We start from the raw sequence: 69,415 nt of genomic DNA, 5'->3' as shown, positions 1-69,415 counted from the left end.
TCTGCATTCTAGCCTCTAGTCTCGAACTTCCCCCATTCTTGATGTTTTGACCAGAATGGAAACCTTTCTCCTGAAAGCCCCCATACGGTTTGTGCTTCTTAAATTGATTTTGGACTTGATTACTCGCATTCGTATCATTCTGAAACACGGGTTCTTTTCTCTTTTCTCCGCTATGGCCCAACTTCTCTTTTTCCTTCCTGATAACATTCCCAATCTGCGCAGCTCTCTTATATAGCTGGTCTAACGTATCATATCTATCAGTCTCAATGTGTTTTTGGATCTCATACGATAGACCTAACTCAAAACGCTGTATTTTCTTTCCCTCAGTTGGGACATCGTCAGGGCAAAACTTCAAGTATTCCATAAATTTCTGATAATATTCATCTACCGTTAGGTTTCCCATTTCGAATCTAGCAAACTCATTTGATTTGTCCTTCCTAACATGAGGCGGATAAAATTGGTCTCTTAACGCCCCCTTAAATCCTTCCCAGCTTAAGTCACCGTTGTTTTCTGATATCAACCTCATCTTACTATGTGTCCACCAATAGTCAGCGTCTTCCACTAGGAAAAACGCGGCTTGGTCAACCATGAGCTCAGCAGGACATCTCACCACACTAAAAAGCTTGTCAAATTCTCTCAGCCAGTTTTCCAACATAGAAGGTTCACCTTTTCCACTATAAGTCGAGGGTTTACTCTGGGCTATTCTCTTACTAATTGACGAAGCCTTTTCTTCCAAGGATTTCGGTCTCGGATTCCTTGCACCAGCTAGGGCCTTGACTAGGTTTCGAAGCACGCGATCAGAGTTTCCTCTTGGCACGGACCTTTTCAAAAAGGGTGGCATGATGGCAGGTATACTGCATCAGGTTCAAACAAGGTGTGTAATTACATTTCTATAGCGTTTGAGGTTTAAGGAAAAACTCATTCTGTTATTACTCTAAAATATACAAGGTAGTAGCCCTAAAGGTAAAAAGGTTGAACAATAAGTCTATAATCGGATTTATTCTTTATTTTATTTTATTTTTATTTATTTATTTATTTATTTTTTTATTTTTTTTTTTTCATAAACACCACACTGAATCGATTCTACTTTCAAATGTTTATCTTATAAAATCTCGGAATAAAACAGGATTCAAATTCAAAACAAATAAACCATATACTTCCAATCTAGAAAGAATACTTGGGTATAAATTCCCACATAGTCATTGTTCAAAACTACAAAAGTTCGTGATAAACAACCAAATCATCCAATCAACAAAATTGTTCGCAATTTATTCTACTAATGAACTAGACATACGAACTCAATCACATGCATAATCAAATAAAGTAAAATCAATCAGGCAAATAAAGGTGACGCATCCATGCGGTCCCGATCCTCCATGTATTGATCAGGGTCAAAATCAGCATCATCAGAGTCATCGCTAGACGCGCTATCGGAATCAGAAGGGGTTCCCACAGATAAGGAATCACTCATAGAAAGTCGCTCTTCAGAATCAGAAAGCTCTACTATTATTGGTTCGGGTGGTTCCTCTTCCCACATCATGATTTCACTCTCCTCCTCGCTCATAAGATCCTCTCGCCTCACCGGCCAACCCCCTAAAATAATATGCTCACTATCATCATCACTCATCATTCCATCTCTATAAGCTAATTCCCCCTCATCAGGATCTTCTACCACTCCTAAAGGATCTTCCTCCATAAATTCTTCCTGCTCCGCATCAAAATTTCCTTCGAATTCCTCCTCAAATTCCTCTTCTGGGTCCTCATCGGGGTCCTCCTCCTCCGGGTCCTCTTCTGGATCCTCTTCTGGATCCTCCTCTGGATCCCTCTCAAAATCCAACCCCTCGAAGATTATAAACGGCATTGAGTCTGGGTCTACTATGTGAACATCCTCTTCATTATTATCTCTCCTTGCCCCACTAGACTCTGGAACGTCAACTCCGTCCCGACCCTCAGTTTGCACTGCTCTTACCCTCCTGTCAAGCTCTAGGTGAAACTCGTCTATCATCCCCATCAATGTATTCGTTTCCTTTTCCATTATCCCTTCATACACCTGTTTGGACTTTTTGAAGATCATTTCCATGCGTCGGGCGTAATCCAAATCACTTTCTCCCTCTTTTCTATCCCAAATTCCCTGAGCCTCTATTTCTGCCCAAGCTGGGGCATTAACTAAAGCTCTCCAGGGTTCATCTCGGGTATTAATTCCCTCATCGGCCGGTCTTTTTCCTTTATCCATGAGAGAAAAAAAAAATAATAATCGAACTTCCTGACTCACAGGGAAAGAAAGCAAAACAATCAATTTCTAAGATATGACAGAGATAGATAATTCAAAACATCAGAGATATAGACACAGAAATGCTATCATACACACATCAAGTTATCCATGACATCATGCTTAAAGACACAAAGCATAACACATCATATCCCCTTATTGTCTACCCCTTTTACTCTCGTTAATCAAATAAATTTTTTTTTTTTTTTTTTTTTTTTTTTTTTTTTTTTTTTAACGTTAGTCTATCGATATAGATAAATAACACTAAATAAAACTCCCGCTCTGATACCAGTTGTAACATCTCGGAATAACTCGGGTCGTACGAGAAGAGAAAATGATCTTTTAAAAACGGAACAAACTGTAATCCGAGTCAAACCGGGATGTTAGAAACAGTTTAAAACGGTTTTGAAGTTAAGGAAAAACGTGCGGATCGAGTTCTATTAGCGTTATTAAGAACTACTGGATGATAAGAAAAACTTAGCAGCGGATAAGAAACGAAAAGTTGAATCTACTTATTACAACTTGAGAGCGAGAGTCGCCTCACAAAACCAAATGCTTTTTAAACTAAATTTTGAAGTCCTTATTAAGACTCTCTACCCTAATAATTTATTTCTTCAAGGGACAATCCTCACTCCCCAGACCTGCAACTTGACTTACTGCTAGTCATTGCCCAGATAGGACACAACATCATCGCAGGGTCGTTAAGACCAAAAGCACACGTCAGCGAACGTCGCATACCAATAAATAATAACATACGAGAAAGTTTAATCAATTAGTTAACAAATCACAGAACCGTACGCTTGATCATGCTTATTAAGTATATTTATTTTCTTGTAAAAGTTAGTCAGCCATACTGCTGTACTATCCGGCCATACTGCCAGTACTATCCAGCCATACTGCCGGTACACTCCAAACTCCATAAGTGAGACAATACATTAGGGGGAGCTAACCCCTAAGCAAGCCTCTACCATAGACACTCGCCTTACTTCGGTGTCTATAGTTAAGTATGCATACCCCCGCGGTGGCCCATAAAGCCCTCATATGCCGCGAGTAATTCTCTTCCACCAATTGACGACATACTACGTCCACTTTTAAGTTAGTGAGGTCATACTACCTCTACTTATCAAAACAATATATAAAGATTGACGTCATACTACGTCCACTTTTAAGTTAGTGAGGACATACTACCTCTACTTATCATATAAATGAATAAAATTATTGATTCGAACGATAACATTATTCGTTATGTATACCCATGCCTTACTTTTGGGTATCATTAATACATAATACATCGGACTAATGCGAACCACGCTGCGTGTACATACCTTAAGCAAGATAACCAACTCGCAAGCGTCTTAATCAATTCCCGGTCACGAATCGACTTCCTACAAGGTTCAATCGTATTCGGGAAATAAGCACACATACACATTTTCCTCAAATCGCACATAACACACATATACAATCACATCCATACCTAGAATGCTACACACAACATGAACATCCATCACATACTATAACATGGTATAAACACAAAACTGGACAGCCTATACAATCTGTCCAGAAACTCATCTTAAGACTGTCAAACTGAAAATCCGACTTCACCGTTGCGTCCGGAAGGCGTCAAAACCCCCGGGTACCAAATTTCATAACTTATAACATAGTATAAGTATTTTTAACTTAATTTCAAAGCCAAAAATGCTCCAAAAACACAATTTTTTCCACTATTTCAAAACCTACGGGATTCCATTTTTTTTTATCACAAAAATATAAAATTTCAATGCTTTATTCCCTAATACATCTAAACAATAAAATTTACATAATTTCCATGATCACATCCAAAAATAAATTTTAATTAATTATTTATATTTTTCTCAAAAAAAAAAATAATTCTTTTTACTCCAATGTACACACACAAACACATCACATATATATATACATGCATTTTTCTTCTACCAACATTATACTTCTCTTTTATTAATCAATAAAAATAAATTTCCATCACCACATAGACACACATTTTTTTTATATGAACAACCATTTTTTTTTGTATATATATATTTATATATATAATTCAATCATTCATCAAACAATTCTTCACACACATGTGCACAAATCTAAAACCCTAAAACCATACATTAAATTTAAATAGAAAAACATCATACATCTAAAACCCTAAAACCATATATTAAATTTAAATAGAAAAACATCATACATCTACACATAAATTTTTAATTCATGAACAAAATCATAAACTATAAAATCACACACATAAAAAAAAACATAGAAATTTAAATTAAAACTTAAAAATAAAACTAGGTTAAGAATTACTTACAATTGCTCAAGAACACACCAAAATTTTAAGAACCAAATTGATGAATCAAGAAGGCTTAGGCATGAGAATATGAGGGATTTTGAGAGTATTTTTCTTTACTTGCAAAGGAATTTGAAAATGAAAAGGAGTAAGGAAAAGGAATAAGGAAAAAGAATAAAGAAAGAATAAATTAAGGAATTTATGAGATTTTATTGATGATTATTGCCATAATCATTCATTAACCCAAAAATGGAAGTTACAATCTTCCAAAATACTTCCCATGGCCGGCCACCATTCATATTCCCTTATTTTTATATATATTTTTTTTTTTTTTGAAATCAAAGATAGATTAGGAAAAGATTTGGACTTAAAATGATTTTAATTGCCTTAAAAGTTGAAGTCTCATGATTTAACCTACTAACAAAATAAATAATAAAAAGAAATATATTTTTTTCTAAAAAGAATAATAATAATAAAAATAATAATATTACTAGCAAATCATTTAATATATCGGGAAAATATCGGGGTGTTACAGATGGCTTGAATGGCCCAGCATGCGAGGTCCCCGCAACATCAACAGGGTATGAAAGGTCCATCTCCTCCAAATGATAGTCATAAGCAGGAGATGAAACGTGCGCATCGGCGGTAGCCGGTGATAAGTCCGCAGCGACTTCCGGTATGAAGTGCTAGAACTGCGTGTCGATGAGCATGCCTTGAGAAATCTCCCTCACCGGCTCCTCGTGGTTGTACCGCATAACGGTTGTCATACCTTGTGCCTGCAATTAATATGTAGTTAATGTAATATTATATTATGTAATCGGAAATTTAATCATTTAAATGCAAATGAAGACTTACAAATTGAGTCATCGTAGGCGCAACAGGAGCATAATGTGATGCTGCGATGATACCACGTGGTGTCATCCATTGGCGAGTGATGGAGAGGAACCATGGCATGTAGTCGGGTATAGTAGGTGAGCCAGGATCATCGATCGGCGCACCTTGGGCCAACAGCTCAAGTCTATGATCCCAATGAGTGATGTGGCGCCAGTTGATCGTCGTCCAGTTAGCCGTACCCTGATTCTTACGCGAAATCAGGTGCAACTCGGGTTCAGAGTCGCAAGGCGGTGGAATGCCCTGTACCAACTCATATTGGCGCAGTACGCGCTCCGGTAGATGTACTTCGACAATGTCGAACCATACGAGTGGCAAAGAAGCCCTCCACGCACCTAACGGAATCCGCGAGTGCTCAGGAACAGTTACGTAGGCTTCGGCAGGGTACGGGTCCTACAAAAACTATAATATATGTTATGAAAATGTAAATGATGTGTTAATTAAATTGCAGTAATGTTAATGATTACTGAAATATGTACCTGATTGGGTCGCACAGTGTCACTACCCAAAACACAAGAGTCATGCTTACCCTTATACGTAACAATATGCCATGAAGATAAATATGAATTGAGCGTAGCCCTCTAAGTCTCCACGAACAGCCCCGCTTACACTTCAAGGTAAGTACAGTTTGGTTTGAGGTCTCCGTTCTAAACTCCACATTTCTACGAATATGATACACTCTGATAGCTTCCAACAACGCTTCCTTACTATCAAACATCATACCCTTCTCCAACTCCCCTTCTTCGGTGTAAGCGGTATCACAAGCCCAAGTCCTCTAGGAGTTGTCCTCTCATACTCTTCTAAAGGTGGACATAGGGCATAAGGTGTAGGAGGAATGATTGTAGGAATGTTGCCTAGAGTCATGTCATTTGCTAGCGCATCCTCATCGACATCCACATCATCATCAGAAGGATCATCAATGAGCTCATTACTCTCATTTTCATCATCCCAAGGTCCCATCTCATCACTTTCTCCTAAGTTAACCATTGAATTAATTGGAACTTGATTCAGAAGGAGTTGAGAAAGAGTACAAGATGCGGAAGGAACGAAATGATTTACAGTTTCCTGAGTTGATAGAGGCATAGGGGTAGGAGTAGGATTAGAAGCAACTACATTTCCTAAGGGTACTTCTTCTACGTATAACTCCAAAGAGGAAATTTGAGTGAACTTTGAATGCTCCCACATAGCATTTATAGCCTCATCATCCTCAACAGGAAAGGCTAGCAATTCTCCATTCATGTCATATTTAAAACTTATATTTACGGTAGTTCTAGTGGGGTCCAATTCAATCTTAGAACATATAAAACGTTTAAACTGATTCAAATCCATGTTCGAGTTGCATGCAGACAACCTACGTCTTCCCCCAACATAATGAACTTTGCCACTACTTTCTCGAATACAATCATTCTAAAAACATAATATAGTGACGCGAAATGATGCCATTTCTACATGAATACAAACAAAATCAACATCATCATCAACTTCATGCCCATACAAGTACATTATATTCATTTGATTATAATCCTTTTGGTCTACAAATTAATAAAGTCCATAATGTAACTAAGTTCCTACATATATAATGCACATAAAATTCAAATAATAAATCAATTAATAAGTTCATAAATGATATTTCTAATACCAACATCAACATTTCTAATAATATATAATGTACATCTAATTCAACTAATTCAATATGCTCATCAACAACAATACTTCAAAAAACTACATAAAAACTATGAAAACAATTAAACATTACCTTGAATAGTTATGGATGATTAAGAAGAGTGTTGATTTAAAAACTAGTAACCTACATTTGAAAAATAACCAAACTTCATCAAAACCCTAAAAAATGATATATATATATATATATATATATATATATATATATATATATATATATATATATATATATTCAAAAAAATGCATAAAAGTTTGTCTTTGTGCAAGCTAAAGTATCACAAACTAATTTTGAATTGCCAAATTGAAAGAAGATTGCAAAAATTGATGGATTGAAGCTAGTCTAATAGTGGTTTTATAAGGGGAATGTCTAGTAGTATAAGATAGGGTTTTGAAAATTAGGGAAATGAGAACGAAGGGAGCTGCTGTGCGTATTTGCTGAGCATGCAGTTCGCAGTTACAGGTCAAAAAAAAAAATTAACAATTGTTCGCAGTTAGTAACTGCGAACATCTAGTTTGTTTTTTTTTTACCTAACTGCGAACAGCCCAAACCACAGGTTTGCAAATTGGACGCTTATTTTTTGAAATAAGTTGAAACTTATCTTATTTTGTGCATTTTGTTTATAATTTATCTTATTCATTTCAATTTTTCCTCAATAAGTAACACTGTAACGGCTATGTATTGTTCATTAACTATTTTCAGTCTTGGCCCAAACTCATTTTTCGTGGATTCACAAATTGTCATTTAAGATCGTCTTACAATAGATAATTGTAAATTCGGCCTCTCTCTTGAGAGACCGTCTTTTCTAAAGACGGTTCTCAAAAACCCAGCCCATTATGTTAATTTTTTAAAAAAACTGACGCGCGCGTGTAAGTGTAATGTGAAAAGTCAATAATATATTTGGAGTTATAACAACATTTATTTGGGGTTATAACATAATATATTTGGTGTTATACCAACGTATATTTGAAGATTATAACATAATTTATTTGGGGTTATAATATAATATATTTGAAGCTATAACAATATATATATTTGAGGTTATAACATAATATATATGAGGTTATAACAACATAAATTTGTGGTTATAACATATTATATTTGGGGTTATAACATAATATATAGTTCGGTATATAATGGTATGTGTTTGAGGGTATAGTATTTTTATAACACTTAATATATTATGTTATAACCCCAAATGTATGTTGTTATAACTCCATATATATTATATTATTACTTCAAATATACATTGTTACAACTCTAAATATATTATGTTATAACCACAAATATATGTTGTTATAACCCCATATATATTATGTTATAACCTCGAATATTTATATTGTTATAACTTCAAATATATTATGTTATAATCCAAAATAAATTATGTTATAAACCTCAAATATATGCTGGTATAACACTAAATATTTTATGTTATAATCCCAATAAATGTTGTTATAAACCTAAATATATTATGTGATTTTTCATATTCTACTTTAGATGCGCACGTCAATTTTTTTTTTACAAAAATTAACATAAATTAGATTTAGGTTTGACTTTTGAGAGCCGCCTTTACAAAAGACGGTTTCAAGTAAGAATTGTTGTTGTAAATTAATTTCCAATTAAACTAATTAAATTCAAACTTTGAATACTCAGTTAAATTGTTTCATGTTTAAAGTCCAGCACGTCACTTTAGAAGTTAAAACTGACACTTTAAACTATTTGTTTTGTGGACTTACAAATTCTCAATAAACATTCATTTTAAAAAAAAAAAATTTATAAATCTACTCCAACTATTTTCATGGTTTTCTTGTGTTTATACAAAATAATATGTATTAGTAATTTACGAGGTTTTTTAGCTCAATATAGTACAAAATAATGGTCCATCATTGCATTGTGATTATATTGTAAAAATTTTTGAGTTTACTATGATCATAGTATAGGTTGTGATAAGTGATAATCATGAAACCATCCTACATCCGAAACTCCCCCTAATTACTAATATATACATTCATGTGAAGTAAGGAGTCTTTTAATGGGAACGTAAAATTAAGGTATACTAAAAATGATTGAAATTAAAAATCCCAACTTTAATTGTTTAATTAACTTGAAGTGTTTAATTCTAAATTTTTTTTAAAACTTCTAATTTTTAGAGGCATGGTCTTAACATTAAATCATAAATTAAAATTCGTAACTATTCAAAAAAAAAATATATATATACATAGACTAATAAAATAATACAACGTATTTTTTTTTACTTTTGTAGTCGTCATCAATAAGTTAGCTGATTGAAAATAAAATGCTCTTAAGTTGGTTTTTTTGGAAATAAACATAAAGTTGTGATATTTATAAACTAAAGCATCTAAAAAGGAGTTTTAAATCAATTTTGCATTTAAAAACAACAGTTTGGAACACACTTGCTCTTTCAATGTATGTCATACTGTTCCTTGACATTGTAACTGCGTGATTGTGCTTTTGGTTATCAGAGGAAGATTACCTCATGTCTGAATCATGTTCATTGTCCTCAATCACAAACAAAAATTAATCGAACACCATTGTACAAAGTGCAAACATGGGAGTGCTTGTGTACTTGCCATCATTCAAAGTACAAACATTACTTGTATACACTTGCCAAAACAACCTGAAATTTTGACAGAATGTTCGGTTCCATGTGCATAATACATTTACAAGGACAGGAAAGTTACATAGTATTAACAACAAAAAAGGAAGATTACAACGATCAAAAAGGCCATGAATAGGAAGATTACGTAGATGAAAAACTATGGCCTTGAATCAATCGTCTCCTTTAAGGTTTGCCGAACAAAAGACTGAGCATTAAGACACTTATCTAGTCATGTTTCGCCACTTATCTTTTAAGTCTATATCTGTCCTGTCTTCAAATACTACCCTGTAACATTCCAAAATATTTTTCCAACTTCTGCCAAACCTCTTCACACCTTCCCTCAATGCATCTTCTTCTTGTGGAGTCCATCTCTTCCTCACTCTCCTAACAACAAATTTTTTTTCTACATACAGATTTAAAGGTGATACCTTACTCCTCGAAGTAGAGGCAGGTAAGCGAACACGGAATTCTCTGCGCTCGTTATCATTTGAATCATCCCACTCCATAGTATGACTAGTGCTATTGGGCTCCATGAGATTACGCTTGCGTTTACGCAGTTGCTTTCGAGAGTTAGTATCACTGTCTTCGATCTCATCCACGAGGTCATCTTTATCTACCTTTTCAGGGGTTTTCTCAGTGGACCCTCTAGGTGCATGGCTTCCTGGTTGTGTCTGGTTTGCTAACATAGCATCATTATTCACATTGTTTGTTGCTGTTTTAGATGACACCTTCTCAATTCTCTGAGAAGCATCCGCACTAGGGTTCTTCCCAGTAGGATGCACTTCCGTGGAACTAGTTTCATGTGCTTGCTGCGCCCTGCCCACTTCAGGGACAATACATGCCTCTGCTCCTTTCTGGTTTCCTACAACAGCCTCATGGTTGTGTGTCCCCGCATTAGAACACACACTCTTGGCCATTTCAACTGCTTCTGGGAGAGGATCTGTGACAGCTGCACGCAGCTCCCTGGCACTCAATCTAAGTGCTTCTTGCACTCTGGTTACTTCAGGTGAATGTATAACAGGATTAGTCCTGTTTTCTGCAGCTTTCACATCATTGGAGTTGTCTGTCACCTTTGTAACATCAGGTGCACGAGCTGCTTGACTTGCAACATGTTGCAGATCACTGACAGAGGAACTACATTCATGTACTCTCGTTACTCCAGGTGAATGCATAACAGGATTAGTCCCGTATTCTGCCGTTTTCACATCATTGGAGTTATCTATCACCTTTGTGACAGAAGGTGCACGAGCTGCATCACAAGCATCAGGTTGCAGATCATTCACAAAGGAATTACATTCTTGCACTCTGGTTACTTCAGATGAATGTATATCAGGATTAAACCCGTTTGCTGCCGCTTTCACGTCATTGGAGTTGTCTGTCACCTTTGTAACAGAAGGTGCACAAGCTGCTTGACAAGCATCAGGTTGCAGATCACTTGCAGAGGAACTACATTGATGAGCTTGGCATTTGTCCATTGTGCAGATCGGGAGCTTATCGTCCATTGTGCGACAGGTCTTCACTGCCATATGTTTTAGCCTAACTAAAGACTGACCCTTTTGCATTCCTATGGAATCAATTAGACTATTATGTAATAATGAAAAAAATACAAGATTCAAAAACATGCACATCCAACAACAGAAAACCAACATAAAATTTTAGTTTGACATTCTTAAAAAATGAACACCAAGAGACTTAGGACCTAAGTAGAACCTAGCTCAATTCATCTCATCTGGTACTTTACCAAAGCATCAGCAGTAACTCCCAAAAACGCGACATGTAAAATAGCTTATGACTGAAATCAAAAGCATCAGTGAACATAAGTCCGTATATACTCTGCAAAATGTAAAATTGTCCTTGCTGAAAATGTGATCACATGACATGAGATTCATAATTACCAAATGAGCATTCAGGGGAGAAGAATTACTTGATACAACAAGCCCATTCAGGCCAAAACTTTTCATGTTTTCTCCTTATAACACACATACTATGCAGGTAACTCATGTTATCAATAAAAGCAAAAGAACACTACTCCCACAGCTCCCGAAAGAGCACTAGCACCCCAATGTTTTACACATATCACTTAAATATTCAATAATGCCAAAACCTTAGTTTTAATAAGCCGGGGTCAGCTAACCTTCTTATTCATCAATCTTTTCAAATATGATTAGAATCTCCCCTCCGTATTCAGGGATATTCTAAATTATAATTGAATACTTCCCCTTTATGTAATAAGGAGTCACACTGCTAAATATGGCCCTAATATAGTATTCAAAGTCTCAGAAACAAAATACGTCACAAAAATCAATACTTGAGCTCATTTTTCCAGGAACATCAACAATTAAGTTCGTATGCACACAAAAAAAACCACAAATAATGATAACGCCACCAAAAAAAAGAGTAATTTCAGCCAAATTATACCTTGAAAAGCAACCAATTCACGGCAAGGGTTACCCGAACTGACAACAGCATCACAAAGAAGCTTTTCCAACTCGTCTCCAACCTTTGCAGCCACCAATTCAAGAAATGCAGGTCCCATACTCTTCCAAGCCTCCTTCAAGTAACCTCTAACAGCTTTCAAAGCTTCGTTCCTAGTATTCCTCTTCAAAATCTTTTCACGAAGTTCGGAATTCCAAATCGCAGCTTCGATATCTTGCAACCAATGATTCGACTCATCTGAAGCCAAACCTTCCATATGACAAACTCTATTTCTCCAAATTTTTTCCACTGCTTCAAAATACTTACCATTCTCTTCCACAATTTCCTCCAAAAATCTCAAAGTACAATCCACAGCAACCGCACAATACGCACCTTTCAATTTATCCGACGCTGTTTTCCCCTCTCTATGATCCAATTCCTCAACTGTTTCAAGTAATTCGAGAAGCTTCTCGGATACGGAACCATTCGTAGTTTCCGAATCAATTTTTCGCAAAAGAAGCGTTTTCTTTAACCGGTAATCATTGATGGAAAAAGGAAGACATGAGAGTACGCCATCGATAATCCTCTCGTCGATGATTGGTTTTCGCAGAAGGAATTCTATAATCCATTTTGCAACTTTTTCGTCCATTATATCACTGCGAAAGAAACCCTAGTGTTTGAATAAACAGGAATTTTGGATTGGAGTTAAAAATTTGAAGTTTAGGGTTACAAATTAGCGCTAGGGTTCGTAATTTTTAGGTTTGAATTTTGTATGGATAATAATTGCATTTTGTTCGAGGTTTCAGCAACTTTTTTGACAAGGGCTGAGTTTTGAAAACGTATTTATTTATTTATCGTCCTCTCTTCTCTTCCGTTTAAACGCTCATTACTCCTTTCACCCAATTTTTCTTATTCGCTCTATTGCATCAGCTAGACTTTGAGACAAACTTGCGTTACTAAAATTAAATCAGTTGGTCTCTTAAGATATCGTCTCTTTGAGAGATGTATTTTAAATTTAATTTATTAAAGATTAATGTGTACTTATTGTAATTTTAATGTCTATTTACATTATTTTTAATGTCTACTTATTGTATTTTTAATGTTTACTTTCAATATCTTAAATACCTACTTATAATATTTTAAAAAATATATGATAAATCGGTCCAATAAGAAATAATCTCTCACAAGAATTTGTGAAATTAAAGAGATGAGATGAAAATGCATTATGATTTTCGGGATGAGTTATAAGAGCTAATTTGCAATTTGTTTTCTATTAAAAAGAAAAAGGTCCAAATAAAGGAAAATTGAATTTGAAAGATATGAACTTTGTCTCATTTGTTTTTAAAGGTTTGAACTTTCGTTTATCTTTTAAAGGCTCGAACTTTGAAGTGCCTCCGCTTTTAAAGATTCCTCCGATTTTGGTAAGCTGGAATATCAGATTACCTTTTTTCTCAACCTGACTTTTCATCTTATTTCATCCTTAAACCTTCTTCATCTGATTTCTTCCTTAAACCTTCACCATGGTCTTTTCTTCTTCACTAGCTTTCACCTGCTACCCTGAAGATCACCGACGGCCATAGTGACCAACCCACCTTCAATTCAATTTCATGTATTATTTTTGATTTTCGAAATCCCCAATTTCAAAAAGCTAGGGTTTTCATTAATTTCAGATTTCAATTTCGATTGTCTTCGTCATGTTCTTTTTTAATGTTTTTTGGGGTTTCTGGGTAAGTCTTCTTGGATGAGTTTGAAGTATATGGGATTACAATTTTGAATCTTGTAGTCTAGGTTATTTCTGCATGAATAGCTAATTTTATTATGATTTTCTTGGATTTTTTTGATGATTAGTTATGATACTTCTAGTTAGAGTGAGTTACAGTGTTGGGTTTTTTTGAAATCCCCAATTTTAAAAAGTAAAGGTTTTCAGAAATTTTGTGAATTGTAGTGTTGGATTTTTGTCAGAAATTGCCCAAATGGAACTAACAATGGCAATTATGTTTAAATGCTGAAATTGATGCAGGAATAAGGAGTAGTTGTTTAATGTTTTACCCAAAGAACATTAGTGAATTGTGATTTTGTAACCCCTAAAACTGAAACATGATAGTTAGGTTTGCTAATGCATTTTTTGCTGTATGTTCTAAATCTTCGAAAAAAAGAAGAAGCCATTGATGAGATAGAAGCAACCTGTTTTTGGAGAAGAAGAAACTTGTTCAACAGCTTAAAGGTAAAAAGAACCTTTAAAAGCGGAGGCACCCCAAAGTTCGAGCCTTTAAAAAATAAACGAAAATTCGAACTTTTAAAAGCAAATGAGACAAAGTTCATACCTTTCAAATTAAATTTTCCCCAAATAAATTAAAAAGACATGTTAATTTACTTTTAGTTTAGTTATTTTCCAATTTTCCTTCTAAATATGAGATCATCACATCATCCCACCACTTACTCAACTATTCTAATTTCATGATTTTTGTTAGAAACAACAACAATAATAATAATAATAATAAGATTAAAAAAAGCGAATTAAATGAACGTGAATTAAATGAATCAGAAGATATCCAATCTGTACAGAATTAAACGTCTTGGACTAAATTATATAGCTTTTTCTACCCTATGGATAAACAATTAATTACTAATAGTCGGCAGATATTAATAAATAGTGGAATTCAATTCAAAAAACAAATGGAACTTCATTTAATTGTCTATAATAGTAGTAGACTAGTGGTAGTTTACCCTGACCCAAGTTTCTTCTGATTAAATTGGACCAGCGATAGCTTCATCCAATATTGATGACGTGAAGTATGAATGGTTTGATTGGTCCAATTTGATCTAATCTTAACTGTTCTAATTCCAGTTTGAACCCAAAAGATGCACAGTTCCACTTCCTAAAGCAGCAGACTGGCTTAAACATCAATTAACACTATTAAATCCAATATGCAAACGAACACACAATCGGTTTCATAATGAGTCTAAAGTCTCAAACAAAACAATAATTAGTAAATCATAAGGCCAAAGTCGACTAAAAAGGGTTTCACCCACTTATGTATGAGCAGTGTTGAGTTTCGATAACTGTAAGAGTAGAGTTACGACTTACGACTATGTATGCAGTAGCAGAAATTCATGTCTACTTTCACACAATTGCGATAATAAGTACATGTTCACAGTTGTGAAAAGATTCAAAAAATACAAGCAGAATCAAAGGTTCAACGAAACTCTACACACAATCATGTTAGGCAAGGCCAAATCCAGTGAATTATTTTGATGACTTCCCTCTTCATAGCTGCAGCAATGAAAGGTGCAGTAACAAATGAGAAAATTCAGGTCGTCTTTGACTTGCCAAACAACAATCCTAATGAATACGTATTTCCCTTCTGTGCAGCCACTTCAACTCGTTTTCCACCAATCTAGCAGTGACAAAGTGCCAAAATTGTAAGCAGTTGATAGCAACATTAAAGGGAATGAAAGGGCCGGGAGTGGAAGAAGAGAGCAAGGAAGATTCAAGGTCAGAAAAAGGAGACATTAAAGAGCCAGATGAACTCTTCCAGCACTGGATTTGTTCGAATAACAAAACCACTGCTAAAAAGCCACACACCAACTTTCTCAATGTCTACAACAACATTCCATCACCCAAGGCCATAAAATAGCTCCCACATAAGTGAGATTTGGAGATTAGATGCACGCAACCTTACCCTTGTTATTGATAACAAAGAGGTTGTTTCCGATTGACATTTGATAGCAACAAGCATCTGTAACTTCACATAAAAAATTACACATGATTTAATAAGTCATGTTAATACAGATACCAAAGAACCATAAAATTTTGGCCCCATCAAAAAGAGGGACATAATCTTTCTCAATGTCCAAGTCTCTTAATCATTCAAGAAAAATAACCATTTTCAAGGTCAAAAACTAAAATAGTGAGTAGAAAAAAGAAACTAGTTAAAGATACCAAACATAACCATTTCTCAATGTCTTACCAAAGCAGACCAATTATGCATACATAATCTTAAGACAGAAGTTGAATATGAACTAATTGCAAATGTTGCTAATAGAACTTAGAAACAAAATCTAGCAAATGGTTAGAATAGGAGAGACAACGGAAAGATAAAATAAGATAAACTGCACATTAGTTGAAATGATTAATGACCAACGTTATTATTAAGTTTTTAACGTACAGCTATGCAAGGCTCACAGGCTGTGCTTAAATCTGTGAAGAAATTAATGACCCAGTTACGCGGGTGGTGAACCCGGGTATACATGGCACAAACCATGCCCATGCAAATTTGGTGAGTCTGGGATACAACCAAGAGCTACAACGACATGTTTGCAATAGCAATGCCTAAGGTCTCAAACCCGAGATCTCTTGCAACACAATGCATGTGATGTTCAAATCACTTGCTCTATCCCCAATTGGGTATAGAAACATATTGATGGTATAAAGAAACAAGGGATCATATAAATCCATTGTAACATAAAGGACTAGTACATGAAAGTCACAATTACAGTCTCGCAGAACCTATAACGATAAGCATCATAGCTGTAGTAATATTATTAAACTAGCTAGCAACAGTTGCCACAATAAAAATAAAATAACAATAAGCAACAATATTCCATTACCCCACTGTGGCCAATGCCATTAAATGACTACCACCGAGGGTTGCGTTTTGGGGTCGGATATTAGCAACCTTACCCTAGATAGGGATAACAAAGAGGCTGTTCCGGTTGACACTTGATAGCAGATATCATCAGAAACTTCATATGAATGAGAAGTGCACATGCTTTAATAAAACATTTTACTATAGTCCACATAATCCGAAACCAAAGAATTATAAAACTTTGGCCACGCCAAAATAAGGGACAATAGAAAATGACATAACAGTGTGATCAAATAAAAATCTCATCCAGCAACTCATCTATATTCTCATCTAAAATGAGTTGTGGATTATAAGCGACCAACATGCTGAAACGACAATGAGTAATGAGCTTAAAAAAAAACTACGAGCCAAATGAAAAATGCAAAATTCAATACCTTATCCATGAGCCAAAAGCCAATTGTTGGCATGTACTGGACCAAATACATCACTGCGAGAACAGGCTGACAAAGTAAAGAAAAATTTAGCATGCAAGCCAAATGTACCAAAGCAGCGTATTTAACTACATAAACATGACAGCTAAACTAATCAAAGTATGAGATCTTCAGCACAGAAGTAAACTATTTATGTCGTTATATCTTTGCAATAGATTGCGCCCATTGATTTTACAAAGAGGTAGAGCGTTATTTTACTGCAAGTGTGTTTTCACAATGGCTTCCATAGTACCAGGCACATGTTGCCAAGTCAAGGAAGTCTCGATGTAAAGGGACACATATTAGATTTTTTTTTGTGAAGTGGCTTTCTCTTGCTAAATCATGCTCTTCAAAACTCCAATTTGATCCATCTCCAAGTTATAAACTAAAACCTTTTTAACCTAAGTCTGAGCTATAAACTTGTGAGTTGTGGGTTGTGACTTGAATCTGAAGGTAAATTATAACCCAGACTGGAAAGAATCAACCACCCAAACGGCCAAACCCAGAGAAAACAGAATTTGTTAGAAAACATAATGTGTTTTTTTATTTATTAATTTGAACTCACTTGATAAGATATCCAAACTTCCTTCAGACCGTGACTGGCAGCAATTATTGTGAGCTGTGCACACCTTTCAGCAGAGACACGCTTCTGTAGCAAATTAAAACAAGAAACAAGAAACTCAAGATCTCAAAATATCATTGGAGAAGTCTTAATTTGGATCAAGGTGTATGTTAATTATACAGCCAAATTACAATCAAACAACTGTGCATCTACAAATAATTAAGTCAAAATTTGGGAAAAGAAAAATAGTTTGGCCATAGTATATTAATCAAGAGTGAAAAAATAAATAAATTGAAAATTCATACATCACATCAAAGACCAAAGAAGTGTCTGAATGTTTGTTGCAGCAAGAGCAGAAGCATTAGGCATATAAGGGCTTTGTTGCAGCCAAGATAATGAAAATCATTAAAATGAGCTTTAGAAAAGCAATAGCTGACACAATTCAACCATCAAAAATATCAGCATGATCACTAGCTACATTCCACTAATAGTGATTTAAATTATGGTATTTATCAAGTAAATTCGAATTTAGTATAAAAGCAATCACATAGACTTGCTAATATATTTGGCAACTAAGCATCAAAACTAGGAAGTTTTAAAATATACTACTCCCTCCATCCCACAGAAATATCATGGTTCCTTCACTGGATATCCTGAAATGTTACACGCTTTCTTTTTGAAGTTTTGTCTCTTTACATACTTATTCTTGCTAGAAGTATATCCCAACACTTTTTCTTATTTCTTTCCTCCCCAATCAATATCACATAGTCAATTTGAATTTAAATCGATTTCCAATCTCAATACCAAAAGAATCATGCAAATGCATTTGGGGCAGAGGGAGTGCAAGAGCAACACAAACAATAGAATATTTAGTATTATGTACCACTCACCTCAGAGGAACTTGTTTGCAGTGAACTCCCTACTTCAGCAGTTTTAGATGTTTCTATTGGACCAGGACATACAACCGTGACCTTGATTCCTTTCTGAAATAGCTGTATGCATAACCAGACAAGTGCAAGAACTTCAAAACTCAAGGTTTAAAATGCACTTGCCAATTATCAGCGCATTAAGGAAAGGGAAGGGCTGAAAATATGTAAGCTGCAGAGTTTTGGTAGGTGTAGGAAGAAATACCTCTGAGCGCAAGCTATGGAAGTACCCATTCAAGGCAAATTTAGAAGCAGAATATACAGCTTGTCCTGGTGCAGGTGTCTTCCCAGCAGCACTACTCATCTACAAGTAAGTTAATCAGACAAACTCACTCCACAAAAGTGAAAGTTGAAATGACATAATACCCCGTAAATGTCACGTACCACCACAAAATGACCTCGTCCCCTCTTCAGCATGTGACGGGCAAGTAGCTTGGTCAGAGATACTGTCCCGTAAACATTTACATTGATTGTATCCTGTTAGCAAGAATGAAAATTAAGCTATAGCTACTTTTTAATTTAGTTTGCCAGCGACACTAGTGACTAGACTTATGAAGATGACACATCCAAGTTATGATTGCAAAAAAAATATACTGACTACCAAATACCTTGAGACTTTCTTCAGAAACATCCAGAACTGAAGCTTTCTGCAAGTAACGTCCATTAAACAGTTATATGACAGATATGAACCAACATATCTTTAGTTCAACATAACAGTATTATAATTGTCAATTCTTGTCAATAATATCCTCTTACAAATAAATAAGCAAACAGTTGCAACTTGCAAAGCTTAATCCCAAATATTAAGCCGGCTAAATAATTTAGATTTTAGAATTTAGAACAAATCAATGTGAGAGATCCTCAGTAACAATGATTATTTTCCATTTGATTCTATCTAACACTAATAGACTATATCTACAAGCACAAAAAACTCAATTCTATTTATCATTCACATACATTCTATTCCACCAAGCATTCCTATCTACTATCATATACGCTTCAAATTTTCAATTCTTAATGTCGTTCTGAATAACTAATGTCATCTTTGGCCCAATTTACATAGGGCGTTATCACTACTTTGTCATTCACACTTATCTTCACGAGTAAAATTAACATAATATACATACTTGTTCACTTCAGGAACCTCAATGTCATAAAAATTATCTACAAAGTAGGACATAGACTATCAAAGTTAACAAATTTACATACAGGACGTTCAAAGGCAGCATTGTGAATCATATAATCAACACCTTGACCAGGAAAGAAGGCTTCAGCCTTTTCTACAGCCTCCCTTAGAGAATCTTCTCCAGAAGCCAAGTCAAGAGGTAAAATCTTGACTTCATTGGGAGCATGCTTACCTAGAACAAAACAAAAAGAACTGATTGAACATAGAGAATATGTTTGAAGTTTAAACGCATTGAAAGCATGTGCACCAATAACCAGTGTTGGAAGTATACCACTAAGTTCAGTTTTGACCCGCTCCAATTCAGCTTCATTTCGAGCAGACAATATAAGCTTGGCCCCTAAGCTTGCAAGCTGCTTGGCAAGAACCTCTCCTTCATATTCAAAGTGGATATGAATGTCAGAGCCTTTTTCACTCTTCTGTAACAGACTTATTTTTTCCAGAAAATAAGGATGCAACTTTGAAATTCGTGATACCCTAACATTAAGGGTACAATCTCTTTGCCATTCAAAATACGTATATGGGATTGACCAGGGCCAACCATCCAAACAAATTTGATCAAGACCAACAATAGGTGACAAGATCAAATCATAAGCTTTAACCGAGATTGACAAGAGGTGACAGGTTCAAATCATAAGCTCCAACTAATACTAACAAGGACTGATAAATTTGGAAAGTAAACAATAACCTGAAGAGAATGCACCCTAAATCATGAATTAAGATCTAGCAAACTGTTTGCATAAGCATACACAATACAGCTAATTCCACACCAGTAAGTTCCCTTCAAAAAAAAAAACTAAATATGTAAATGAATAATCATTAAAGACTTTTAAATTTACCTATAATAATATGGCCTTATTCTCAGGGTTTATGATCAATCAGTTACAATCCAATTTATAATCACTCTCTTTGTTCTTTTTGTTTGTCCACCTTTACTGCTTTACACTTTGGAACCTTTCCTTTTGTGTTATAATTTTCTTCATCTGACCTATATATTTCCACTCATTGATCCCATACTTTCACTTTCATTTCTTTCTCTCCTATTCCTTTATCTCACATGTATCTTTACATCAACCAAACATCCTCCCCTTGATGGAGTTTTTTTTACTACAGCGACATGGATATCCAAAATCAATGGTCAAACTTCAATATAACAAGCTCAAATCAAAGTAATACGATTGTTCAATGGACAATCCGCCAGCACAAAACGCTGATTCTATCATAGTTTAGTCTTAAACACCTATTTCAATTGCATTTAATAGTTAATTACAATAAAAAAACAACAATTAAATAGCATTGTCAACATACCAATTCCGCGACTAGCTCCGGTAATCCAAACAACCTAAATTGAAATACGATCACCTTAATCAAGCTCAATTAAAAAATCATAGAGTTATACAAAATAACAAATATGTACCTTATCTTCGATTTCGCCGCGTTTGAGTTTCTTCGAAAGCAAAGTGAAATCCGCTGCAATTCATGAAAGAAAAGTTAGAATTCATGAGAATTTAAACAATGAGAGTTTATGATCAAACAGAAGAGATAACTTACCATCAGCAATGGAAAATTTGAAGATTGAAAGGATAAAGAGCACGAGGAATAGGAGAGACAGTGACAACATTTTTTAGCTTCAACGAACTATTTCACTTTGGCAGTGTAAACTTGTAAGTGGAGTATATTATTGTGTAGGCAAAATTATAATTTTTTTTTAAATTACCTTTATGTACAAAAAAAAACACCTTATATAATACAAATCTTGTAAATGACTATTAACCGTTATTTTTGGCCGTTGACCATCACGTGTGACTCACGTGACTTTAAAAATCTTTCCTTCTTTAATGAGGGACCTTTTTCTTCTTAGCTTTAACCCATTGATGCAATCGAGTACTATCTATTTTTTTCTTATTATTTTTAATTGAATCATTTTTCAATAAGAAGAAAAGTGTACTTCCTTCGAAAATCTTGCTACAAAATGGAAGAATTTTTCTGAAATTACTCTTAAGAGCACTAATTTTAGTGATACAGTGATGTTTGTGAAAGACATTTTTAATTGCATTACTATTTTCTTTAGTACACACAATAATATGCTACTAATACAAGTCAAAGATTATACTACATAAATACATATAAAAAAGTATATTTTAAGTAAAAGATAAATTTTCTCAACTCATTGCTCCCTCTGTTCCACCAAATCTATTCCATAGATAGTACTGAACATATCAAGAAAAATAGATAAATTGATATTTTATGGAAAAGTGGAAAAAAATATATGGAGGGGTTAAAGCTTCTGAAGAAGAAGAAGGACCCTCATTGAAGAAGAAGGAAAGATTTTTAAAATCACGTGAGTCTCACGTGATGGTCAACGGCCAAAAGTAATGATCAACAAACGAAATTCATTAAAAGGTAGTCATTTGCAAAGATTTGTATTATATAAGGTAGTTTTTTGTAAAAAGTTTTACATAAGGTAGTTTTTTTAAAAAGGTATAGATTAAATAGCTTATTGTGTATTAAAAGAGATGTTGATTGTTTAGGAAAAAAAAAGGGTTAACTAGTTCAAAATCATTGATCACTTTGTGAAAAATTAGTTTTGTCACAAACCACCTAGAATATTTAATTTTTTGTCAAAACTTACCTACTATCGAAATTGTGAATATTTTCATTAGTTTTTCATGAGGTCACGTGGCCAGATCACCCATTAAAAAACTCCAATAAAAAAGCAGCTTCCTCATCATCTTCCTCATTCAACAAAAAAGAACCATAATTTTGGAAAAACCCTCTCCTTTACCACTAAAGAACCTTTGAAAATTTAGACATTGTGGCGTTCAATTTGAATTTCGAAAATCAAACTTTCTTCTTATAGTTTTGAAAATTAAGCTTTCTTCTCCTTCAAACAATAACTTCCTCAAAGAGGGTTTCATTTACATCCATTTTTCGAAAACAATACTTTTTTTAAAAAAATTGCTTCCTCACTCAATACATATGTGTTTGGAAGATGAAGAACAATAAGTTTGTTTTACTTTTCGAAATCATAAGTCGGTTTCATTTGGGGAAAATTAGTTTTGGAAACGCATGTGCTCTTTTAACTTTTGAATTTTTTTATTTTTTTTAAAAAATTGAAATACTAACGAAAATATTCACAGTTCTGTAAGTAGATATATTTTGACAAAAAAAATTAAATTTTGTACGTAGTTTTTGACAAAAAAATTATTCTCGACAGTTTTTCACGCAAGTGAGGTTTTTTCAGGTATTTTCTAACAAATTTTTTTATTTCTTTTATTTTGAATTGCAAAAGTCATTTATTAATTTAAATATGGTTTTTGGTTTATTGAAGAATCAAAACTTAAATTAAAATTTTAAAACTAAGACAAAAAAATAATAATCCAAAAATAATTTACTACACACTCCATATAATTTTTTTTAACTTTTAATTTTCCATATTTTTGAATTTTCAACTTTTAATTTTAAACTTTTATTTTATTTTTTGATTATAACTTTTAATTTATAATATTTATAATATTTATAAATTTTTGTTTTTTTTGTTTTTATTTTTATTGCAATTAACCTAGAAAGCTCGTCACTATTTGGGTAAAAATATTTCTAGACTCGTGATATTAGAATTGAGATTATTTATGATTGATCAAAAGTTAAATTATAGTAAAAAAATAAAAATTATTATAGGATAATAAAAATTGAATTAGTGTAGTTAATTTTTCCTAAATTTTCATTTTTATTTAGAAATTGTGATAGAGAAGTGCATAGAAACGATTTGGTTTGCTATAACTTGTTCCGTCGTAAGAAAAGGCAGGAGTTGAAATCGAAGAAGCTCTGCTATCACAAAACCCTCCACAACCCTTCTTTATTGCACCTCCCCATATCTTCTCTCCCATCCTTTAACAATGGCGGCTGCCCGCAGTGCGATTTTGAAGTACATGAGAGTGGCGGTTAGCCCACTCTCCCAAAATCTTAACTCTTCGTTTTCGATTTCATCTTCCTTAAACTCTATATTCTCTCGCCGCCATTTTTGTGAGGAGGTCCGAGGTTCTTTCCTCGACAAGTCCGAGGTCGCCGATCGTGTTATTAACGTCGTCAAAAACTTCCAGAAAGTCGATCCTTGCAAGGTTAATTCCTCCTCTCATTTTTTCATTTTTTCATTTTATTTCGTGTTTTCGATTTGATAGTCTGATGCCTCGTTGAATTTCAAGTTTAGTCGAAGAAATTAGTTTCAGTAGTTTACATTACCGTCAACATTTTGGTATCGTTTATTGATTTAGTTTGTAATTAATTTTTTTGTTAATTTTCGATGAAATGAGTTGTTCATTGATTACTGAAATTAGGGTTTGGCTTCGCATGGATAATTAGAAGATTTAAGTGTTGATTATTGATGATGATGTATGATGGAAGATGTATTGGAATGGTTGATAGTTTGAATTCAATGTAAACGGTAGCTTACATAGTGACTGATCTGTAGTCTGTACTCCCTGTAGGTTATTTGGTCTGTTATAAGTGAAGTAGGAGAGCTTTCACATAGCTTTATTCATCTGATTATGATGCGATATAGGAAAATTTGATATTGCCTCTATTTTTATTTTGCCTATTGCACGTTTAGGGTCCTGTGTAGGTGTGCCTTAAGACGAGGGTCTCTATGACCGCAACCAATTTATCACTTGTGATAAGGTTATGGTTTGTAATCACCCAAATAATAATTGCTATGAGAGGAATATACAGGGTATGATGAAAGTCATTTTCAAACCAAAGTACTTTTTTTCTTTGCAAACGGAAGTCGTTCGTATTTTTTCCTTTTTGGTAGGTTGGAGGGGAGTGGATTCAAGAGTTTTGATTTTATGGGATTCTTAGCTCAGAATTGTCTAACATGTTTGCAATGTGGGGTTTTGTTAAATCAATAACTCATCAAGCTAGCTTAGCAAAGTGTTTGTAATTCTGATGTGCTAGTAGTGGTGGATATGGGATACTATCTTAGATTATTCAATGTGTCTTGTGTAACTTGAGTAGTAGGATATGCGTTTTAGGGAGACATATCCTTTGTCTGTGGAATATCATAACAAAGGTGATCATGTCTTCCCATGTCTTCTCCAATATCCTCTTTCAACATTGTTTCTTATATGAGCTATGTAGAGGAGAATGGGACGTACTAATGTAGTTAGATACTTAGATAGTTGAACTTTCTCGTGATCTCTCATATCTATAATGTACTAATAAAGTTCATTCGCTAAAAAAAATTTCTTTATCAAAAAAATGTATATACTTCTCAATTTGCACAAGCACGATATATGTTGCAATTTCACAGCAAGTGGTAAGGAGATTTAATCACTGTACTCTTGCGATAAATTTTTGCACTCTTTTAAAAGTTTTTTATTAAATGTTTGTGAAAAAATTGTTAGTTTATTTGATTAAAATTAAATCTGAATTGAATTTTGTGAACAGATCCAAACTTAGTAGTGTGATGTGAATTTGATAGACCTTATTGAACCTGAACTTGTAGGAATGTGATGTGAAGCTACTTGTCAATCTAATCTAAAATGATCTGATCCAAGGTCAAGTGGTCAACCTGAACCAAAACAGGCCTCAACTTAAATTTCAATCAAACTCGACCTAACAATGAGAATAACCAACTTTGACTCACATCGTATTAACCTGACCTGACCCAAATCTGTTGGCATTGGCATAACCTAATTTATGCCGGTGAGTGTTTGAAATGTTTCATATGACATCTTTTGCTATATCAATAAAATTCTAATCGTCAAAAAAAAAAAAAAATCTGATGCAAACCCATTTTAGCTCGAGTCAAACCAATGTCATGGCTGGTGACCCAACATGAACAGAACTTCAAATGACCTGACTTGTCAAGATTTTATCAGTTTCCAAACTGACTGGTTAACTTGTTATAACAGAATGAGTAACTGAATTTTCACCACACCTCTATGGGTTACTTACTTTTTCACAAATGATACCAAGTTATTATGTTAATATTTTTGTCGATGAACGAGTGTAATCAGTTTTAGAGTACATTGAAATAGCATGTTTTTTTTGGGCTTAGACAAAGATCATTAAAAGTGGACTTCTAAATCCTAGCAGTATTTATTCTGATACAAAGTGATAAAACAAACATATCGTCACCTTTGTTGTGGTCTTTGTATGAAGAATTGAAATTTGTAAGAGCATATGTTAATAGATAAAACTGAATAGAGGAGGAGAATCCATGTGAATGATCATTAAAATTTTTTTAGTTGTATTTTAGACTTAGTTGGGCAGATAAAGTATAATATTTGTTGCTGACAATCTCTCATATTGCTTTGATTAGTTGATATGGTTCCTATAACTGACTCCATATTTCGGCTTTAAGATTGACATTTTTGTTGGAATTGTAATTGCCTTGTGTCTTGTAAGTTGCAACTGAAAAATTGCTTTTCGTATTACATTGAATTTGATTTCAATACTCCCTTTTGTCTCTGCCAGTATAGAATGTGGCTTGGAGGAGGGATTTTCTCTTATTGCTTATAATTTGGGTCTTAATTGTTTATATCGTCAGGTCACCCCCAAAGCACACTTTCAGAATGATCTTGGCCTTGACAGCTTGGATTCTGTTGAAATTGTGATGGCACTTGAAGAAGAATTCCGGTTTGAGATCCCAGACAATGAAGCTGACAAGATCAACTCCATCGAAATGGCAGTGAATTTCATTGCATCTCATCCTCAAGCAAAATAGATGGCCAGTTTGAGATCTCCCATTTGCTTTGCAATCTGAATTTCATGGATTTTGCCTTAGAATTTAACTTAGGGCTGGTCTTTTTCCTCTTTAGACTCAACTTCATGTGCTTGTCATTATTCCCTCAAATTCAGAGGCGGTCTTTTCTCCTCATATCCAGATTACATAATATCTGCATTTTATTATGCTCGTGATTTTCGTCCGTAGAGACCATTTTTTTCAAAGGTGGTGTTACAACAGTATCATTCTGCCTGAGTTTACAATAATTACTGTATATTTCGAGCACGAAATGACCCTGTATTCATTTATGCCAGTATTTGTGTTTCAGAGCACCGCAGCACCGAATTTTTGATCTCGTTTTCCAATGAAAGCTACAACTTGGAACTTTCTTTATGTTCTCGTTTCTTTCTCTCTTTTCTATACACATTACTCCTATGGGTTTAGTTTTATCGTATTATTTGCTTTCCCCATTGTGCAAGTCGGCAGTCAATTGTCATCATTGCAATGGGAATACTGCAAAAAAGACTTGCAAGACTTGGATTTTGTCACTTCTAAACATGGAAGTCATCCATGTCGTAAAGAAATTTAATTTCCTGCTTCCAAATGCATAATTTTGGGATTGAAAATCATAACATATGAATTAGTCCGATCTAGTTTGTAGTTTAGACTAACCTTTGTGCTCGGTGAATTGTCAATATAAGTTAGGAAAAGTTCAAACAAGATTATCAAGTTACTTATATGACCCGAAATAAGCACAAATAAACAGTTTGAGTTTAGATAAGTGCGATAATTTCTTAATTCAAAAGGACTTATAGTTTATTTGATGGATTGCGAGTAATTTGTCACTTTATTTTCATTGTTTGATTTAAAAGATCAAATTTATATATCATTTAAACATTAAATGTACTATCATGTTAAAGGATTTTGAAATTGTTGCATGAAATATAACTACTTTGAAATATTGTGTATTTAACATTATGGTGACACTGGGTCACCCTACTAGAAACTCTTGATTACATAAACTAGTAAGCCAAGGTAAACATTTTGCAAAGTTTTGTTTTAAACTTGAAACTCACGTAACAATTATTTGTATCTAATATTTTTTGGCAAATAATACACTTACACACTATTAAAAAAGTAAATGAAAAGATCATCAATCTGAACATAAAATAATAGAGTTAAGTCTTCATTTAAAGTGCAAAATGCTCCATGGAAAAGTCATTGGTGAACAATGATCACAAATTCATACCATTATCTAATTCTAGACCAAGACTTTGACAATTGAGGTATTAAGTATGTGGATAAACAACACCAATGGTTGTGCCAATGTCCGTGCTGGCATTCTCAATTTTCATTGGTTATTCTCCAAACATATTGTGGACCCTACAGAAAGAGAAGACCAAGGGGTAAGACTGTAAATATAGATCATATTTTGTCTATTTTTGGAATTCATTTCCTATAACTAGCTCATTCTTGCTCCACACTTGCAGCAACAGAATTTGTGTTATGCCAATGGCTAAGCTTAGTGCATCAACTGCAAAATTTGAGCTTTCATCTAGACTACTATGTCTATTGTTTTTAGTACTATTTTTCTGTTTTCTTCATTCAACACACTCCGAAATCATATTCGAAGAGCGATTTGAAGGTACTTGTCGTTTCATCCTTTCTAGTTTCTATCGTGAATTCTGCTATTGACAATATACATCGTGTACAAAAATGTCATTCTTGATAACAAATTTATTAGAGTGGGGTTGTAATTTGTGTATTAGGTTGATACTAACTTTTTTGCTTGTGTTGTAAGGGGCAAGTTCAACTTTTAGTGGTTTTAAATGTATGATTTTCTTTTAATTGCTCAACAGTTTGGAACTTGCATGTCACTTAGTCTATTTATATTTCAACTCCTTTATTTGTCTTGATCAAAAGTTACCTCTAAGGTTATAACTTCGGCTTGTAATGGCTTTTGGTAATTTTGCTATTGATATTAATGTGTTGTGAACGAAAATGTCATTCTCAATGACAAAATTATCTTAATTAGGTTGCAAGTTGTAAATTGGATTGTTTCCAACTTTTTCGCTATTGTTTTAAGGAATAAGTTAACATTTTTTTTTTGAGTTTTAATGCATGATTTTACATTAATTACTTAATAGTTATATATTTCTTTAAAGTCTGACTTTAATTTTTTGGGACTAAGGCTTTGAGTCTTTGATATTTTTATTGTATATATCTTTAGAGTGAACAATTGATGATGAATATTTTTAAGAGAAACTTTAGTTATACATAAACATGTATCAAATTGTATAAGTTTTGACCCACAAAATTACCCGTGTGCAAAACTTACCATGCACACAACTATATATTTAAAAACAAAGGGAATAGAATTCTACAAAGGGATTTAAAGAGTACATATATTTATAGTCATAATTATAGTCATCAATCTAGTATTTTCGCACAAAATTAAGATTCGAGAAAAAATAACAAAATTAAGATTCCAGAAAAAATAATGGACAAACTATATTCATACACTTTTCAAATAGAGGGCAAAGAGGGATTCACGTAGCCAATTAAACCGCAGAAACTATTGTAATCAACGCTTTTTATATTTAGACTTGCATAACAATGATATTAGTGATCCTTTAATGTATTTTCCTTCCATTTGGACAAAAATTGTTCTTTAAAATGTGTTTTTTTTACCCATGGAAATGGAGAAGATGAATGGAAGAGTAGATGGGTAGTGTCAGACTGGAAAAGAGCTGAAGGGAAAGCAGGAACGTTCAAGCACACAGCAGGGAAATGGGCTGGTGATCACGACGACAAAGGTATATATTCTTGCATGCTTTCAACTTTCATCGTAAATATTTAATTATCTAAGTGTACAAATTATAAAGTGGGTGTATAGAATTTAGTTGGTTATTGATAGTTGACTTGTTTGATCATCTGATAAAATTGACTTTTTAATTCACTATTAATTCATTTGTTTGAGTCAGTTATTTAATATTAGTGGTTAGATATCGATTGTTAATTAATGAAAACGCGGGTCAAAAAACCTTAAGTCAATCAATAAACATGCTTTTTCATTTTAGCTTAAAAAGCAATTTATCGTACACTTTTTTATCGTTTAACAACCAAAAAACCAAAAGCAATCCAAAACGTAATTTGTCAAATACACCCACCGAAAAATATTAATAAAAAAATCTGACACACCAAGAAATGTTTAGTTGAAATTTAGTCCCTTGAAACCCTTTTTATTCCTTAAATATTTGGACAGGTATTCAGACCACAGTTGATGCAAGGCATTCAGCAATATCAGCAAAAATACCAGAATTCACAAATAAGAACAGAACATTGGTTCTTCAGTATTCCATAAAGTTTGAACAGGACATTGAATGTGGTGGTGGTTACATAAAGCTTCTGTCTGGATTTGTCAATCAAAAGAAATTTGGAGGAGATACTCCTTACAGGTTTGACTTCCCACTTTGGTTGTGTCACATGCTGTGTACAACTCGGTTCGGGTCAAGTTCAAATCGGTCAATGTAAATTTTCAGATTTGAAAAGTGGCTCTCGCCTAGGCTAGATATAGAAGGTCAAATGTACATAATCTTAATAAGTTTTTGCGTGCATTCGAGAATTTAAGTCAGTATTGGCCCTTTTTTGGTCTGGTATGACCTGTTGGGTCAAACTTTTAGTTCAAGAAGTTTTTGTTGGATCACAGAGGCGAAGCCAGGATATCGGGTGAGGAGGGTCTGAAAGTTTCCATCAAAAACATCACAAAAATAATTTTGGGTGAGGGTGATCAAAATTGGCGAAACGATCGAGTATTTGAACAATTTTGTTAGATCAACGAGTATTGTGACATACACATATAGTGAAAATAACTTATGGGTCAAATAATTCATAAATATACTTTTTATTGATTTTTGAGGGTGGGTCGTGGTTGTCCTTTGCTCACTAATAACTCGGCCAGTGTTTGATGTTCTTCTGTTATTGGCAGTTTGATGTTTGGACCAGATATATGCGGCACAGATACAAAAAAGCTTCATCTAATATTATCCTATCAAGGCCAAAACTATCCAATAAAGAAAGATCTGCAATGCGAAACTGATAAATTAACACATTTCTACACCTTTATACTTAGGCCAGATGCTACTTACAGCGTCCTAATCGATAATCGAGAGAGAGATTCGGGAAGTCTCTACACAGATTGGGATATCCTTCCTCCACGAAAGATCAAAGATGTTAAAGCCAAAAAGGTTAGGAATACTACGAAACTATGATAACAAATGTTTATAGCAGAAAATCTGAATAATAAAACTCGAATGCTGATATGCTTTATACTTCTGTAGCCTGCAGATTGGGAAGAAAGAGAATACATCGACGATCCTGATAATGTCAAACCTGAGGTATTATGGTTTCGTTTCATTGTCGTCTTTCTAAATAATGCAAGTGCGAATCTATGATAACGACAACTTTATCATGGCTAAACTGTAGGGTTATGATTCAATTCCACCAGAAATTCCAGACCCAAATGCCAAACAGGTAACTTTAGCTGCTTGTCGATCCGTTTGTACTAATTAGACCAATCAAAAACGATTGTTTAGGTAGGTCGAGTCAAGTTTAGGTTGGGTCATTTTCGGGTTATTAGTCAAAATTTTCAGGCTGATTTAGGATCGAGACAAAATTTGACATTTCTGGTTCAAATATGAGGTATATATACGACAGCTTTAGAATTTTGGAGAGGCTGAATAGCAAATTTTGTCGTTTATTTTTCAATTTTGGGCAGCCCGCTGATTGGGACGAAGAAGAGGATGGCTTATGGAAACCTCCAAAAGTACCAAACCCAGAATACAAGGGACCATGGAAGAGAAGGGTAAGCAAACTAAAAATCATTTAAAAGAGTATTAGCTATGATTTATTGTGCTTCATTTCTATGGTTTTGAAGTTTCATTCTTTACACCAGAAAATCAAGAACCCAAACTACAAGGGAAAGTGGAAGACTCCATGGATTGACAATCCAGGTATGATCTTGACAATATTCGCAATGAAATCGTATTTCAAAACACAGCCAAAAAATATGAATAATATATCATTTCTGTTCACAGAATTTGAAGATGAACCTGATCTCTATGTGCTTAAGCCTATCAAATATGTCGGTATCGAAGTCTGGCAGGTAGGAACCTAAATGACTAAATTTATCAACTTTCTGAAAGATCGGTTTTGAGGAGTAAAAACCAATTTTCAATAAGAAAATTTAGTTTGTGTTTCACAAATCATCGTGAATCAGTAAAAGATATAAGCATTAATTATAGCTTCAGATCAACTTAGTTCGATATAAAGTCAATTGAAGTAAATGGGGCCTTAGTCTACCAACTTCAGAATTTAACATGAATCAAACCGCAGGTAAAAGCAGGATCAGTGTATGACAATATATTGATATGTGATGATCCAGAGTATGCCAAACAAGTAGTTGATGAAGTATTTGCCAACAGAGAGGTATTCTTTAAGTTTAGTGCACATAGACAATTCTATCTCCAAGGAGAAGACCTTTTTTAAGTTGATTATGTTCACATTGTTAGATGGAAAAAGAGGCATTTGAAGAAGCGGAAAAAGTGAGAAAAGCAGAAGAAGAAGCGGTATGGAAAGAAGCATTTTTCCTAATTTTCTTCGGTACTTCAGGTGCTTGGCTCAGAATTTTACGCAATACTAAAATGTGATATTTCTCTGTGTTCTATCTGCAGGAAGCTGAAAGAGCGAGAGCTGAAGGTGAAAGGAGGAGAAGAGAAAGGGGTTATGATCGACATTCACGATACAAGGATCGTTACAGAGACCGTTACAGACGTGTATGATAGCTAAACTTACACTGTTATATTATCATCAATTCATCATCATACTCATAGATAAACTTATGCTTGTTATATCTTAACCAATTAATTGTGTTATATGTAAAAAAAAAAAAAAAAAAGTTAAGAAAAAGGCTAATGCAGGGATATCATAAAATCAGCTAGAACTATTGTAATCTATAATAATTAACAAGCTGTTTATCTCCTGCAGCATCATCACCGTGATTATTTAGACGATAAGTATCATGTAAGCATAAATTATCTTCTTGCACTGTGACTATTCATTCCATGACATAGTATTAATTATGCTAGAGAAGAAAATAGGCTTACCTTAACTTGCATTTCTCCTCTTCTCTGACAATCTACACACAGCTGTTTCTTTCTGGTTATGTCAAACATCAGTAATCTCTTCAGTTAAGTGATCATCTTCTTGCACTGTATGGTTTTGCAGGATGAACTTTAAGGGCTCTTCGAATGTTGCGTAGTGGCCCTCTGAATGTCAAAGACACATTTTTGTATCAGCTCCTGTTTTTCGTCGATCTGTCAAGTGCAGTTGTATTCTTTTCAATTTAAGAAAAGAAAAGGAAAACTTTTGGATTGTATGAGTTACCTAAAGAAATGTTTCCACCATTATTTCGAGTTGTACGAGTTCCCGAGAACGAATACCACAGATAAGTAACAATGATACAGCATATATATGGTATTTCATGTAAGACCAGTTGAAATGTACTCCAATGTCCTGAATCATGAGTTGTTTGATGAAATTTTTTAGAATTTAGCTAAATGCAAATCTGATCATTCGGTTGTGAGATTTTGGACAAACATAAGCATAATTTTGAACAGCACAAGATAGAAGGATGAGAAAAAGCAAAACTTTCTTTATTAACTTGCTGAAAACAATTTAGCAAATCCAAATAAATACATCTTACAAACTAACATAAGAAAACGAAACCTAAATTCACATCAAAACGTTATCATAGCATAGGTTCGAGTTTTGTTTTCTATCCTTTTGACTGCACATAATGACCAAAGGCTTGAATTCCTGCGAAACAAGAACATATGCCAGAGAGCTTCTTAATTAGGATCATTGTTTCCCACAGCAGAAATGTCTCTATGCTCCAACAGAACTTGAGGATCAGCTTCTATGTTTCTCAAAGGAACCTAAATAATGATCAATCATGTTTCATAAATAGACAGCAATTGTGGAAGAACAAAACAACAATCCAGTTACTTGAGCCAGTGAGTGTATGATGAAGTGATATATCATGAGGTAAATTTTGGGTTCACAGAACAGTCATAACCAAGAGCTAAAGACATATCAATACTACTACGAAAGTAGTTGGTTCAGATTTTTTGCCATATGTAAAACTCCAAAATTAAAGCTTTAAAGCTAGTTTTCTATCAACAGGTCTATCATCGTCATCGTACCCGGTGTATCCCGTTCATAGAAACTATGATAAAGCTCTGGGGAGCAATGGAAGATGGCAACCCATACCCATAATAGTGGACGCGGTTAAAGAATCAAATGGGTTAAACTCGATAGAAATGATTGTTAACAGTTACAGAATTACAACTGACGTTTAATTGGTCACTTGAGTTAGTCATATGAAACAACAAATTCTTACCAAAATTAAAATGCAAGTTAATAAGTTGAAGCCTATGAACACTAGTCCTACTGTGAGTCGATCCAGCAGTCACAATAGGTTATTAAGGTCGATTATTGGGACTAAGTTATCTAGTTCATATAGCCGATCCCAATCTTTAGGATTAAGGCTTTGGCATTGTTGTAATCAATCAGCATTGTGCAAAGTATCCAAAAAGGTCAAGATATTTTCGCTGTAAAACAAAGTTACATCAAAGAAATCAAGAGCTCCACAAAGATTAGACATATACACTGTAAAATCTCTCATCATTTGCTAGAACACCGCAAAAAGAATGTTCACCTTACAGCTTCTATAACATACTTAAACAAGATTAGATCAGAAGAGATAAGATTTTAGGAACAACCTCAAGAAATCAGAAGCTTAAAAAGACTATCTTCTTCGTACGGCAGCATTTGGAGCCCCATGCTGCCCTCCTGATTCCCGACCTGTCTGCTCCTCTGCCATTTTCATAGCTTGTGTCATACCATTCATGAGCATCAGCTCTAGAGGGATCAGAACCATTCATTGCAACAGAGACAATCAATAATAATTGGTCAAAATGTCAACCAGGACGACATATTTTGCCCAAAAGGACTTTTCTGGTTGATAATGGCTTCAGCCTCCGCATTTTCAGGAATTTCTTCAGTGAAATTGGGGGTTCTATTAAAAAAGACCACAATTTAACATATGCGTGATGCCGAATAATAACAACAGAGCAACGGATTTGTGTAAATGCTTTCCAGGTCAAAATCAAGATCCTGAATTTTTGCTAATTCCAGTAACCCTAAGCTCGTATGCAGGTAATTCTAACTTCAGACCAGGATCAGAGAAAGTTCCCGCAGGTAAGAATTGGAAATCTACAAAAGCATATTCAAGTGTAAAATGTAGGTTTGAATCAGAGTCAGAATAAGATGATCTCTGTTGAAGATGGTGACTCGACTCGAGTCTTATCTTGGGTTTTAGATGAATCACTGGCTGGGTTCAAGTAGGAATTCAGTGGCGTGGTGGGCATAGGTTGAAGACGACTCGGCTGTAATGACTGTGTTTGAAGTATTTTTTCAGAGACTAAAGCCGACTCGGTGGTTAGTGGGATTTGGAGGCAGCCAACTCGGCTGTGATGACCGACAAAAGGCATTTTATTCCAGAAGAAAAAGCCGACTCGGCGGCTAAGGGAGAGGGAAAAGCCGACTCGGCTGCAATTACATTTTGTGTGAGGAGCAGTTTTTCAACTTCCTTTGGCCGATTATTATGTGATTCTTGGTGCCCAAGTGTCTTGTATTTAGGTTTTATTATAAATACTTCGTTTTACGAGTACTAGGGTGAATGATTCACAAATTGAGAAAGATCACAAGACAGTCATTATAACTTGTGAGTGTGATTGGAATTCATCTTGTAAATTTTTTACAATCATAGTGAAATAATTCATCTCGTAAATTCTTGTACATTAATCTCTATTTATAAGTCAACACTTAAACTAAAAAGTATCAATTAGCATTTAGCCTAGTGGGTGTGTGTTTTTCGTCATCTTGGTAATCAAACAATATTTAACTTTAGTATGTTTTAATTTATAGATTTAAAATTAATCATAAATTAAAAGTGATAAATAAATAGTAAATTATCTTATATTGTACTTCTCTAACTCACCTATAATTCATATTAAAAATTCTAAAAATTTTTAAATTTTATTTTTGTAATTCAGGATAAGCTAAATTCTACTAGAAAATAAACAAGATTAGTTTAAAATTTAATAAAGTTTACACGAAATATCAATGTGTTGTCTATGCCAAATCCCAAGATAATTGGGACTATGTATTTCACTATTTGTCAAACTCAAATCATAATTGTGACTATGTATTTCATTATTTGTCAAACTCAAATCATAATGTAGCAAATTGAGTAAACAAACGAGTAACGACTAAACACTTGACATTCTCTTACCACTTATATTAGGAAAATAATTGTCATTAGTAATTAAACTTTCTACCCATTTATTGTGAATAATCATACTTTTAGATATTCTCTAATAATCTAATTTTTATTATATATTTGCCCACAACATACCATATTATTAAAAATAGATAATAATAAGATATGTTGGCCAACAAATTGATGGAATTATTTACAAAAATTGTAAAAAGTTGTACTATTAATGTTAAATTTTTCCGTTAATTAACCCCATCGCACTAAACTAGTTAATCCGAAACTTCCTTCTCTTCTTGTCCTAGTCGGTCGTAAAAACCCCATCAAAGCACAAACCCTAACCCTAAAATCGCGGAAACCATCGTGCGAGTAGAGAGTGAAAGATGGACGCGCTTCGGAAGCAACTGGATGTGTTAATGGGAGCTAATCGCAATGGAGACGTCACTGAAGTCAATCGTAAGTATTACGATCGTGATGTTTGTCGTCTCTTCTTGTCTGGTCTCTGTCCTCACGAACTTTTTCAATTAACGGTACTGTACCACTTTCTCTTCTATTAAAGCCCTAACATGCTTCATTGATTTGTTTGTAAAAATAAGTGTGCAGATGAATTGGTTTTCTTTAATTGCAATAGTGGTTAGTGAATTCTTTTGATCGTATTTAACTTGATTGATATTTTGGTTGTCTTCATAAACGTTTAAGGAGTGATTTTTTGGGCATTCGTCAATTATGTGTACTAGTGTTTGAGCAAATAAGGTGGAAAATATTTATTTTGGGTACTAGTTTCTACTCTAGTGGAACTCTGAATTGTTATATTTGGGCATTCGTGGAATGCAAGTGTAATAGTATTTGGGCAAATAAGTTGGAAGAGCTTGAGTTTGGGTATAATTGAAAAGCCGTTAGACATTCTTCTCCGAAATCTGTCCTACAGCGAAAATTTGTGGTTTCTTTGCTTTTATTCTATGTTTTCTGATTACGATTAAGTTGAACTGTAGTCATACTTGAGGATCGGAATTTCGCAATGTTACTCGAACTTGGATAGTTTTCCTATAAGGTTATGTGTTGGAGTACAAAACTCATTTTTTTGGGTCTAAATTGAAGTTTGAAGTGTTAAGACCCATGTCCAAGTGTCCACATTTCATAGATGTTAAATGAAGAGTTTGATGTCTAATGACAAAACTCAGTTTTCTTTCTAATTTCTAGACATGGGTGATCTAAGGGGAGCTGTTACAGTCATTAGTTGTATTTCGGTCAATGAAGCAATACCATATGATCTATTATGGGTTAGCTTTTTTAGACAAATTGGACATGTTTGTTGATATACTTGGTACTGTGACTAGGTCATTTATTTTCGTTGGAGTTGGTTGAAATTTATATGCTTATGTTTCCAATATTAGTTTGGCTGCTTTGATAATTTGGGTGTTGAGTACTTGTTCTTTCATTGGAATAATCAAATTCTAGAAATTATATTTAAAAATCGTAGTTTTTAAAAGCTCACCTAGGAGCTCCACATGATGGGTTGAGTGCCTTGATAGGAACGGAGTGGATTCCTTAAGGCGAGTGCCTTATACCACTTAAAGGCAAGCACCTTTGAATGCCCTAGAGCACCTTTTGGTGTTAAATTTAGAAGCTTTTATGCATAAACTCACCACATATATTTTCTCTTCTGTTCTTATTAGATACCCTTAAATTGGTTTTTAATTCTCTTTTTCTTCTAGGGTTTTCTATGTATTTTTGTGGGTTTTTTTTCCGGAGTATCAAGCTCCTCACATCCAAAATTTAGCGCCTTCACTTGCTGTGTAGAGCCTAGAGCCTAAGATTTAGGAACACATAGTGCCTTTGGGCGCCTCGTCCTTTTTGGAACTAAGATAGAAGTAAATTAGTCACCATACATCTTGATGTTGGTGAGAAAAGATAGGATCCCTGTTGTATTTTTCTAACTTATGTTGAAATCGCAGACGTTATTGATTGCCTCCTAATGCCCTTGAATTTTTCATTTCCTAGGAATTGCATATTTGTATAGTTTGGTCAAAATATTTAGGCAAGCATTGGAAATGAAAAGTCCCTTAGAATTAGAAATTACCACTAAATATAGGAATTTAATTACTAAGGGTTGTCAAATTTCTGTTTTAATGGAAAAATTCCAACATTTTTTTGACAAAGTAACTTCCAAAAAATTAGTAGTTTTGGCTTTACGTTAATGAAATGAGATGTGGCAACTGGCATGTTAGGGAAATAGTCAAAACAGACTGTCTTCTGCGTTGTTCTGAATCATAATTGAAGAGTATCAGTTATTTATCTGTTGAGGTTTTTTGTTCATCTTCATATTGAAATTTTTTATTCATCCTTCTGAATTGGTTAACGTGGGTGACGTGTTGTGTTTCTTCAGAAAATGGACATGGGGCCTTGTCCAAAGGTGCACTCGTTGCAGTTGCGGAAAGAGTATCCTTTTTGTTTGACTTCCATTATGTTAATTTGTTTGTAGAGGTTCAATTTTCTATCACAATGTGTGACTTTTGTATTATTTAGAAGATTTTTCATTATGCAACTCAAAACAAAATTCAATTCGATACAAGAGACGGAAACGGAACCGAGAAACATTAATTTAGAGTTTCCGAAACGTCAGGAAACACAAATACCATTTTAGTCTATTGTATTTTGTTACAACTATAAATAAAATAACAAAAATTATATAAAAAAAAAGACAACAAAGAAAAAAAAAAGGAAAGAAAGACTTTGCTAGTAGAAATAAAATGGGTTATAATTAATTTGGCCACTATTAATGATAAGCCCACTATTGTAGACTCTACTACCACTCATAAAAGAAAAATCTGAAAGAGGATCAGAAAAAGAGGTCGCGCTTCACTGATCTTTCTTTTTGTGGCTATAAACCTAATACTAAGGATCTCCCAATAAGTATATGGTGAGCTTCTTCTCTGGTTTGGAAGATAAGTGTGCCTTTTAATGAATTAAGTAGGATTTTTAGCTGTAATATAGATTGGTTATTATCCTTTATTGAAACTTGTTTAAACCTTAATGCCCTAATAGATATGAAGAAGCAAAGGCCAAAGGTGTTGATAACTATGAAAGGGAATTGGAGGATGTAATAGATAGGCTTATCGTTGAATGTGACAGAAAAATTACAAGAGCTCTCAAGCGTCTTGCTGAGGAGGATGCTAAAGCTGCTATTGCAATTTCTGTTTCTGAGGTTACTCAGGTTTGTACAAATATTTTGGTTTAAGCATCGCTATTTGATTAGTTACATAGGTTTTAATTTCCATTTCTTATTCGCTGCAGACAGAAGAGATCATGGAGTTGTCCAAGCAGATCAAAGAGAAACTGAAAGAAGTTGATCAGTTTGGTAAGTTAAAGTTTTCTTTGCTGAACTAACTCACTATTAAGAAAATGTTAAACCTAGTTGATGTGTTTGTATGTTAAAAGGAAGGGAAGTGAGAGCTTTAATTAGAGTTAGTAATATGAACTTATGTTACCAGTAGACTTGGTAAGTTAAAGTTTTGAAATGTCTGTTTCTCTGCTTTTTTTGACTTATTGTTCTAGCATTTGCAATGTGTCCACTCATGATATTGTATTGTTGTACATTTCCATATGCGTAAAAAGGTGTTTGGTGTTAGACAATATGTTTTTAGATAGATTTGGAGTGAAGTAATTTGAAGCAAAGGACATGAACATATTTGGAAGGGAATTGAATGATTAGTTCCCTTAATTTTGTTGATGAAAAAATCTCTACAAAAGTGGTAAAGTTTGAAAGGATAATGTTTTCTCTCTTCCTCTCCCTTCTTTTTTACTCAAACAAACATGGGAATATTTTCTATACATTCCCTCCCCTTCCTTTTTTTCCTTTTCCCTTTCTAAATTCTTATCCAAACTTAGTGTTAGAGTGTGCTTTGGATCTACATGTTACAAGTTAGTTGTGATGGTACTTGTTAATGGTCAAAGTACCTTGTGATGTATGGGTTAAAAGTGTATTTTAGATATTATACTATTAGTTAGTAATAGAGCTTATTAGTATAAATAAGGTAGTTTTATACTCATTTTTTTGGAGAGTGCAAGCCTCTTGAATACTTTTGTTACCATTTTACTGTTGTAATCTTGAATTACAGCAATATACATCCTTTTACATCCTCACTCAAGTTCTTTACTACTTGCTATTGTTTGGCTTCAACTAATATTCTGGAATGATGATGCATCCTATCTATTGCATACCTATATCTGGGTTTCAATTATAAATTGTAGCTAACATTACTGTTTTGTAGAATTAATTGCTATGATACCAGTTGGAATATAATACGTTGTGAATAATTTATAAAAAACCTTAAAACGGTACTTTTGATTTTGAATTACTGAAATTGTGACATTTGGAAAATAAACCTACTTATCAAACAATAAAATAGTGTTTTGATCATATTAAACCACTAATTGCTAAACTGATATGCTGCCCTTTGTTCTGTTAAGATTTTAGCCATTGGTTTTATACTCGTGGTTTTGTTTTGTTTTGTTTGAATATCTATTATACTTGTTTATTTTTCTTGCTATAGTTTTTCAATCAGTGTGCTGTTGTGCCTTTTGCTTTCTGAATGTTTCTTGAATTTTGTGTTTTAGATTTTGAAGGAAAAACCGATCTCAAAATTCGAGCTTTAGAAGAAATTGAAGAAATGAGAACAATAAGAGCCGACAAACAGGTATGTTTGTCTCTGTAACGTTTAATTCCAGAAAAGCATTGGGAAGCTTATTTTTGAATTTATTCGTTGTAATTGACCTGATCAATGATGTGTGTTCTCCTATTGCAGTCTATGCTACTTTTGGATGCTTTCAACAAAGATAGAGCCTCTCTACCACAACCACTTCTCAATCCTCCTTCCTTGGCTTCTATTCCTGTAGTTGTTCCTGATGCACGTACTCAAGAATTGATTAATGAGAAACTGAAGAAAGCAGAGGAACTTGGTAAGATCTCCTTTGTTGGTTTTTGCCTTTTTAGGCTTATTTTCTTCTGCTAATAAGTCTGTTGACAACTCATACATGATTTCATAAGGTTTTCATCAGTGTGCCTTAATTGGGTATACTTTTGTCCTTTGTCCTACCATTGCATATTTGTTGATATGGTTATGGTCACTTTGGGCATCTTACCTACGCTATTAGTTAAGTTACCTCATCTTGTCACGTGCTTATAATTGGATCTTGTAATTTTAATTGCTGATATAGAGCATCCTTCAGGATGATGTATAAAAAGTAATAAAGTAATATGAGAAATCATTCCTGATTCAACTTTTTCTTTCACTATCGAGATTGTTATTTACTTTAAGACATGGATGTTGTCTGCCTACTCTACTATTAAATGAAAACAAATGCAGAGTCTGATCTTTGAAATTAATAATTAAGTTTCTGCTGAAGTTCAAAATTATATAGTTTATTCTTTCGCTTAGTTCCTCCTGGCAGTTCAATTCTGACTCATGTCAGTTTCTTTCTTTGATGCCATGCTGTTTTGTCATAGCAAGCTGGTTAAAGTGACCTTTGTTTTTGTATTAAAGTTGTGATTTCTGAACATTCTATGTGTTCAGGTGAGCAAGGGATGGTTGACGAAGCACAGAAAGCATTGGAGGAAGCTGAAGCACTGAAGAAGGTTGATAGTATATTATTACCTCCACTGAGAATTTCAGTTCATCACATTACCTTTTTCTTATCTAATAAATCTGTACACTGTTGCTCCAGCTTGCACCAAGGCAGGAGGTTGTTGCAGGGGATTCTGCTAAGTATACTGCTGCTGATGTTCGAATTGTGAGCCCTTCTTTTCAGTACATCTTTTCAACTGTTGGAATTACTTGGTGTCTGTAATATTGTCTTTTTTTTCTTGGCCTGTGAGGTTGGGTTGGTGCAATGGCTGGAGCCTGGAGGTGGTTGTCATGGCATTTGTTGTTATTAGTAAATGTTTAGAACTTGAGATCTTGGGTAGCTAATGAGTAGGGTAAATATTAGTATATGTTACGATGATATTGATTACTGACCTTGCAGTCTGCGTAATGACATATTTGGGATGATTAGAAAGGTTTTAAAAAGTGATTTTGTCATGAATTGATTGCGGGAGCATAAAAAGTATACTGGCTTGTGGAGTGGAGGAATAATCTTGGCTGTCAAGCATATCAGCTATTGTTCGACCAATGGATCACCACTAAATTCTTTTAATATTGAGAGGATGATGTATATATATTTGTGTTTTCTTGTAGACTTTCAGTGGCTTATAATTTTTAATGCTTCTTGTATTGATTTACATTGCTTTCTCATAGCTCTTTTTTTTTCATTATGTGTTTGCCATATCATTTTCTGGATATTGGAAACAACTATTTAAACTCTTGGTTTTTTTCTAAACTGCTCTGTGCTCTTGCAGACTGATCAGAAGTTGCGTGTCTGTGATATTTGTGGAGCATTCTTGAGTGTTTATGACAGGTAAGAATTAAATCTCACTGTTCTAAGATATGTATGTGCCGACCATCTTGTGAGGGTGATTAGGCATGGTATTTTTGGGTTTCAAGTACTTCAGTGTTTGACCTGAGCAATTATACCTCCTTGTCACCAACAGGCTTTTGGCCCCAGTTTTACGAGGATATCTTTTGCTGCTAAAGAATGTGCGTCTTTTACTTTATGCTTGTAGATCATGTTGTTATTAGCTAGATACTTAATAGATCTTTGTGTAAATGATATGTAATGGTCTATATAATGCGTTTGGGTGGATGTATTTGATATTTATGTGTGGTTTTCAGTGATCGTCGCTTAGCAGATCATTTTGGAGGGAAGCTTCACTTGGGCTACATGCAAATTCGTGAGAAGTTAGCTGACCTTCAGGTATGATGGCTATATGCTCTCTCTCTCTCTCTCTCTCTCTCTCTCTCTTTGTAAATACGTTTTGGTTTTCTATGACATTTAGTGTGACCCTGAGCTATTTATTTGACATGACTGAAATGTGCATTGAACTAGTGATGGTAACCTTAGCGTTGCACCTTTTTTCTGATGTTATATAGTTCCAGAATCTATTTTTTTGGGCTTATAGCTTATATGATAAAAGATCCCTTATGTTAGGGCCCAAATATGGAGGTATTTAAAATGACAATTAATGACAAGACTTGGGATATTTTATTATTTGCAAGAGTTTCTATTATATCTGTAGAGTTGGGGAAATTCTCAAAGACTCTGAATATGTGATTCAGGTGCTGGTCTATTGTCACATTGTTCTTCTGTAAAAGATCTCGGTTGTGCCATCTGTGAGTTCTTCTTTAACTTAGAAGGGTGGTTATTGCATTTATTTATTCTGACTTGTACACATAGTATGTATTCTCACCTTCAAGCGAGACTTGAAATAGAGGATGGAGATTAATCCATGGAGTTTTCAAATTAATGTTCAAAAGGGAAAGGATTAGAGCCTATAATTAGTTGCTTGATGAGTTTTTTCTGGCATACAAATCGGTAAATTATATTTTAACTTGTATGCAATTGTGTTGGCATTCATTTTGGCCAATGATTGCTTAAAGCTCAAATGCTATCACATACCACCTTCTTATTGTTAGACTTGGCACATGGCATGATAAACCTAATGTTGAGGTTAGTGATTGAGGATAATGCTCATAGTTTTTATCTTTCGTTAATCTGACAAATTGCTGCATGCTGATAAGGGCTCTCCATTCTTAGATTCTGATTTTCTTCCTTAACTATGTATCAATGTATGTATCTCTTTTTTCATTTTCTTGTTTTTTTTTTCAACGTCTGCATGAGGATAATGCTTTTGGATATCTGATAAGGGCTGAGTGCAAGAAGAAAGCTTAACCTTGGGCCTTGTGGCAAGGGACCCTTCTCCGGACCCTCGCTGCTTTGTGCATCAGGCGGCCCTTCTTTATTTGCATAGGATATTAGATTTGTAGTGAGTCAACACTGAGTTGTAGCTGTATATGCTCTTTCAACGGTGTGTGTCCGATTTTCCCTTAAAGGTTTCCTCGACAAATTATCTTGTGTCAAATTAAGAGTTATATTTGAAGGATAACTGTACCTCTAACTTTGGTCTGTCTTTCCTTTTACTGCTCCAATATTACGAAAGATCCTCCTTTTTTGTCGCTGGTGCCTGTTGATTGAATTGCCATTCTACAGGGGTTTGATATTTGGTTTTTTTCTTGCTTCTGGGTTTACATTCTTGCCTCTCTTTTCTTGCTATTGATTTGTTTCGGTCAAAATGCTTGTGCATTATTTGACAATGTTAGAATGATCTTCAACCCACATTAATTTTCCTATGTTATTGGTAACCTGGTTCGTGGGTTGGCTTCTTGAAAATAAACTTGCCTATCAAAGTATCCTTTGTGAGTATATGGAAGCGTTCTTGGTAAGTCATTTTTTTGTATGTGTAATCGTCATAGGGTGATGTCTGTAGCATGCTTGTGTATTCAACTCACAGTAATCTGTAGCATCGTTTGTGGTTCATGAATTGGCTTCTTGAATTGCTTGAATGAATTTTATATTGGATTTATTAAATGTTTCAGGAAGAAAGAAACAAGAAGCGCAAGGTACATGAAGATGATAGAAGGTAGGTGTCCTCAGCCTTCATTTTAGTCTTTTCAGCCGCTTTTCCCCTAAAATTTGAAACCCCCTGGACTTTAAATAGTTATTCTTTTAACTCTTTTTGTACTGTTCTCCCCTCCCAAACTGTACCTTGTAGGTCGAGAGAGCGTAGTCGTGAAAATGAACGAGCACCCAGTAAGGATCGGGACAGAAGCGATAGCCGGGAACACAGGGATTATGACCGAAGAAGCAGGGATCGTTATAGGGGTGACAGAGACCGTGGTCGTGACTATGAAAGAGACAGGGAGCGTTCCCGCAGTTATGATTCAAGAAGTCGTCGCAGGTCTCGTTCACGGTCTAAAGAACGCCCCAGAGACTATGGACGTGATTATGATCGTAATCGGTAATTTTAATTCCTCAAACGTTTGCATCTGGGTGTTCCTGGCGTTTGCTTAAAAGTCAATACCATGCATTTCTTAGTTGCATAATTAGGATGACATTTTGATTCTGTTGCTATGATTTTTGTAGATGGTTTTGCCTGAGTTTAAATTTTATGGCGATGATTTTGAGATCCATGTTGGAACCTTCTGACCACATTTGTGATTCCAAGTAGTGTTTTTTTTCAAGATCTTGATTACTCTTGAGATGTTCTGATTGGTTACTATCTCTTGTTTGATATACATTGTAGGCGCCATGACCGAGATCGATACTAGAGCTTCATCTGCTGCATTTTTCATCCCAAGGTTTGTTCTTGTGTGGGTCCGATATCATCTGTCGAAGGACATCTGAAGTTTTAAGTTATAATACTTTGTATGTCTTCTGTTTTGGGTTGGTTTGTTGAAAGAACACATAGATGCTTCTTTTGCTGGTTGGAGAAAGATGGTGATAAATTTTATTAAGCAACTTTTTAGGATCTCTTTGAATAGAAAGATCTTGATTATGCTGAGTTGTACTGAGCTTAATTTTTCAGTCATACGGTCCTATCTCAAATGCGCCTTTTAATCGTTGGATTTTTAGACTTGCATATGACGATTTCACCGGATAATTATTAGCCATGGAATTGTTTTTTGTGTAATTGTGGTTATCAATACGGTGTTTTTAAGTATATCATGCTCAACATGCGTAGTTCTCCTGAAGGAAAAGGGAGACCTGATAGTTGGGGGACCTCTCGTCCAAGAGGTGCTACGATTTGCATCGCTTGTTCATGTAGCTACTGGAGCTAGAGGTGTTTATTCGGGTGATCAGGTTAGTTTCGAACGGGTGTCATTCGGTTCGGTTGTATTTTAGATCAGTTATATTTCGGATACATGTTACAACAGGTCACACTCGAGGTAGAGTCGGTTAGTCACGGTTCGGTTGAAGATCGGTTATTCGAGCTATCGGGTTAGCATCAGTTCGCTGTCAATTGAAGTTCGTGTCGATTTTTAATCGGTCTCAAGTTGTCATCGGTTAATAATTAGTTTGGTTTTACCGGGTACAAATTGGGCTCGGGTGTTTTTTAAGTAGAATTTGGCCACGAATTACTTAATATTATCAATCAAATCAGTATCAGATTACGTTGTTAGTCATTTTTTAATTAATGATAAGGTTCCTTTACTTAAAGCAAAATTGTTAAAATGCAAATTAATTAGTGATCTTTATTACATTGTAACTTTTACATGTTTGACCGAAAATTAAAATTATAAAGTTCTATTAATTTTCATCTAATTCGATTAAAAGTAGTTGAATAAACATTGATCATTGATTATTAATTCTGAATATATGAAACCATGTATTTATAAAAATTATTTTATTAAAATATTTATCACTTTATTATAATAACTAATAAAATGATTGAATATGAGTTGATCATACTTCTATGTTAAAAATTGGTTCAGGTTTACAGCAGTTCGATTTAAACTTCGTTTGGGTTAAGTCGGTTTTATCCGAATCGAGTTCGATTTCGAGCATGATTCGGGTAGGATGACTCGGGTCGGTCATTATTAGGTTCGGGTAATATCGGTTAACGGTTATGTGTCGTTATAAAAATCGGTTACAGCTCGGGTTCAGTTTTCCCATTTTCGATTGTCAACCAGTTCGAGTATAACTTCGGGTCGGATAATATCGATTCGATAAACCTAAAAAAGAAACACGTTTTCGGATCGAATTACTTTCGATTTGGGTTTGAATTTTGAATCGATTCACTTTTGAACAACTCTAACCGGAGCCTTCAAGGCGACTTCTCATTATTATTGCATTTTTGTTTGATCTCAAACAAAAGTTGATGAGAGCATAAACTACCCTTGACAATCGACTCATTGGGAGTCGTTTTAATTTGCGTCTGGCTATCTTTGGGTGAAATTAGGCTATCTTGGTTGTCAATTTCAGGATTGGGCAAAGAAAGAAGGAAAGGCATTATTTCTTTTTTTTAATTACAAGACAGCTTGAAGGAAGTGGAGGAGTACGTGAGATTCATATCAAAATTCAGAAGGTATTATTTCTTAAAATAAGCATTGAATCGATGAATATGATTATTTCAAAATTGACTTAAGTTTTTACTTTATGCTTTGGCGCTTGACAGTAATCTATGAAAGAACCGCAATATTACACAAATTGAGATGTTCAATTAGGTTTGTTCATGGTCATCATGTGTGTAAGTTGCAGCCTTTTCAAGTAATTGTAATTTCTAACACTCTTTAAAGATCTTTTTTGAGCGGGAGATCTTTGACCGCACTCTCCTTTATGAGTATGAGTTGTTGTCATCCTTCCCTCTCTAAACCCCAATCATAGTTGTCCTATGAGCGAGATACACTGGGTATGATAATAATGATAAATTAGGTTTGTTCAAATCTATATTACAAAGGAAAATTCCATTAAGGGTTTAAATTTGTTTTTTTTAATACAAAATCAAAGTAAATTGAAGTACATTCATTTTATTTTACAATTCAAGTTGAAATCAAAATTTTACCGAAGTGATCTAAATCAAATTAGATAACCTTTCAAAAACAAACCAAACCACAAAATAGAATTAACTCAATAATTTGTCCTTCTTACAAAAAACTGAATGTTAAAGAAACAGCAACTTATGTGAAATATGTAAGAGGGCTAAAAATAAAGCGTTTATAATTTCATAATTTGTATTGATATATGATTAGATTGTCTTATATATCATTTTTTTTATTGCATAAACAAAAGTTCAAACTAAATCAACTTTAAAAGTTTCAAACGTAAACAACTTAACAAGTGCATAATCCTTGTTAAGTAATTTTTTTTAGCTTAATTACATTATATTTTCAATATTACCTTTTTTTGAAATCCCTATTTTCTAGAGTATTTTTTTATACTAGTTAAAAAAACTTAACTCTTTAACCGAAACAAGAATCCGATTTTCAAAGAGTAGCTTAACTCAACCATGATTCTTTCAAAATCTTGTTGCAATTTATGATGACTACAATTCTATTTGGAGGAAAATAGTAAATTAAAAATGCGACATTGTTTAGAATTAAAAAAAAGTCTATTAATCACTACAAGTATACCAAAATTCTCTAATTCAATAACAATTCATCTCAAAGCACAAAATACATTATTAATTAACAAATTCTTTAAACTAAAATCTACCCACCAACAAAAGAAAAATCTTGATAAATCAAAACCCTAATTTTCCAATTTGATCAGAGTTGTCTTCCAGCAGCATCAGCAACAAAGGGTAAATAAGGAGTCTTCCCCAAAATAGAGCAAACAACTCCATACACAAAACAAGAAACAATAAAAACAAACAAAAAATTATGACTCATAACCATCAATTTAAACCCTAATCCAGAATTCCCAGGAGTAAAAATCCTCATTAAAAGCAAAGGAAGAACAAGCAACACATCTAGAACAAGTGCCTGCATTGAATTAAACCTTACATAGTGAGAAAAACTAGGGTTTCTGACAACACCCAGATAAAGGGCAAAAAAGGAAACAAAACTAGCATATGGGAGTGATTTGTAAAGAGAGAAAAAGGGTAAAATGGGTTCAAAGAGGATAGAGAGAGACGGGTATTGTGCTAACAGGAAACGACCATAATGGAGGCCATTGAGAAAGGGAAGAAAGTAAGAAATGGAGGAGATTAAACGATCTGTTGCAGGGGTTGTTGAAGAAGAAGACATGCAAATTGTTTTCTGGGTTTTGAAGAATTTAGGTTTTTGAGAAATGGGTATTGATTGGATTTTTAATTTGGTGAAGGTAAGAGGAGATTTGAGAGGGTGGAAGAGATGGTTTGAGATTGAAAATGGTGGAATTAAGGTTTTTTTGGGGGTGTTAATGGTGGTTTTTGGGAGGAGAGAGAGGCGAAGGAGTGGGATTGTAGCCATTTTTTGGGGGGTTTTGGGGGAGATTGAGTTGGGCAATTGTGATTTATGAGGTGTAGATATTCAAGTAGAGAAAATGGGAGAGAGAGTCAGGGAGATATTCAGCTAATGAGTTCAATACTTGAAAGAATAAAACTTTTTTTTTAAAGATTGAGGCAATATAAATTCATCTATTGCTTATTGTTTACTTTAAATAAATAAATTCACATTTTAGGTATATTTTCTAAAAATAAATATGTCTATTATTTGTATCCATCTTCAAACCTACTTTATAAGTCAAGTAATTAGAAATAAACAATAGTCAAATTTATTTTTAACAATTAAGCCAAATCGGTAGATTTATTTAAAAATAAACAATAGTTTGATTTATTTCAGGTGGATCGATTAAAAATTTGTTGATTTATTTTACAATTTCCCCTTTTTTTAATTTAATGTTACTTTCTCTGTCTTTGTTCATTTAAGAAAAGGGTTATGCTTTATTAATTTTAGTTGAAAAGTAATAAAAAGTAAGTGAATGAAAAAAATTAATACTAATATAGATAAGATAAATAAATAAAATGAGTTTGTGAATGGAGTTAAAAAGAGAAAATATAAAATCACAAAAAGAATTTTTGACAAAGTTTAAAATAAAGAAACTTTTAAATTTAAAGGGAGAAAAAACGTATTCTTTACATTGTTACATTTCCTAATGCACAATTTTCATGTGACAATTTATTTAGTTTCTCGACCATTTAACACAAATTAGAAAACACAAAAATGGGTGTGATGAAATGGGATGAGAAATTGAGTTTGTTAATAAGAGAGACAATGTGGAATCGTTAGCTAAAAATAAAAATTGTAAGATAAACAAAAAATTATATACTGTGGCAAAGGAAATTTGACACAATGCAAAGACATGTCAACATGTGCATAAAAGACCATAATAAGCTCATTTTAAACCATGTTACTAAAATATTCCATATAATTGCAATTCTAAGTGTAAGCTTTGACAATGTGGCACTAGTTTGGCAACACCACAAATTGGCTTAAATGAGAAAAAATTTATACATAAATAAGTGATGCAAGTTTGAATCAACTAATAATCGTTGGCTCTTCTGCGTAGCTCATTCAGCTCATTTTCGATGTCCATGTCTCGAAGCGATGATGCTGCTGAGTTATTGCTGGCAAATGCTGTTCTTCCGGGAGGGAGTTCTCCTTTCTGTTCAACATCATTTGAAAAAAAAAATCGCAAAATCAGCGACATCAAAATTCTAAACCAATCAAGATTTAAGTTATCAAAATGAATAGAACATTGTATAGATTGCAACTTGAATTTCTTAAACCTGTTTTCGATTAGAGAATTAGCTAGAATGCCAATGCTCATTATAACAAACTGCTTTGACATATCAAATCGCCAATAGCCAGGCCAACTCGGGCCTAATTTTTTGCGGGTCAGTCAGACCCGTTTGGACTTTGGCAAAGCCTGGCTGGCCTGGCCTTTCCTTTACTATCTTAATACATTTTTGAGTGTCCAAGTTCACCTGTTAGACCATTGCCATTAGACCATTGAACATTGCTCAATACGGTTCTATCTACACATGCATATAGGATTTTGATTCACAAGTTGATCAAAGATTCATTCGATGAACCTTACAGTTTGTTGATTTTGGCAATTATGTTCTATTGTCCCATGGAATTCCTAACCCTTATTTGTAACTGTTAATTAATTCACTTGTATGCATGGTCAAGATTGTCACGTGTTTTTCTCTACACATGATTGTTCGTTGTGACAAGAAATATACTTGGTTTTAAAATGATTGTGAATATTGAAAGGATATTGTACCTTTGAGCTCCCAGACAATTCCTTCTTCAAGCTAGCTAAGTCATCATCAACAGAAGAGCTTTCTAGTAATGCAAACTGAAAAGAAAACAAGGAAGCTCAGCATAATAAAATAATAAATATTGTTACGCTATGAAATTTCATTGAAGTTCCTCTCTTGCTTTCACAAAATACTGTCATACAAGAGTACACAATAACTTGAGACCAAATTTTTTATGGGAGCCTTTAGCGCAAAGGTGAATCACCTTCTATCTTTCCCTGTTAGCACTTCATTTATTTTATCTTTTGACGCACTGGGGTGGGGATGGGGTGGGGGCGTTGGCATACCTTTCCTTCAAGCTCATCACTAGTTAATTGATTAAGCGCATCAGCTTCTGATTCCATAGCCAACACTGCATAAAAGAAAGAAATACGTCACATTCTAAATGCAAGAATAATCAATAGCTATTAGAACCAATAGTAATTGAAGAAAAGTAATTTCTCCATCAATATCTACTTTTAACTTGAAATTTGTTAACCCAACATCTCCGACAAAAAAAAAAAAAAAAAAAAAGGGGAAGATAGCAAAACAAAAAAAATTCCATAACAGTAACGTTCACATTATGTTTTTGCCAAAGACTAAAAAAGCATGAAGATGATGCTTGCCTTTTTCTTCCATCTTCTCAAAAGCAGCAAGAGCACCGCTAGTATTTACTTTTCCAACCATCTCACTTACTTTCGTAGCAGTCCTGAAAATCATGAATAAAACATATATTTTACTACGATATACGACCAGCAACACCAGAAAAGGTTAGCTAAAGCATAGATGCAAGACCTTGCAGACTGAGCACGTGCTTTCAGTGTGTCCTTCTTTGACTTTGCCTCCTGTATCTTGCTTTCCAGTAGCTGCCAGAGAAAGAGAAAAAATTCATCCAAAATTGTTCTCTTCCCTCTCCAGTAAAAAACTTGCAATAGATTTTAGGGGAAAATGTCAAAAATAAACAAACGTTTGCTTGATCTGCTGAACATAAACCCAACTATTGATTTGTTTTAAAATAAACCATCTATTCGGTATAATTGCTGAAAATAAACCCAACTAATGCTATTCTTAATTGGTTGATGACAGAGAAGCTTTGAAGATGCTTATAAACAATCAGGTGGGTTTATTTTAGCAAATAAATCTAATAGGTGCGTTTTAAATAGACAATAGATGGGTTTATTTTTAGCTGATCAAGCAAAGGTTAGTTTATTATTGACCATTTCCCCTAGATTTTAAACACTCAGAACTACTGATCATTGAAGCTGAGATAATGACGCCGAGGTGAATTTAAACAAATATTCAATGGTAACAAGGAAAGGACTTTGGCTTGGATTCATCTTCTAGTAGAATGAGCTGCAGAATGGACAAGGAGCATAACCTCCTGAAGTGAGGGTCCACAAGCAGATGAGAAATCAACTATCCCAAAATATCTTTAATCCAGCTAGGCTTGTCTCAGAAAAAGAAGTGCACTAATCCTATATGGCTATACCACATCTAAAAGTGTTTCAAACATAAATTCCTTATCACCCTCAAATGATTATATGGTGTGATCAGATACCTCATTAATACGAAATGGGGTAGAAACACCAATCAACAGAAACAGACAAGGATATACTCTAAGGCATTAGCAGTACCAATCTACTATTTGCAACGCTTACAAATAATATTGGAACAGAGAAGACCCCATATAGCTCTAAACTACCAAATTATCAAGGAGATGAACAATAATAAATATTAAAATAATAGTGACATGAAACATGCACTAGCAACGCACCTTAGTATTCGAGACAAGAGTATCAACAACGTTCTTTTGTTGATCAAGTTGAGCCTTCAAAGCATTTGCATTATCCTGCAAATACGTACGGTAACAGTATAAAATAAGTGAACAACATAAATAGCACCCCCTAAGTTCAATACTTCAATTCACCAACACGACCTACAACACAAGAGGCTTTAAAACTTTGGTATAGTCTCAACTCCTAGGGACAAAATGCAAAATGTCAAAAGGATCATTCATCATGTGAGCGATGGAGTTTTCTATTAATAAGTATTTTAATAATAAAAAGGTCAATATAATAAGGAACCCAAGGGTTTGAATTTAGCTAACGCATGACATCTTCTCTTCTGCTCCTCTATATGCAATTGGATGATATGCGATAAATGTCTTTAATTATGGTTTCTCAATAACTTTTTTTCAGTTTCCAAATTTTAAGACTTCAAACACTGGTATTAATTCGAAAGGAACAGCACAATAACTCCAGAAAAGATAGAACTAGCAGAAGGGTCAATGTAAACTAAAAACCTACTTCCCTAGTATCAAACAAAGATAGAAAGGGAGGATCAAAATGAAATACTTCGTATTTTTAGGTGCAACATCAAGAGCAAGCAACATAAGGAAGTCAGACAGAGGTTACTAGTGTACCAATATACTCATTGGTATACCTCTCATGTGCCTCTCCCTGACTCCCTCGAGATAGAAGCAGTCTTCTTTTTCTTATGGAACTAGGGTAAGGTAGTATAAGGGGTTAGAGAGAAGGAAATATCATTTTTCCATAGCTACAACAGAGAAATGATTGCAGCACTTCCAATAAATATACATTAACATTCAAGTTCAACACAAATGGAACTTACAGCATAAGATTTGCGTCTCTTCAAAGCTTCACGAGCAAGTTCTTCATCCCCTTTACTAAGTGCAAGTTGTGCCCTTTTATACCTTTTAACTCAAGAAAGACAAAATCAGGTATCAAAATTGAGACAAAATCAGGTGTGAAAATGAATTCAAAATAGAAAATTCAACTCCATAAAACTTACCAATCATCCGAAGCTTGTTGTGCAGCTTTATACTTGTTTTCCAATTGCTTTTGAGACGCCAATACCTTTAGAATAATTAAGAAATTATAAAACATTCAACCACATTCCGTGATACCATATTGCCATGCACCTCAATTTGTTCTGGTTTTTGACATTTATCGTTCATGATTTCTAAGTCATGAAAAAATCCCAATCCAAAAGAGCAAACGAACAAAATAAGAAATGTATCCAGCTATGCTAAGAACTAAGAAGAGCTCACATACTTGAGCTGTAGACTGACGCATTTTTGTCAAATCTTCGTTCATCTCAAGAACAGTCTGCTCTAAAATTTTCTCTGGATCCTCAAAACTGCTTAGAACTGCATTTGCATACGACTATGCCAAATATAGATAACAATCAATCAGGGAAAAATACTATCAATTAGCAAGATATACAAAAGCCAAGGAACAAATTGCTTCAGAACTCAAACCTTGACAACTCGAGCAAATCGATCAAAAAGGTTCATTTGTGAACCAAGAGAGCCGCCACCAACGCCATTACACCTAGTCTTATTAGAATGTAGTAATTGAACTCCACTCAATCTCAATGCTCCAACTACAACCAATGCAAAATAAATCTTGATCAAGAACTCATCAAACTATCAAACAGACGATACTTTTAAGCAGAAACAAAGAGTTCAGCTAATTTCATCAAAATAACTATTGAATTCTGATCTATAACAAGCAAATCAATAACTAACTCTCATAAAGTTATGTCCCCCACCCCTAATTACACATTAAAGAATAAATTCACCCCACATTTCTAAGCCCCAAAAACATGTACTTAATTCTTCTAGAGATATTGTCTTTATTGATAGAAGTCCCAATTCCAAAGAGCAAATCCATCACCAAAAATGTGTTCTTCTCCCCCCTCAAAGGACACCTGAAATAACCCTACCCACATTAAGTAAGCCCCAAAAACATGCTTAATTCTTCTAAAGATATTATCTTGATACACAGAATTCCAATTCCAAAGAGCAAATTCCTCATCACTGATACTTAAAAGAAATTAGTTCTTGACCCCTCAAATGACACATGAATTAACCTTTCCCCCCATATTAACTAAACCCCAAAGATAAAGCTTGATGGCTCATGCATAAAAACTAACCCATCAACATCCGCAACAATAAAAGATGGATTACCCAAAAATACCCACAAACCAAATCGTATAAAAATCAAATTTTAACAGATAAAACAATTAAAAGAATCTAAAGTGGGTGAGTTACCATTGTAGCCAAAGAAGGAAGACTTCAAAGAAACTCTGGCAACAGCTAGTCTTTGAGAAGAAGCAGCAGCAGTAGATGGTGCTGATGCCGCTAAGTGTAAACCTGTAATTGGTGGTGCTTTTGTAGCCATATATGCAAAATCTTGCAGGAAAATACCCAGAAACTATCAAGAAAGAAAAAAGAGGGAAAGGATTTGAGAAAAAGAGTAAAAATTGATCGAGTATCTTCTTCCACACTCCCAAAAACGTTCAGTTTTTCTTTTTCTTTATTTTTTTGAGTTGTGTATTTTGTGGTCAGAGATGAAGGAAACGATGGGATTTTGGCTTATTTTGTGTTTTTCAGTTTTTGCTAATTCTCGTCCAATTTCCGTGGATAAACAAAGGAACGCCGAGGCCACGCTCGTAGGTCGTAGCACGATGTGTCAATTGTCGGAGTGTGCTACGGTCATCATTTTGTGAGATTGATTTAAAATATGTGTCGTATAGTCGCATATATGGTCATTTGTAAAGCCTGTAGTTTAAAACTATTTGGGAAAATATAAAAAATAACATACATTTATTTGTATTGTTGCCCGCAGCACGACTCAATGTGACCTGGGTGATCATGTTATGTCACGAGCACGATTCGTCATTGTATATGTCCTGCTAGGCATGTGGCCCTTTCCGACACAGACCATAACGGTCCAACACAACACGAATTTTATGTCTAAGTGACGCAAAAGAATAGCCATATATTAATTAATCCATTACATAATAAGTATAATAATTTTATCTCAAATTTATTTAAAAATCTTTTATTTTACTTTCTATTCATAATAGTCTCTCGTAATGGAGAACTATTTATTATTCCGTAAATAAATAGATAACTTATCATTATGAGAGAATATCACATACAATACTTTTACTCACTTCAATTATAAACTTTACATATTGTGAAAAGTATTAATAGATAAAAGTTCATAAAATATTGGCTAAATTAAATTACATCGACTGTAATTGCATTGACTAGGAGTAAGTTGCATAACTTGTGAATTCTTTGTTAACCATTAAGTCATGTTGCACAAGACTGACTATTGAAGCACCTCATTGAACATTGTTATAGCTTGCACAACATGGGACCTCAAGCCTTAGAGAAATAATAGTGGTCTACTTTCTCATCAAGGGATTTGTGAATAGTGATTGTTAGAGTATGTATAGCAGATTTATGTATAACGGTTACATGTATTACAGTTATTTAGCATACGTAAGCAGTATAGCAGTTACAGCAGTTACAGCAGTTACAGAGGCAGTTGCTTATTAGAAGCGGTTACTTCAAGAAGTTTTCTTTGAACTCTTGTATAAATAAACACCATTACAATTGAATGAAATATGCAGAAATTAACAATAAACACAAAAACTTGGTGTTAAACCAGAAATCATGGTATCAGAGGAATGATCATCTTAATCTTGTGGCATATACAGATGCAGACTGGGCAGGTGATAGAGATGATAGAAAGTCAACTTCAAGCTACTTTACTCTGGTGGGAGGAAATCTAGTTACCTGGAGGAGCAAGAAATAAAAGGCGGTTGCTATGTCTAGTGCAGAAGCTAAGTTTAGGGGTGTAGCAAAGAATTACAGAAGTCCTGTGGCTGAGAAAGTTACTAACTGAACTTGGATTCCCTCCTAAAAGGAGTTGCGAGCTATACTGTGATAATCAAGCAGCTATCAACATTTCAGAAAATCCAGTTCAACATGATCGCACCAAACATGTAGAAGTCGACAGGCATTTCATAAAGGAGAAATCAGAAGCCCAAGTAATCAAGCTTCCACATGTTAAGTCCAAGGATCAACTATCTGACGTTCTTACAAAGGCAGTTGGAACTCAGTTCTTTGAAGAGGTTCTATGCAAATTGGGTGTTGGTGACCCTACGACCCAACTTGAGGGGGAGTGTTAGAGTATGTATAGCAGATTTATGTATAACGGTTACATGTATTACGGTTATTTAGCATAAGTAAGTAGTATAGCAGTTACAGCAGTTACAGAGGCAGTTGCTTATTAGAAGCAGTTACTTCAAGCAGATTTCTTTGAACTCTTGTATAAATAAACACCATTACAATTGAATGAAATATACAGAAATTAACAATAAACACAAAAACTTGGTGTTAAACCAGAAATCAGTGATGTTCAAGCTTATATTGATCTAAAATTGTCAAATTACTCAAGGTTGCTTGATCTTGCGATTATGAGGGAATAAGCTTTGATCTTGCATGATATGTCAAGAACTATCATCCTCAAAACAACAATGATATATGCAAGACTAGGAGTTTAGGATGGATGGTTTTGATCTTAAGGTCATGAAAAATGACCTTAAAAACATCGATTACTTATCTGGTAATGTTTGTGATGTCATAGTTCAATATCCTATTACTGAGGGTTATGTTTTGGATTATGGAGTATGAAGAGTTCACAAAGAAGGCGCATGATAGTAGGACTAAGGTTATTATGGTTGAGCAGTTGAACTTTGTTTTTATTTTTGCTTAGAACCCAAAGACACTCTTGACAATCTTGGTACTCTTTAATATTTTAAACTTGTAAAGGAATGCTTGTTTTATCTCATAATAGTTTTAATTTTTGAAGAAAAATTTGGTTATTTTTCCAAAATAAATTACATTATGCGTATCAAATTTAGCCATTTCTAATTAGGTGTCACATCTGCATGATCAAAAGCCGATGCAACCAACATTCTCTAGAGAACTAAGCCAACACTATATAAGCAACAAACCAAAACTTCAGCCAACCATATTACCCATACTGCCATACAGATAGTCCGACACCTTCATGTCTAAGGTCACCGATTCATTCCTTACGAAAAAACCATTTTCCGTTTGAGTAAACATATACATAGTCATCAAAGAGTAGCTCCTTGAATTCTCCTTTGAGGCGAGTAACGTGTTGTACATAGTAAGAATTATCTGTAAAGCCCATTGAAGATGGATGACTCGCATAGGATGCACCTTTCACATACTCAAATTCCTGTACTCGCCTACGCAAATCACATGAATGCGTGTGTGTGTGGTTCTCGGGAGTTCAGAAGAGGGGGGAAGGGAAGTTCAAACAGCTTCTTTCGAAAAAAGGAAGACACGAATGAATGTCGAAGCAAAACAACTTTGTCAAAATTTTCTGCTCACCATTAGTGATCGCGATCCATAAACTTGTAAGAGCTGATTTACAAAATTAAGAATGATAATAATCAGATAATAAAAAACCCAAAAAAGAAGATGACCATAAAGAACATCAATGAAATTCTGGTGCAAGTACACATTTCTTCAGATGACTTTCAGCAGCCTGCGCTCGGTGCTCAAAGCAACTGATACAAAATACGCACGACATTTTCTCAGGGAGAAAATACTTGATGGTTTGCTGATCATCTGCTGCAATTCTCTAATACAAAAACCAGAATCCTGCAGAAGTTAAAATCACCAAATGAGTTTGCAAGCATTATCCAATAATGCCATAAATAAAATCAGACATATAATATACAGCATATGCAAGCAAATCAATTCATAGCTGGGATCAGCAGATTTAGCACGAACTGAATCAGAACTAAATGTGTAGGTCTAGGATTTTTATCTTAGGTAGCACCAATACGTATTATTAGGCTTTTTAGATTGACCAAAGTCCAAATTTCCCACAAAATTAGTTCCTTCATTTTAGGACGTCTACGAGATTTGTGAATTGTGATATAACTCATTGATCGTCGTCCAAACTGTGAACGAATTGTCACAATGGCCTCAAGTCTCAAAGCTTCAAATGCCATAGCAATAGCCAATAGGATCAAATCTGTGATGAAGTTTAAAACCATGGTTTGTTTGGTGGCAAAGGATAAATATTAAATATGGCGTTGTTTTTCGCTTTGCCAGTACTTCAAGCCTGACTACAAATTAAGTCTACACTTGCAAATTCAACATCAAAGCTGAGAGAACAAAATTTAAAGAAAACCATCAGCACATTTCACATTAGCACATCTTACAATAAGATACAGCAGTGCAGTCAACTTAGGGGCCATTTGTTCAAGGGTAATCAAGAATTAGAAAATTATGAGCCTCGGTTACTGTTGTGAGTGTTTAGTCCATAATTTCTTCCTGTTTTTCACCATAGTTTTACCCCAAACTGCCTTGCCCAATCTGGATTTTTACATCTCAAAACCATCATCTGAACACTTAACCCAACCACCTCTTCAACCACTGCAGCCCCATTCCCCTGCCTTTGAAAACTTAAAACTGACGCCTAGCAAACCATTAAACCCTTCAAGACAACCAATGCCACACTCCAACACCCCTCATGTCTCCATCAGCGGAATCTTCTCAACACCCACAAACATTTCATCTTACCACCACTTGAAAACGACGACAAAGCTTCCATCACACCATATGTTAAATAGTCAACTGTAGGTGGAGATGACATGGCTAGTTCACACCTCAGTAACAATGAAGATGCCTTCGCAACATTCAACTAGAAATAAATAAGACTTGAACTTATAGACTGTTCGAAGTTCAAACATTGGCTTGAGGAAGAGCTGATGTGATGGCAAGGTCCCAAGCTGATTTCTTCAAGTATGAAGCTGCTAATACAAGATGTTCTAAGCAAGGTCTAACGTGAGCTAAACATTGAATTTGCATCATGGTCATGACTTGCAGGGAAGATAGCAACTTGTTTCATGGTATCATGCACCATAAGCTTGAACACAAAGTCAAAGGAGACATACAACTCTAGCAACCGCTAAACAAAGCAAAACCAAAAATAAACAAAAAGAATTAAATGACTAATCCACAGATATAGATATGCTCATATGCATACATCAACCAAAATTTCATAGCACAGTAATGTGTGTTTAAAATTTGCAAGCCAGTAACAGAAAATTAAACCTAGAAGTAGGAATTAGGAATTACCCCCTATGCTAGCAGACCATGATGACAACATCAACTCTTTGACTTCTTAGAATTAGCAGGCATTTTCCCATATGCAATGAGCCGATTTTCAGGCAACTTCTTCTCCTTTATGCGACGTCTCCTTCTGGCTGCTCGAGACAACTTGCTCTCATCAACACTTTGCCCCTCTTGTGCTTTCACAACTTCCATGGATTCCTTACCACTACTTGTTGCACCAACACCTTCACCATCCTTTCTCTTCCCCTTCCTTTGATTCGTCTTACCACTAAGAGCTCCATGAAACAACCACTGTTTCATAGACAGAGGCACCTTCCATTCCTTCTCCCTATAAGGAGCAAGCTTTTTCAACGAAACGTATTGATTCAACTCCTTCTCATCAAACATCAAGATATCAGCAGCTGACAATCCATATTTCGCGGGTTTAACTTCCCTATACTTAAACCGAGTTTTCAAATCTCCGATTGTATCTTCATAATCAAGCTTGTAAAGCTCTTCTTCAAGCTCCTTATCAAGAACTTCCTTAATGGCAGACTTCTTTCTCTTCCTCTTTTTCTTACCCTCATCTACCACTTCATCATCTCCATTCTCCATGTTTCCTTTCTTAATCTTCTCCCATTCAGCCAAAAACCCATCACTTGATTTAGTCACATCCCAATCTTTTGGCAATCCAAGCAACTCATCTTCCTTATCAAAATCCGGCTTTTCCATATCACTCTCACTATCACTCCCAAATTCAGGGTCAACATCATCTGCTTTATAATAACTCTCCCCAAATGCAGCACTCATCTTCTTATCAAACTTCTCCGGGTCGAAATCTTCCTCCAAATCATCCTCATTCAATGGAATACAATCCTCATCAATACCCGCGACGGCCTTAATCCTATTAAGCTTCTCTTGAATCTCCTTCCTCTTCAAATTCTTCAACCTCTTAACCTCCTCTTGCCTTTCCAACTCCGCTAGCACCTCCCTCTCCTTCTTCCTCTCCCTTTGCTGCTTTCGAGCATTTGTTTCCTTCCTCACCGAACCCACCACAATCCTCGAGTGCCCTAAAACTCGATCACTTGCATTCTCCTCAAATCTAAAATTGTAATCCCTTTCATAATCTTCTTGCTTCTCAATTGCATCTTCATCATCAGATAATTCAGCAAGATCATCACCATCATCATCATCAATCAGCTTATTTTTCCTCTTTTCTTTATCAATCCACATTGTATTCTGAAAAAAATCCTTCAAAAACATATCATTTTCATCTAATTTCTCATCCTCACCAAAAACCTTATCCAACATCATTTTCACCTTCTCATCATCTTCGCCTTTGCCTTCATCCTCCTCATCTCGATCTTTCGCCTTCATAAACTCGTCTCCATCGACTTCATTTTCTCTCTCTGCCTCCGCCATTGCATCCAAAACTTCCATCCTCAGATCCTCTTGTTCCTCAGCATAACTCTTCACCTTCTTCTCTTCATCGTCTTCTTCACATTCAAATTCCGGACCTTTCTCAATCAATTGCTGCGCAATCACATCCTTCAAATACTTCGGCTTCTTCCTCCTCTCTTTCCTCTCATCCTCCTCCTCATCGTCTTCATCACTACTACTTTCAAACAATTTCGCGTCTTTTTCCTGCAGAATCGGATCCTTATTCCTAACTTTCAACAATGCTTCAAAGAATTTAACCTCTTTCTTCCTATTTTTCACATCATCGTCTACATCCGAGTCAGAATCAGTTTCTGAATCGGAATCTGAATCTGAATCATTGACGAGTCCTTTCTTCTTCATTTCTTCAAGCCTCTGTAAATCTTCTCTCTTCTTATTATGCTCATATCGCTTTGCAAATTCTTTGTTGACTTCAATTTTCGATAAATCTTCGATATCGTCATTTTCAACATCATCAAACAACTTCATCTCGGATTACGTTTGATTGAGTCGGACGAATTAGGGTTCAGGACGAAACTCGAGATTGAATACTCAATATAATAAGGAAGAGGTTGCTCGTGTTCAGATGATGAATTAGGGTTTTCAGTAACTTTGGGGGTTTCTAATAGGGTCTCTTAAACCCTAATTACCGCGAAGTGGAAGAAGTTTAAAGAGTCCTTTTTTAAACCAAACTTTTTGTTGATTTACCTTGGCTTATTCCTGTCCAATTAAATGGTTTTTAATATTGATTATTGAATATAATAAAAATGATTTGAGTTTTTTACAAAATGTTAAATAAAACGGTTTTATAGTAAGACTATTATTAAACATGGTCTAATGTATATTTATTTTCTTAACATAATCAGTTACAATCTTAAAGTGATTAATTATAAATATGAGCTAATAATGACTTGTTTGATGGTGAGACGGTCTTATACAAGACAAGTTTTTTCAAATAGTGAAGCTGGAGATTTTCACCTCGCACTTAATCGAAGAGAAAATTAAGCTTTTTATATGTGATGAGAATCTAATAAGAAACTTTTAATTTATATAGGTTAACTAATAATTCTATATTTGAACTAAAATTTTTGTGTGAGACGGTCTATTTGAGAGATCATCTCTAATTGGGTCAGCCCATTATATATTTTTTAAAATATTATAAGTAGGCATTAAGAATGATGTAAGTAGACATTTAAGATATTAAAAGTATGCATCAAGAATACGGTAGGTAAGTATTAAGGATAATATAAATTGGCATTAAGAATACAGTAAGTAAACATTAATCTTTAATAGGACAGTCTCTCAAAAGACTAGTTAATTTTATATTGAAAGTTAGATTGAAGAAAGCTTAATAAAAATGAAAATAAATGTGATTCACAAGTATAGAATAAGTGGAGTAAAAGCCCCATATTGATTAAAACACACATATAAGGAAACATGTCCATGATAATTTTAGGGGTATGGACATGAAAGAAGATATTCTTGCACCATTCTTAAAATTTAAATATAATACTAATATAAATTTTGCCCCTTCATAAGTCAAATTTTTAAAAAACTCAAGATGAAATACAACATGCCTAATCCATCAAATAGAGTTACTTGATTACTTTAAACTTCAAATAAATGGTTTAATGGACAAAATAGATATTCTTTTTAATTCATTATTAATTTTTTTTTTTAATTTTGACCTTTACTAAATTGAAATCACATGTGTTCAATTGAAACACAATGTAGCTATCTTTAATAGACCCCTTAATAAACGAAGAACTTTAAATATGAAAGTAGAAAATCATGTATTGGCTAGGAAATGAACTGTTGAAAGCTTTTCTTTTCATCTTTAATATATAATTCAATTTTCACCACCTAAAAAAACATTAATTGCCTTTACCTTCTAATATGTAAAGGACTAATCTTATTTTGGAATTAAAAAAAAAAAAAAAGAAAAGCAAATGTTTTACTTTAAATTGTATTTTTGTCTACTTTTCATTACTCAATAATGCCTCATTGTTATTCTAACCAACAACTATCCTAAATCTTATGCTTTTAAATAAACCCCAATAACCCTTTCCACAACACACAAAAAGCTCCATGAAGACAACCCATGAGTTTGTTCAATGTTAAACCATCCAAGAAATGAACAAACATACAACTTCAAAATTTTGTCCCAAAAAACTCCATTTAAAAAAAAAAGTCACATTGGAACATACCAACAAATTTAAACTTATGGTTAAAGTCTTGACCCTGAATATGTTATATACTTTTATCGTGAAGAGGGTGGCGTCAGGTGGGTGGGGGTGGGCTATGCGCTTGTGCTTACCATCACTCTTTTGAAAGATTATACCAAAGAAAGCACATTATAAGAACAGAAAATTAACATTTAGAAACTACTTCAAGTAGAGTTCCTTTCTTTCCTCTCATTGATGAAATGTACAGTCTCTTGTTCATATAACAATATCAACAGACACAGTAACTACAACTTAATAAGCAACTGTCGATGTTGTTTCCGTTTGAGTCAGTTACAAGGAAGATCTTATCATCATATATACACGTCGAATATTATGTTCAGCTACTTCGAACAGTTTGAATGGCAGCAACTAAAGTTTCGTATTTGGCCCCTGTCACTTCTTCCACAATATTGCCTGCCTTCAGGATCTTGAACGTAGGAACGACTTTAATCCCTAGTTCCTTAGCCAAGGGCTGTCCATGTACAAAGACCACATCAGGGTTCTGATCCACTTTTTACGCACATTATCTATGTAGTTTACTCATACGTACCTTGTTTTCCTGGTTACAATCGAGCTTTAGAAAAACAACATCAAGATATTCTTCCGCCAATTTCTCATATTTCGGAGCCATCACTTTACATGGACCGCACCTTCACAAGGCATCAAACAATAAGTCAGGATTTACATAAGAACAGTTACCAGTTTACTCTTTTGCGCGACAAAAATCTGAGGCAGCTTACGACAGCCCTCTAACAGTAAAATTGATTGAGTGGACTGTTGACGATGATATTCAATAACTAGGTCTCTATAGGGTCGGAATGTAAGTCGATAAATGAGTCATAGATCTTTCGATTATCCTAACCGTCAAAACAAAGGAAGTAGTCTACAGGTCTGCAAAAGCACAGCAAACTACATGCATGCAGACCATACAACATCGAAACTGGCAACTAATGATGAAGTTGGGTGTTAATTGACAGCGAAAACTACGAATTTATAGTCGGTTTATCATTGACTATACATTGAAAGTCTGAATACAACGCCGGATAAAGATGGATCAAAGACACAGCCAAGTAGCCAACCATTGAAGACATGGGTTCTAAGCAGAATAATGCTTTCATGTACAGGTTGCAATGATAAGAAATCCAAGCTAAATACCATTGAAGAAGTGATTTTGCTTTCTATCTCAAGTTCTTCGGGATGACCTTGTTATTATAGCGGGGATTTATCCTATACATCACACTCCAAGAGTCAAGATGACATGAAAAATTGAATAAACATGTTATTACCCAAATGCCAAGTGAGTCCCACCTAAGCAGGATTTAGAAGCTCCAATATACATTACACTTGAGCCGTATAAAGAGTCTCTCTGAGTTTTAGCTACTTTAAGAAGAGTAGCCCATCAAGTATCTATGATAGTCAATTTCTCTCTAATTCTTCAATATGTGATTACAAGTAGGTTATTTTCCAACAATAGAAACTAAAATGAGAATCATGGATTGAACTATGGTAGAAAGCTTTTCCTTTCACCCTTACGTCAAGAGTTAGATTCTCACCGCAGAGACATTTCCCCTTCCCCTTGCCTACCTTACCCCCGATCAAAACAAAAAAGCTATCGTATACAAACATGCTTTGCAAATTCTAATTTCTTGATAAATGGCAAATGGAATAGTTATAAAGAATTACATGATCAAATGTGCATTGTCTCATATTTCACTTCTACAATCCACATGAACTCCAAGTTTTAACAAATTGCTACAAATTATGGCATACTTTTTTTTCTTCTTGAACAAGTACCCTCTAAATTGACTAAAAGCTTAAGATCAAGGCACAATAAGCAGCTAAAGAGCCAATAAGTTAAAGCTGATCAACTCTCACAATAGCTGATTGTACATGTGAAGTTGCACATAAGGTTTGTTATCAACTATCAACAATCCGACACAATCTCTTTGTGTAGCTAACCAGGTTAATGTTACGTACATCTGATCCTCTAAAAGAAAACGATTGGTGGGACCCACTTTATGTCATTGGGTATGGAATGTATGCTTAGATATCAACATCAATACAATAGAGAAAGTTTAGAACAAACATATCATACTCTAGCTTGAATTTTGACAAATTTTCTAGCTTGATATATGAAAATCTTCATCCCTAAAAAGGTGTAAACTATAGATAACAAGCTAATCAATCAAACCCAGAAAAATTAACAACTAAAATTAGCAATCAAGAAACTAACCCAAATACCCAATTGAAAATTAAACTAATATAAAACTAAAAAAAAATTGAAAAAGGAGTGATTTTTTGTGATTACCATTGAGTGTACATATCAAGAACAACAGGTTTATCACCAGCAGCTTTAACAATAGGCCAGAAAGTGTCCTTATCAACTTGGGTAACTTTCCCAACAAGGGTTTCAACTTGGGCACCCATAGTTTCCAAACTTGCTCTAATTTGAACTCTCATTACCTCTTTTCTCTTCACTACAACCCCTTTACTCTTAGAATCCACACCAAACTCGACCCGTTTGGGTAACCGGGTACCCGGCACTGACCCACGAGTGGGATCCGACGAAGTGATGGAATTTGCTGAAGATGCCCATGAATGGTGAGATAGAGAAAGATGGAGAGCCATTAAAGTTAGCTTCTATGGAAGATTTTCAAGGTTGGTTATTGGATATTTGAGTGATTATTGTGAAGAACCCTACTAGTGTGGAAGAATGAAGTGTTATGTGGTGTATGAAGGAGACTGAGAAATTTTGCCTTTGTAGTTTGTGGTAATTAGGGAATGTACCAATGTCTCTAGGGAATATCTTGTCACTAGTATACCCTCTCATTCTTCTATCATTTATAATACCCGATCCTTAAACTTTGCCTCCTTTTCATTTTATCGCCACCCCAAATGAAATTATGAATTTACCCTTAGATTTTCAAAAAATTATAATTTTCCCACTGGACCTAAAATTTCCTATATATACCACAATCTCACTAAAAATTTTTTTATCACACTTAAAAAACAAACTTACAAAAGCAAATTTTTGGAGCAAAAACTAAGAAGTTCAATCCGCAAACAATTAATCGAGGTAATTTTTCTTTCGAATCTTATTATTTGAAAATTAAAAAAAAAAATTAAACGAGTCGCACAGATCTGGACGATCAGACCCCGGTCCAGTCGTAGAAAAAACCGCGGCTGGACCCCGGTTCAGTCGCACAAATTTGTGCGAATTGAACCGGGGTCCAGCCGCAGTTTTTTCTGCGACTGGACCGGGTTGTGGTCGCCCAGATCTGTGCGATTCAATTTTTTTTCCGTTTTTTTGTGAATAATTCTTATTATTTTTAATTATATTATTATTGTTATTATTATTATTATTACTGTTATTATTATTATTTTTATTATTATTGTTATTATTGTTGTTGTGATTGTTATTATTTTTATTATTAAATTTTTATTTTGTTTTAATTTTTAATTTGTTATTTTAAATATGTTTGTTATAATTATTATTATTAACTTTTTTATATTCTTTTGAATATTATTTTTATTATTATTGTTGGTGATGTTGTTGTTGTTGTTATTGTTAATGTTATTAAATTTTTCTTTGATTTTATTTTTAATTATTGTTTTTGTTATTAGTGTTATAATTATTGTTATTGTTTGTATTATTATTGTTATGATTATTATTAATGTTATTTTTTTTGTTAATATTGTTATTATTATTATGATTATTGTGAATTTAGAAAATTAATTATAATAATATTATTAATAATCCTAATAATAAATATGTTGTAACATTATGTTTGTTGGTAATGAATAGGTAAATTATGTTGTTGCTAATTAATTATTGTTTTTTTTTCATGTGGTTAATTTAACGTAATGTTTGATTATGTTCATTTATTATTAATATTATCTTAAATTATCAAAAATTGTAGTAAATGGCTGGTAATCAAGGAAGAGGAAAGGGTTTTTTTAGAAACTTGTTGAGCGGTAATAGTTCTAGACCTACCTTACTCAGAGGGGACCCGCATGAGAGGGGGGTAACGGGTTCAGCTAGGAGGGCTAGGCAGGAAGAGGCTGCCAGACACAGTATTGCCCAACGGTCGAGTGCGCTGGACCTCGTGCGAACCCCTCTTGAGGACCAGGCTAGTAGCATGCAGAGTAGTTGGGAGGTTTCAAGTAATGATGATAATGTTGCTGATGATGTTGAATACGAAGCTCCTGATTTTCGGCCAGTGGACTGGACTATTATCCGGGGGCGCGACGGGAGATTTGCACGTGGCGGCCCTAGTTCTTCAGCCGCCTCTGAGCGCGCTGGACGTAGTTTTGTCGATAATGAGTCAGCCCGAGAGAGCAGGCGTTCACAGTCCGCTGGCATGAACTGGTTAGTCACATCGCCCCAGCCCGGGGGCCGACAGATACCCGATTGATCCCTAGCTATGGCGGGCACATAGCTAAACTTATTTTCGACGGCTCAAAGCGTACACCTCCGGTTCTGGAATGTCGTAGTAGGAAGAGGCCGCTGAAGGCCATCATCGGACAGGGGATATGACCGATGCGCTGTATGATGTTCTACCTGCTACTCCCCTCGGCCGACTACCGTACATTATGCACCAGCACATCGACTGTGCTTTGATTTCGGCGTTCGTGGAGAGGTGGTAGCCGGACACGAACACCTTCCACATGCCATGGGGGAAATCACTATTATGTTGTACGACGTGCAATGCATACTGGGCATTGCTATTGAAGGCTCTCTGCCGGCTGAGCCTTCTGAGGCGGAGTGGCAGGTCGGTATCACCAATCTTTTCGGGGAGCCTATGTCTGAGCTACGGCGTAGGGGTGTGTTCACCAGCGGCTGCGTGAACGTTGCTGAACTGATGCAGCTATGTCATAGGTCCCAGGCCATTGATACCCAGTCGACAGCCTACTATAGTTTTGTGCGACTGAACCATGGTTCAGTCACCCAGTTTGGTGCGATTCTTTTTTTTTTAAACACATTTTCAACGATTCAAATCGAAAAATTTACGTACCGGATCCGATTCATAATCGCTTTCGTTAGCCATAGTTAATCGATTACAAGTAACAACTTGTTTAAAATCGAACAACATTTTTAGAGAGTTTTTTTAGAGAGATAGTACCCTGTTTGAATTCATACTTCATACAAGAACGCGTCTGAGAATTCGATATATATAGAGAAATCTTCGGGATTAAAGTGTTAATAGTGTTATTAAATGTGATTTACATTTGTTAATTAAGTTTTAAGTCCAGTGGTAATTTTGTAATTTTTTAAACTTTAGGGGAAAATTCGTAATTTCAAGGGGGTTGGCGATAAAATGAAAAGGGGTGGCGAAATTTAGTAACTCTCTTATAATAAGCCTAGCTAGGTGTAGTTAAGGCTCGGACCTTTCTAGGTCATTTGATTAAAATATTTATTAATAGGAAAAATTACCCTGAATAATACGAACTTTCATTGATTTTCCTACAATAATACGAACTTTCAATTAACCATGAATAATACGAACTTTGATACATATTTCCCGCTGGCATACCTGACCGGTTCTTTACTTGGAGAAACGGTAAATTCCCCATTTCTTCATCATTTTAATGGGTATTTAGACAGTCTTTTTTCAGCAGCCTCTTCTTCATCTTTTGCTCATTTTCCTCTTCCAATTTAATTACTTCTTCCAACATCTAAACTTTTTTTTCGATTTTCGAGTAAATGGATAGAGAATTTCATCCATTTTCGACTAAATGGGTAAAAACAGTAAATTACATCCATTTTCAAAGGCATAAACGTTTTTAATCAACACCAAACAATAATAATGTATGGATTAGAAACAAACATCCATCCATTTTCGAGTACATGGACACATAATTTCATCCATTTTCGCCTAAATTTATAGAAGCCCTAATTTTTGGGATTAAAACAAAATTTAGGGATTTAAATTGCAATTAAAAAGAATTAACTAACCATGAATGAGATGATATCTTTGTAGTTGATGCGTGAGAACGAGATGGAGAAGAATCAATGGAA

General features: G+C 34.5%; 9 protein-coding genes and 1 long non-coding RNA gene across 13 annotated transcripts; 3 read left to right on the top strand and 7 right to left on the bottom strand.

Annotated features, from left to right (window-relative positions):
* Positions 1–9,704: 9,704 nt before the first annotated feature.
* Positions 9,705–13,080, bottom strand: LOC130797024 (uncharacterized). The gene is made up of 2 exons (XM_057659493.1): positions 12,188–13,080; positions 9,705–11,333 (listed from the first exon to the last, which is right to left on the bottom strand). The coding sequence occupies exons 1-2, from the start codon at positions 12,831–12,833 to the stop codon at positions 9,991–9,993; spliced, it is 1,989 nt and encodes a 662-aa protein (XP_057515476.1). The 5' UTR covers positions 12,834–13,080; the 3' UTR covers positions 9,705–9,990.
* Positions 13,081–15,182: 2,102 nt separating this feature from the next.
* Positions 15,183–21,601, bottom strand: LOC130797023 (uncharacterized). The gene is made up of 12 exons (XM_057659492.1): positions 21,466–21,601; positions 21,332–21,384; positions 21,223–21,256; positions 20,189–20,287; positions 19,941–20,089; positions 19,340–19,378; positions 19,116–19,208; positions 18,937–19,035; positions 18,696–18,797; positions 17,809–17,892; positions 17,208–17,273; positions 15,183–15,582 (listed from the first exon to the last, which is right to left on the bottom strand). Exons 1-12 carry the CDS (start codon positions 21,533–21,535, stop codon positions 15,496–15,498), a joined length of 975 nt encoding a protein of 324 aa, XP_057515475.1. The 5' UTR covers positions 21,536–21,601; the 3' UTR covers positions 15,183–15,495.
* Positions 21,602–23,663: 2,062 nt separating this feature from the next.
* Positions 23,664–26,965, top strand: LOC130797021 (acyl carrier protein 2, mitochondrial). The gene is made up of 2 exons (XM_057659490.1): positions 23,664–24,032; positions 26,462–26,965. The coding sequence occupies exons 1-2, from the start codon at positions 23,811–23,813 to the stop codon at positions 26,636–26,638; spliced, it is 399 nt and encodes a 132-aa protein (XP_057515473.1). The 5' UTR covers positions 23,664–23,810; the 3' UTR covers positions 26,639–26,965.
* On the bottom strand, positions 26,843–35,369 carry LOC130797022 (uncharacterized). The gene is made up of 3 exons (XR_009038782.1): positions 34,480–35,369; positions 32,803–33,633; positions 26,843–28,021 (listed from the first exon to the last, which is right to left on the bottom strand). It is a non-coding gene; the product is annotated as an uncharacterized LOC130797022 (long non-coding RNA).
* LOC130797020 (calreticulin-3-like) lies at positions 28,020–33,178 on the top strand. 2 transcript variants are annotated; one of them, XM_057659488.1, is made up of 14 exons: positions 28,020–28,283; positions 29,347–29,454; positions 29,904–30,096; positions 30,627–30,885; positions 30,979–31,035; positions 31,124–31,171; positions 31,416–31,502; positions 31,593–31,650; positions 31,735–31,802; positions 32,033–32,125; positions 32,209–32,265; positions 32,371–32,472; positions 32,684–32,719; positions 32,924–33,178. In XM_057659488.1, the coding sequence occupies exons 1-14, from the start codon at positions 28,145–28,147 to the stop codon at positions 32,933–32,935; spliced, it is 1,317 nt and encodes a 438-aa protein (XP_057515471.1). In that variant the 5' UTR covers positions 28,020–28,144; the 3' UTR covers positions 32,936–33,178. The 2 variants fall into 2 exon arrangements, with proteins under 2 accessions (XP_057515471.1, XP_057515472.1); XM_057659489.1 differs by lacking the exon at positions 32,684–32,719.
* A 909-nt stretch (positions 35,370–36,278) lies between the features above and the next one.
* Positions 36,279–46,253, top strand: LOC130797017 (uncharacterized). 3 transcript variants are annotated; one of them, XM_057659485.1, is made up of 13 exons: positions 36,279–36,565; positions 38,422–38,474; positions 39,081–39,249; positions 39,330–39,393; positions 40,653–40,732; positions 40,841–40,994; positions 41,609–41,670; positions 41,760–41,825; positions 42,433–42,491; positions 42,806–42,887; positions 44,567–44,610; positions 44,743–44,988; positions 45,274–46,253. In XM_057659485.1, the coding sequence occupies exons 1-13, from the start codon at positions 36,419–36,421 to the stop codon at positions 45,296–45,298; spliced, it is 1,251 nt and encodes a 416-aa protein (XP_057515468.1). In that variant the 5' UTR covers positions 36,279–36,418; the 3' UTR covers positions 45,299–46,253. The 3 variants fall into 3 exon arrangements, 2 of the variants coding, with proteins under 2 accessions (XP_057515468.1, XP_057515469.1); XR_009038781.1 differs by lacking the exon at positions 45,274–46,253 and adding an exon at positions 43,250–43,303 and having other exon boundaries at positions 36,292–36,565; positions 44,743–44,839; XM_057659486.1 differs by lacking the exons at positions 44,567–44,610; positions 44,743–44,988; positions 45,274–46,253 and adding an exon at positions 43,250–43,304 and having other exon boundaries at positions 36,292–36,565.
* A 1,806-nt stretch (positions 46,254–48,059) lies between these two features.
* On the bottom strand, positions 48,060–49,056 carry LOC130797019 (protein TIC 20-II, chloroplastic). Its single transcript, XM_057659487.1, has one exon. It carries the CDS (start codon positions 48,917–48,919, stop codon positions 48,236–48,238), a length of 684 nt encoding a protein of 227 aa, XP_057515470.1. The 5' UTR covers positions 48,920–49,056; the 3' UTR covers positions 48,060–48,235.
* Positions 49,057–49,822: 766 nt separating this feature from the next.
* On the bottom strand, positions 49,823–55,331 carry LOC130797016 (probable membrane-associated 30 kDa protein, chloroplastic). The gene is made up of 11 exons (XM_057659484.1): positions 54,830–55,331; positions 54,035–54,159; positions 53,829–53,939; positions 53,566–53,630; positions 53,386–53,467; positions 52,529–52,603; positions 51,550–51,620; positions 51,381–51,463; positions 51,063–51,127; positions 50,739–50,813; positions 49,823–50,114 (listed from the first exon to the last, which is right to left on the bottom strand). The coding sequence occupies exons 1-11, from the start codon at positions 54,957–54,959 to the stop codon at positions 49,992–49,994; spliced, it is 1,005 nt and encodes a 334-aa protein (XP_057515467.1). The 5' UTR covers positions 54,960–55,331; the 3' UTR covers positions 49,823–49,991.
* Positions 55,332–57,975: 2,644 nt separating this feature from the next.
* On the bottom strand, positions 57,976–61,807 carry LOC130797015 (uncharacterized). The gene is made up of 2 exons (XM_057659483.1): positions 59,759–61,807; positions 57,976–58,270 (listed from the first exon to the last, which is right to left on the bottom strand). Exon 1 carries the CDS (start codon positions 61,658–61,660, stop codon positions 59,789–59,791), a length of 1,872 nt encoding a protein of 623 aa, XP_057515466.1. The 5' UTR covers positions 61,661–61,807; the 3' UTR covers positions 57,976–58,270; positions 59,759–59,788.
* Positions 61,808–63,541: 1,734 nt separating this feature from the next.
* On the bottom strand, positions 63,542–66,368 carry LOC130797014 (thioredoxin F-type, chloroplastic-like). The gene is made up of 3 exons (XM_057659482.1): positions 65,705–66,368; positions 63,947–64,046; positions 63,542–63,868 (listed from the first exon to the last, which is right to left on the bottom strand). The coding sequence occupies exons 1-3, from the start codon at positions 66,022–66,024 to the stop codon at positions 63,734–63,736; spliced, it is 555 nt and encodes a 184-aa protein (XP_057515465.1). The 5' UTR covers positions 66,025–66,368; the 3' UTR covers positions 63,542–63,733.
* Positions 66,369–69,415: the final 3,047 nt, after the last annotated feature.

Source organism: Amaranthus tricolor, chromosome 12, assembly GCF_026212465.1.
Source record: "Amaranthus tricolor cultivar Red isolate AtriRed21 chromosome 12, ASM2621246v1, whole genome shotgun sequence".
NCBI classification, from domain to species: Eukaryota; Viridiplantae; Streptophyta; class Magnoliopsida; order Caryophyllales; family Amaranthaceae; genus Amaranthus; species Amaranthus tricolor.
The sequence above is the reverse complement of the archived record's forward strand: the minus strand, read 5'-3'. Positions and strand labels throughout refer to the sequence as shown.

Coding starts and splice junctions, on each gene's coding strand:
- LOC130797024 (XM_057659493.1), bottom strand. CDS start 12,833: ATGGACGAAAAAGTTGCAAAATGGATTATAGAATTCCTTCTGCGAAAA. Junction 11,334..12,187: donor TGAATTGGTTGCTTTTCAAG/GTATAATTTGGC, acceptor TTGATTCCATAG/GAATGCAAAAGGGTCAGTCT.
- LOC130797023 (XM_057659492.1), bottom strand. CDS start 21,535: ATGTTGTCACTGTCTCTCCTATTCCTCGTGCTCTTTATCCTTTCAATC. Junction 20,288..21,222: donor CGGAGCTAGTCGCGGAATTG/GTATGTTGACAA, acceptor TTGAATATGAAG/GAGAGGTTCTTGCCAAGCAG. Junction 19,036..19,115: donor GACGAGGTCATTTTGTGGTG/GTACGTGACATT, acceptor ACTTACTTGTAG/ATGAGTAGTGCTGCTGGGAA.
- LOC130797021 (XM_057659490.1), top strand. CDS start 23,811: ATGGCGGCTGCCCGCAGTGCGATTTTGAAGTACATGAGAGTGGCGGTT. Junction 24,033..26,461: donor AGAAAGTCGATCCTTGCAAG/GTTAATTCCTCC, acceptor TTATATCGTCAG/GTCACCCCCAAAGCACACTT.
- LOC130797020 (XM_057659488.1), top strand. CDS start 28,145: ATGCCAATGGCTAAGCTTAGTGCATCAACTGCAAAATTTGAGCTTTCA. Junction 30,097..30,626: donor GGAGGAGATACTCCTTACAG/GTTTGACTTCCC, acceptor TGTTATTGGCAG/TTTGATGTTTGGACCAGATA. Junction 32,473..32,683: donor ACAGAGACCGTTACAGACGT/GTATGATAGCTA, acceptor TATCTCCTGCAG/CATCATCACCGTGATTATTT.
- LOC130797017 (XM_057659485.1), top strand. CDS start 36,419: ATGGACGCGCTTCGGAAGCAACTGGATGTGTTAATGGGAGCTAATCGC. Junction 39,250..39,329: donor CTGTTTCTGAGGTTACTCAG/GTTTGTACAAAT, acceptor TATTCGCTGCAG/ACAGAAGAGATCATGGAGTT. Junction 41,826..42,432: donor CTGCTGCTGATGTTCGAATT/GTGAGCCCTTCT, acceptor GTGCTCTTGCAG/ACTGATCAGAAGTTGCGTGT.
- LOC130797019 (XM_057659487.1), bottom strand. CDS start 48,919: ATGGCTACAATCCCACTCCTTCGCCTCTCTCTCCTCCCAAAAACCACC.
- LOC130797016 (XM_057659484.1), bottom strand. CDS start 54,959: ATGGCTACAAAAGCACCACCAATTACAGGTTTACACTTAGCGGCATCA. Junction 54,160..54,829: donor TTCCTTCTTTGGCTACAATG/GTAACTCACCCA, acceptor CATTGGTTGTAG/TTGGAGCATTGAGATTGAGT. Junction 53,631..53,828: donor TGCGTCAGTCTACAGCTCAA/GTATGTGAGCTC, acceptor ATTATTCTAAAG/GTATTGGCGTCTCAAAAGCA.
- LOC130797015 (XM_057659483.1), bottom strand. CDS start 61,660: ATGAAGTTGTTTGATGATGTTGAAAATGACGATATCGAAGATTTATCG.
- LOC130797014 (XM_057659482.1), bottom strand. CDS start 66,024: ATGGCTCTCCATCTTTCTCTATCTCACCATTCATGGGCATCTTCAGCA. Junction 64,047..65,704: donor CTTGATATGTACACTCAATG/GTAATCACAAAA, acceptor TGCCTTGTGAAG/GTGCGGTCCATGTAAAGTGA. Junction 63,869..63,946: donor ATTGTAACCAGGAAAACAAG/GTACGTATGAGT, acceptor GTACATGGACAG/CCCTTGGCTAAGGAACTAGG.